The following is a 63326-nucleotide window of genomic DNA, read 5'->3' on the forward strand; positions in this document are numbered from 1 at the left end:
GGTAAAGGTTTTTGGAGAGAGATGTAAGGGAAATGAATGGAGCTTTTATGATATGAAAAAAGAAATTATATAGAAGGGCAGAAGAAAAGGTTTGAGATTCTACTCTGTTTTGTGTTTTGTTTTTTTTTTTTCAGGTTTAGGCAGCAGTCACCTACCCTGGTTTCTAAGGATCAAAGGAAAAAAGAGCACAGTGGTTATACACCATCAAGGGCATATATATCCCAGAGTAAAAGTGCCTAAATGGCAGATTTAGAGCTTAGGGAAACTGTACCTTGAAGAGCCTCTGATACACGTCAGTCACACTCTCACTGGCAAATTAGGCTCCAGCATTAAGTGATGTTGCCATTAAGAGTGAAGAAGGCTGTTGGTAAGGCAGACTACTGTCAGGCCCGGAGCAACTTCTAAGTACGATAAAATACTAGGCATAAAGTGAACAAAGACAATATACTGTGTGGGAGACAGAATAATTTAAATATTTCTACCAAAATCAAAGCCCTTCCAAATGACAGAGTAGAGATAAGGAAAGTTTAAGCAGTAGATTTTCTTTCTAGCCAACAAGAAAATGGTCTCCTTTCAGGTAACAGCTGATTCTGAAGCCACAGGTGATTTATATAGCTTAGTTAACTCAGGCAGTAGAGGCACGCTATTAAATGTAAAGGAGTACTATAATGTGAAACAGTAGAGAAAAAAAATGATGGAAATATTCTATTACTAATTGATAGCTGAAAATACATGGTGGTATGAGAGGGTCAAGAAGATATTAAGATATTATAATGTCAGGGGACAGAGACAGAGATTGTAAAAAGATGAAGGAATAACCCAACTAGAACTTGCCAAGAAAAGGAAGCCACTCTACCCAAGCTGAAACTCAGGGAGCTGGGATAGTTCTGGCAGATATGGGAGACTGCATACAGAAAATGAGACCTGTGGCAAAAATGTCAGAGTCCACAAAAACAAGACATAGTTTGTGAATAAGTGAAGCCAAGACATCATCTAGTATTTGGAAAAAGATACTGGAACTGCAGTGGCTCACATCATTTTGGCATTTGCAAACTCTTGAACAGAGGTACTGGAGAAAGAACAGTACGAAGTCAATGGCCACTGCATGACAAGGTCAGAAATAGTTGTAGGACACTCGATAAGGCTGCAGAGGATCAAATGACTGCTGAGAACATGGATTGTTTAGTTCAGGCTGAACACAAATGGGGAGGACAGTTGGATCCCAGAAACAGCAATATTAGTGCTACCGTGTCAATATTAGTGACAACTACTGAAAACAAACAACAAACAAGAAAAACTCTTATTAATATGGAAGTGTAAACTAAGCATTGATAGTAGATAAACTAACGAAATGTATTGTGTAGCAGTACCAAGAGAAAGTATCTGCTACGGTAAAAACGTGTTCCTGGGTCATCCTCAGAGTTGGCATTGACAGAAAGTTTATGGGACAGAAACAAATAAAGACGTTGATGTAAATTCTCAGGGGCAAGCAACATCTCCACGTACACAAAACTCAGGCAGCCTAAGCATGTGGTAGTGTACACTGGAAAAGTGTCCCTGGAAGCTACTTTGACATTAGAATAAGATTATTGTTTGAGAATAAGCAGAAGAGCCAAGAGTCAGTTCAATCACTAATTCGGACTAAGGGAAAGTTCAGAAAATTATGCTGAGGAGAAAGAAAACATTTGGTCCTACATTTACAAAATCCTCTTCAGATGGACCCAGTGTCTCCTGTGCTGCAGACTACTACAGAAAAGAGCTACCAACATGCTTGAAGAGCTAGGCTGAGTATCAGAAGCAATACAGCCATAAGAGCAAAGGTCCCACATGTAGTTCCCATACTTCTCTGCCAGCACATGTAAGTGTATCATAGGCTACCCTTCATGTCTCTAAGCTGGTGTATAAAACATGGCTTACCCAAAAGAAAACACAGGAGATTGAATGGTGTTTTAGGCTGAGCAAAAAGGCAGCTCAGCCATGCAGATATGAGGGGAATATCCTCATACCGTTGTTTTTTACATCACTCTCAGGGATGACAGTCCTCTGCCAAAACTTGCAAGGTTGTACCTCTATCAGGTTCCTGATGAATGAGGTAAGGCTCTGCTCACTCTGATGTAGTCTGAAATAAATGGGATGGACAAGTGATCAGATTAAAGAAGTGGGTCAGATCTGCCGCTGGCGCCGCTCCACTGACGTCAATAGAACTAAGCTGATTTACACCAGCTGAGTATCTGGCCTGGAGGTTTCAATATATTTAGACAAAATAAATGAAAATGCACAAAAAAAGCTCCCCTTGGAAAATTCCAAGCCCAAACCTTTCATTCATAAACAGTGTAAATAAATGACAAGAAACTAGTTACTGTAGACATCACTCGTCACAAGTCAGCAACGAAAAGAATAAAGGTCAGGCCACCCTAAATCTTTAATTGCCCCTTTCACTCCTGAGTGAGAAAGAAAATGATACTTCAGCACAAAATCACCTTAACTCTGACCTAAAATAAATATCTTAGCAGTAGCTGTTGGCAAAATGAGCAGTTACTGTCCTTTTCTTTATGAAACATTAACTTCAATCCACATCAGGCAATTAAGGCTACAAATAAAGTTTAGCTTCTGCCCAGAACCACGTCAAACCCTCACTGCTGAAGCAAAGCAATATTTGTGGTCTATATACGGAAACATGAATTCTTTCAGAAACAAACCTACATGCATAGATCAACTTTCAGGTATGCCTCAGACTTAAGTTCACACACCCACATCCTTATCCTAATTCTAATACAATTTCCTTTGGAAAATGTCTTCATAATTGCTATTCTTCTAAACAATACTTTGAAAATATTACAGTCAGTCAGTATGTATGCATTGTAATACCTGGTAACTGTGTGCCTAATGAGGAAATATTTAGCTGTTGATAGCATAAAGCAACCATAAGAAATGGAAAATGAGGCTTATCATAATAAGAGCATAAATCACACATATTTCTTTGCATCTAGGAAAAATATGCCATATCCTTAAATTGTTGGAAATCAGCATTGTCCTGCAGCAATTATAGAGCTTTGCCACTCACACCAAGTAAGAATTTGCCTTGGTGCATTTATCAAACCAAAAAAATATATATATATATATATTCTCAAATATTTAAGGGTAGCGAGGTAGAATTTCAGGCAAGTTTAGATAGGCTTATTTTAATGAATGACACCAGGCTGCATGTATTCCTTACAAAAGCACTCTAAACTATGTTTCCAATTTGCTTCATCCTCAGCAAACTCTTGGTTGCTTCTACTCACTCTGTGTTGTCTCAAAGTACCAATGTTTCTGCTGAGGCTTAAGAGTAAGCTGGAGACTTCTATCATGTCTTAAAAATCCATCAGAAATTTTCTTGAATTTCCATTCAAGAAAAAAACAAAATGTCTTGCCAGACATGCAGACTTAGCGTGGGATCTCCCAAATCTCTACTGCTTCTATTTGCCACAATAAACTCTGGTGTGAATGTTTTATACGTACACAAAAACTGCAAAGTAATTACGTTTGTTTATATTTACATTGTTGACTTTTTTTCCCACAGAAAAATAACTATTTTCCACCTCCCTATTTTTGCCACAGGTGTGAGGTCTTACAGATTCCAGCTTTCTGCTGCCTTTGAGACCCAGTGTACACCTGTTTTTCCTACAGAGAGCATGAGCAAGGCTGCAACCATGCAAAAGCTGACTTGCTAGTCTAAGCTTTCCTCTTCCGTGTGCAATTATTTGAGGCTTTTCTGGTGTGTGTTTGTGCACTAGAAACATGCCTCTCCAAGTATCTACCCTGGGTAGCTGTATACAAAGTCTTGTATTCAACTTTTGCTGCCAGCATTCCTAAAAATGCTACAGCTAAGCACAAAATTTGACCTATAGCACAGCAGAGGAAAAGTTCAAGCACAAAATGAGATATCCATCCCGCAATCTGAATTCCAATAAGCAATTTCCTTTTCCCCGTGTACCACAGATTCTCATCAGATAGGCAGTAACAGACAGAAACCTTGCCAGTTTTTATTTTATTTTTTTTATAACCCATAAAAGTTCTTCAAGCAGTTGTACAGATTTCAGGCTTTCCTTTGATCGGTCTTTGCAACAATGACTCCAGGCCTTTGCCTAGGTATGATTCCTCAATCCCAATACGTACAATGGAAATGCGCTCGCCCACAGAAAGCCTTCTCATTAAAGCTCTAATCTGTTCCACTACATTCTTGCAAGACAGAATTATCCAGCTTTAAAGCATGCCTCAATAGTGAGCCATAATAAGACTGATAGAAACAGCTTAAGTAATTGGATTGCTATATGGTATTGAATGTCTGACAACAAAAGATATCAATCTCTATTCTACTACTGAATCTTTGTTCCAGCAATGAATTCATTTAGTAATGCACTTGGAGGCTTGCAGTCCCTTCAAGAGAAATAGCAGACTGCGGACACAAAAGCAGGGCCATCTGATGAGCACAGAGAAAGCAACTGTGCCATTCCAAGAAGTTAATTACAGTGAACAAAGGCACAAGACTATGACTTGTTGACCATTACCACAATCACATTACTATAGTCTTCTTTTATTCCCAGCAGCAGAGGGTCTATTCTTTCTTTCCATTTGGCACTGTGCATCATATTTGTGTTTTGTCACCTGAAATGTATTGTAGAACAGACCTCCCTCTACAGATAGCTGGAAATGTCACACTTCTGCTTCCGTCCTGTTCCTCTTACAATTTATTCTCTCAGGGTTGATTTACAAGTACTCTAAGTGGACTTCTTTTTTTAACTTTGAACAAAGACAACCGTTCCCAACATTTTCTGCAAATAAATATTTGTAAGAATGGTTGCCTATGAAGCTTGTGCTTATGACATATGATATGTCTGTGATTTATGTACATTATTGTAACTCAGACGTGATAGAATGGCTCATGACACACTGTTTATACCCACAACCACTTTTGGCGCTAAACACGTCCCACACTTGCGTATATTTAACTGTTTTAAATCCTTATGGTTACTCCTGATTTATTCCACAGTAAGGTGGCTTCTGGCCCCTTCTAATAACATGCGACAAATATTTTGCTTCAGACAAAAGCAAGTTCTAAGATCTCTAAAATGGGTGAGTCACTGGAAATAGCACTGGAGCCCTGTGTTTTCATATCTATTAGACATGGTAATGTACCAGGGAGCAGGATACCAAGAATCAAGGGAGCTGGATGGCATCTGTGTCTGCGAAAACCCTTGGTTTTGATCCCATATGCCAGGAGACACATTTATAACTGGTGTACACCAGCCTAGTGCAAAGTCAATATATCTGGTTCCAATAACCCCACACATTTCATACAAAATATAACCAAAATAAAATGTAGCTAGATCTCTTCTTCAAAGCAACTTGGCACAGTGAATTAATTCCCAGCCACTTAGAATTATTCAAATGGTGCTGAGCCAAAAGCTGTATGAATTTATTTTTTTTAACACTACAATCAGTTTGAGTAGAGTAGCGAGTGCTTCCCAGTTTGGAGAGCACGGAGAAATTGGGTTGGTTGCAGTAGAGAAGGCAAGAGCAGTGTCTGTTCCTCCAGGAAAGCTCCAGAAACAAGAACTCTGCATGCTCTCCAAGAAAAGGGAGAAATGATCAAAAAACCTGGGAGAACATCAAGACCACGTGGTCTATCTGGGTGTTCAGCCAGGGGCCAGGAAGAATACAGGTAAGCAGCAGCGACCTGCCTGCAATCCATGCAGGATTCATATTTTTTTCTATAAATGGCCCAATATCTTTGCCATTTCATTTAACAAAAAGATCAGAAATTAGCTGGACAATGATCTGCCTCTTGACCAGCCAGGGTATCCAGAGAACTGCTATAGAAACAACCAAATTGCCCAGTGCTAATTCAACCATGAAGCCTCAAAAAGAAGCTCTAGTCTGTTCAGTCCTACCTTGCCCATGGCTGGTGACAGATCGCCTCAGTGACTATCACAGCCCACATCCTGCCTCTGTCATAGTGCAGGTCCCACATCAAGGCTGGGGAGTTTTGGAGAAGCGTGACTCTCCAGCCACAGCTGACCAGCATAATTTCTACTTTGCTAGAACCCATCTCACCCAAACTGATCCTTTTCACACCCCAAAAAATCCCTTGTCGACCAGCCAAGCCCTAAAAATCCCCTAGCAAAGCAGGGCTTGCTATTGAACAAGAAGATCACTGGAGTCAACCAACAGAGCCCTGGGGAGCCAACTGGATGACCACAGGGCAGCCCGATAAAAATCACCGGCCATTGCCTGGAATCGCTCTGTGTGGGACAGCCTGACACACCACAGCACATTTCCTGTCATACCCAACCCACCTTCCAGCAACAGCCCATCAACACCAAGAAGTAAAAATATCCATCTGACATGGAGCAGTTCTCCCCTCCAAAAGGGCAACACACATGGGAACACTGGTCACAGTATCCCGGTGTTCAGACGTGGAAACCAAGGCATCAAACGGGACTGCGGCGTGCTGGTCAGCTAAACCTGGCATGGACTGTGGGGTTGGGGCTCGCCAGGCCTCTCCTCTTTCAGCTGTGAATTCAGGAATCCCCCAAACCCCTTAATATGAATTGTGACAGCTTCTCAAACCAGGCTTGAATTTTTAATAGTATCGCTGCTGGATTGGAAACGCTAAGCAGTATAGGCACTTCCCTACGTAATGATTAAAATCAGCAGTGCTTTAGGCTCTCTTGATACTTGCTGAAGATTTATTCCTTAAACAAGAGACTGATTTATTTCAACAATTATCTTCAGGCGGACTAAATTATGTGCTTTCAGGGCTCTTATTCACCACAAAATTAAGAACGCTGGGTGCCAGCCATGGAAGCCCCATGATCCTTTGAGACTCGGCACTGACAGAGACTCATCCCGACCCAGGAGAAAAAACTGTCTCTTTCCCATGGCCACAAAATGCCATCCTTGACCTTCTGCTTGGCTCCACCATTTGCACAAATCCTTTGGCTTCCCCCTGCTTGACCTCCTGCAAGTTGCAGTGGACATATAAGGCGCATGGCTCCCCGGGACCTCACTGGGCATGCTCTGGGCCGATGTCAGGATGGAAGAGTTAGGCTCTGAAAGGACTGACTGATTGCAAGCCAGATGCCCCACAGCAATCACATTTCCTAGGAGGATCTGTATTAAGATGTTCTATAAGACCAAAGATTTTTCAAGGAAAAATCTCTCTTTCAGTGAGAGCAGGAAGACTCGATCAGGAACACTGAAAGCATTTTTTTTTAAGTATAAAATCTAAGAAAGTGTTTCCTGCATCTTAGAAGGGAAGACCCTAGCTTCAGCTGGCAATCTAGGAGCACATTTACTATCATGTAAGGCTACTTTTAGGCTTTGATGAATCAGGCTTAAAGTACAGAGGTTGGCAAGCTGTTGGTGAATTCTTGCTGATAAAAAATCTCTTCACCTCCAAGAGCCTCAAATCCAAACTAAAATAAAGAGGCTGTTGCATCAAGCAAAGTTCTGGAAGAGTGACTCATGCCTTTCCCCCATCACCGAAAACCAGATCTCTGTTTCATACAGAAGAACCCTCAAATGTTGATTCTCCTTTTCCCTTCCCACTCCATTATTTGTTTCCCTTGATTTCAGCTTTTGCTGCCTTTATGGTTTTACAGCTTTGACTCAGTAAACAAAAGCCGGTTGTTCTGTGTGTACTGGACTTGTTCCTGTTCTTTTCACCACAGACCAAGATCACTTGAAATAAGCCATTCACACTGCCTAATGCTCAGTGTCAGCAGCAAGATACTCTGAAATCTGGAGTGTGCAAGCCTTCCTAAAACACATACTCCAGAATTAAAGATACCCTGATGTACAGGAAACATTGAAATTGTAATGTGATCATCCTGTAGAAGACCACAGGCCTTGAAACCAACAGATTTTCGGTACCGCCGTGCTATGAGTCACTATCAATATACCTCCAGCAGCAATAGGAACGCATATGCTCAGGCTGAAAAGTCAAGTTCAGTGCTGCAGCTCTCCTGTAATTTAAATACCTTTATTTTCACTCAGCTCTAATTATTAAGTAGTAGTAGTATTGTATGCCTACTGGCTCTGCCAAGCCATGGCTTTCTTAGCAAGAGAATTCATTGTACTTCTATATCAATAGTATAAAACCTAAAAAATTAGAGCCTTGGGATGAGATAAGTGTTGTAAAATCCCATCTAGACATTTGTTTATAATATATGGGCATTTAGTATAATTTTTACTACTGTCCTATTACAATAGTGTCACTATATAAGTTGCATGTCTGAAATACTGAATCCACGGGAAGAGAAGAGAGCAGAAATAAGAGGGTCCAGGGATGGCTAAGTGAAATGCTTAGAAGCTTAAAGAAGTATCTGGAAAAAATAGGCTGAAAACACCAGGATTATCTATGGTAAATGTAAATGAGTTGAGAGATACATAACAGATCAAACATACAGAAAGTGAGTCATGTCCTTTTCAGCCTCTCTCATAACAAAAGACAAAAGTCTTGCCAATGAAGGAGACAGATAACTGTTGAAACTGATTTACAAAAAGCCTCAATATGAACAACCGATCTGTGGAACTCTCTGCCAGAAGAATAACATGGAAACAAAAAATGCTGCATTTAAAAATGAAGCAGTGTTTTTGATTGAGAATATTGTAAGTTATTTTTGACAAGATGTAACTAAATGGTCCTGTGACTTTGATCCAAACTACTAAACAAAGGCTCAGGATATCTTGTTTCCTTTAGGCAAATAATAATTGCTTTCTAATTTCTTTGCCCCTTGTAGTGACCAGTACTGACAAATGGTATCACACTGGTTATCTTATCAAGTCTGACAGTGTTCGTGCTTCTCTATTGCTTTCCTTCTTATGTAACTGACTTCTCTATAATACAGTGATATTAATAGCATTTTCCTTTTTTAAAAACAGTCCCTTTCCAGCTCAGAGTTGTTAGAAATCTCTTGCATGCAGGACCTTCATTGTGAAAGAGCTACTTATATGAAAATTATTCTGATTATAGCTTTTGGTTGACAAAAAGCCAATGACTATTTTGAATGAGAATACAATTCTTGTGCTAACATACGTAACAGCTACTGTGAAGAAACTACACTGTACTAGAACTAATAGATGGATTAATAGTTATGCAAAAGCAGCTGTTTCTAATGTTTAAGGACCTTCTTTACAGGCTTTTGATCTTCTGGGAGTTTGGGGGCAATTGTTTATTTATTTTAAAAAAATACAAACTGATCAGTTTTAAAAGTGGTCAAAGTTATCAAATATTTAATCATGTTTTAGAAAGCTGTGACTTAATGAAAAATGTGTAAAATAAAAATCCCACAGGTCCTTTTAGGTCCATTTTCAAACTATGTTTATCAACACTGGTTGAGTCATCGCTATGAAAGACTGGCCTTATAGTCAGTCCATGGGGGACACAGCAAGGTATTTCAGCAAAAGAACCACAAGCAATTGATGTCTTCAGTTTCATGTTGAAGTATATATTTCATTTCCTGACTGGGTTGGTTTTTTGAAAGATTTGAGCTAAGTGCTTCTTCCTAAGCAGGCTTTCTTATGCACTTTAATTCACTGTATGCCTCTATGCCCTTGTTCCATCCCAACTACTTAAACTCGGCTTTATGGACTAGGGATTGTCTCTTGGTTAATATAGTTAATCTCTGATACCAATTACCAACCACATAATCATCCAGTACAACCATCACACTGGAACTTGTCTGACAGGAGTCAGATTTTCACTCTTCATCTCTGTACAAGGTCTTCACCAAGCAATTTGTTGTCCTTAAAAAAAAATAAAATCCACCTCATGTGTGACTTGCCATATATCTCAGATTAGTGAAACACGGTGGGACAGTATAAAAACTCTGGACTCAATGAGGGATTTTCTAGTGGCTTTGAAATGCTCTGTATTAAATTGCTCAGAAGTTGTCCAGTTTGATTTAGGGCTGGTCTACTCCGTGTCTTCCACCAAGGTCTCTTCAGCCTGGAGTGGCTGAAGTAACCTATCCACGTGGCAAAGTTACAGAAGAGTCACCTCCCCTTCCAAAATGCAGGAGTCCAATTTAAGCAGAAAGAGATGCATTTTCCACACAATTTTTGAGACAGACACAGTCCTTCCTTCCCCAGGGTAAGCCGTGTGCAGCATATCACTTCACTAGAGTATTGCTTGCTGTCAGGCCCAGCTGTCACAAAAGCTCATGCAAGGTTTTCAGCTGAGCCAGGTAGTCAAAAATTGCCTTCTTTTTGTCTAGGACCTGCCTCCACTAAGTGACAATGTCTCTTATTTCTGTGCCCCCCCTAATATTGTTCCCATAAGCCCTGGCAGTATCTTTCTTGGCCCCAGCCAATTGCCCTTTCTGCACAGTCACCATATTATTATTTCACTCACTGCTCTGCAATGTGAAGGCTCAGGCATGCTTTGTCTCTAGGAAGCTTTCATTTCCTGCAGCCCTAATCCACTCTGCATCTTCCCACATCATCCTTCCACGATTCCCATCTCTCCGGATTGCTCTAATATGTAACATGAGTCCAAATACAGTGCTCTTGGAAGCTCTACCCCACACTAGGCTGCTCTTAACTCTCCCTTTCATTACAATGTAATAAAAATACACACTAATAATATTATACACTAATACGTATAGTGGGGTTTCTTTGCAAACTAGGGAAATCACTACTAGCATATAGCAATTTTGGGGGGGTATTTTTGAACACTTTCATGCTAACAGTCTCTTCCCATTCTGTTTCTTCCATCAATAAACTTCTTTCATCTTCCCTTCGGGTGACCAGGATCATGCTGGTGACACTGAGTTAGCCACTGGATGCAGAGTGATGACTGAAAATCTACTGGTGCCTTATAGAAATGAATATGAACGCGTATTTTGAGAAGGCTGGGCTATGCAGTCCCATTTTAACGAATTATTTTGTCCAGTGCTAAAGCAGATGTCATTTTAAAGCTCTGCTTTTGAAAAGATTCTTTCTCCTTAGAGCTGAAGATATTCTGCTGCTCACATATCTACCAAGAAGAAAGGAGATCACAAATGTAATTTTCTTCTGTACTCCCAGTACTTCTGTACTACCCAGTTCAGGTCCCACCGCTTTGCATTTTGTCAGCACAAGTCATCGCTCCACTTGTAGATAGGCTGAAACAACCTAAAACTAAGCCATACACAAACTTCCGTACAGCACCAAACCTTCCCAATCACTTGCCAGCAGTGACTGCAGTGCACTCACCCTGCCTACACAACCCCATAAGCACTCTTTCTAAAGAGGCAACATCATGCTTAGAATCACAGTATAGCGAACTGTCAAGTCTTATTTCCCTTCTTAATGGGTTAGCAAACGGGCTGACATTTTTTTACAAGCATCTAACTTGTTAATTGATAGTGTTTACTCTTGGCTATTATTTTTAAGAGAGTCTGCTCTGGCCACAGTACAAACATCCCTTTTGCTGCAGGCTGCCCCTTTGTCTAATGATCTGATACACAGAGCCTATTGACTGGTCCACTGCTCATAAAGAGATGAGCTTCCCCGGACACAGAGCTCAAACTTTCACTAGTCTCCATTCAGGCTAAAAATGGCCATGTTAAAAATGTTTAAAGAACTGACAAACAATTCCAGTGTCCCACAGAAATCAAACATTGCAGGAGGAAATCTTCTGGCACAAAAAAGCCTGTATTGGTACAGTGGGAAAACATTTCTGGCAGCCTACCCCTTAGCTTTCCCAGTGTGATTCTTCAGAAGAGTAGAATTGACTTAAATTAACTAAGAACATGGTTGCAAGTTTACCTCTTCCCTTTAAAACTTTAACAAAATTGTACAGCAATGCCATTCTGCTTTTTTTTCGGTGGGCTAGCTAGCTTCCTACTAACATTCTGGATGCAAAAAAGAGTTTTTCAAGATAAGGGAAATCTGAAAAGGTTTTGCTTGCTGCTCGGAGGTGCCAGCCAAAGAAGTACTGTTGGCCCTCAGTTTCTGCCTGCTGTTAACAGTGTATAGCTTCCTGCAGGAAAAGAAACGAAAGAGCAGTTTGTGGAACTGAGCACTTCAGTCCTCTGCAAATTAAACCAAATCCCCAAGTGGTATAAAGGGATAAGGCACCATTGAAATAAATGTGTTGAACAGGTCACACTTCCTTGATGACAGTGAACCATGCTGCTTTCTACTCACCCAAGGGTCAGGTAACATTACTGCTCAATTGTATGGCATTTCTACAATAAACCGCCCTTTGCTCAATGAGCAGGCATCTCTTTGTGCACAGCCAAGGGGAAGATGGGAAGGTGCTCAAGTGAGCCCAATGTATATCCTATGACCTGTACAGGATGGGTGCAGTGGAGCCTGCCCTTCCTGATGGGAGGCTGCTGTGGAAAGCAGAGAGAAAAGGGGCTGCTCTACAGTTAAAAAAAAAAAAAAAAAAAAAAAAAAAAACACAGAATCTTTCCAACTCCTTTCCAAGTACGCAGGATAGAGTCAATCTGGTTTGTGTCCTATCCTCACCTACACAGTGCCTCAGGGAACCTGCTGCTCTGCCCCAGCATTAAGCAATGTGAACCTGAGTGTTTTCAAAAGGTGCATGGCTGCAGAAGTGAGAGAAAAGGGTGAGAGGTAAGAGACGTTCAATTTTCTGTAAAGAAACGTAGCTCATAAAGAAGGGTTGCCTTCTCACTTTTTGGCCTAGATGAAATAAATCACCTTCTGCACAAGAGTAGTTTCTTACCAAATGTGAGGTGGGTGGCACACATGCAGCTTCTTCAGCTGAAGAGGCATGTGCAAGGAGCTGGCAGGACAAAAGAGATGGGGAGAGGTCTGCAAGACCCACAGAAGAGAACATGGCTGTCCCAGGAATCCCAACTTTGTCATGGCTGTTGGACAAATGACCCTTCCCCTTCTGCAAGGTACTTCCTTTTGTATCAAGAATTCTGTGAAACAAAACCCTGAGAAGTTCAGGATTTATATGTTCATCACTTCATGAAGCTGCATCCATGAAAAGAACAAGTCATTAAGCTAAAGAGCAACTTGACTGCAACAATTACCAAGTCTCTATCAGTTCTGTTTTTACAAGCATAGATTATTGCAGCAACATGTTTATTTAAACATAAGTGAAACCAGTTTAAAAGTATTTAGCAATGACTTTATGTTTTCTATTAAAAAATGTTCTGTGGTAGATTTTTACTCCCATATATAACACATTAAACAAATACATTCCAATTTAACCAGCTAACACCTATATAAATTAAGCATCATTTTTTAAAAATGAAAGTTAAACTACATAAATATTGAAAGTTTAGTTATGAAGATGACTTGATGATGTGTTTTAACAGCATCGAGGACAAGCAGTAACACAAACGGATGTTTTGCCACAGACTTATGGAGGTGCGAGCTCAGGGAAGGTAGCAGAAGAAAGAAAGTAAGAGATAAGATAGAGTGGCGAAAGGCAAACGTTGATATCAGTGAGATCTCCTAGCGCTGAGAATGCCCCTTATATATCACTTTGCAAATACAATGGGCATGCAAAAACAGGCTGAAAAAAATCCTCTGAGGAAAAAACCTATAGCCTTATATGCTCCTCTCAAGTATCTTCTTTAGCGATCTTGGATTTGGTTTCAGTGTAATATGAATAGACCTATCTACTTACAAAAGCTCCCCTCTTCCCACCAGCCTTGTTTGTTATTTTATGTGTTTCTGCATCATTTGCAGGGTTTGCTTTGATCTACATTCCTCCTGGATGTGCGGTTTCCTTTTCGGCTACCGAAAGGAAAACTGTTTGGTTTGAGAATTTGCTTATTTTGAAGCTCTGCTGGCCCAAAATACCTATTTTTAATCCAAACGAGCACAGCTCAGTGCTTTCGGCTCTTCAGCACTGGTTGCCTTCCTTTCAGGAAAAACCTCTTTGAAACAATAAGTGACCTCTTCATACGCTAATAAAAGTGCCAAACTGTAACCCCAGCTGGCATAAATGCGAGCATGCTGTTTTGCTACAGCTAAGTTTGAGTGTTTACACTCATGCATAACTTGATCCATGATTTGCTTTTATTTTAGCACTATCCTGAAAACAGTCACTATTTTGTTCCACACCTGACGCCCAACAGCATACACCATACTGCTCCAAAACAGCATCAGAACAGGTCACTATGAATTCTCTCAGTATTTCTCTATTGCAGAACTAATCTGTTTTTTACTGGTGGCACAACTCCTGCTGCCTCTACGGGTTGGCTGGGCTTTGGTGCATTTCTAGGGTGACTGAATCCTCCTGCACGTAATATGTGATGTTGAATGTAAAGCCTGAGCCATTTTAATCCTTCCTCCTTCCCTAATAAGCATCACAATGCCTACACACTAGGAGTAGTCCATAGACAAAACACAGTTCATAAATAACAGGTAAACAATCTTCAAATGAGAAGAGAAGACAGGACACAGCCTTGGAATAACTCGTTGACTGGGAAACAGGATATATTCTTCAAGGACCTTGCAGGAATACAGTCCCAGAGGACAATCAGAGATTAGATCTTCTCTTCTATGGGGTTAGGCCACAGGAGTCAACTTGGGAAACGATTCAGATAAACAAAGTGCTAGCAAGAGGAAGGACACTGGTAGATTTTGCTTCTGTACTTAGGCCTTCATGTTGAGCTCCACATTAAGGCTATGTTTCAAATTGTAACAGAGCATTAAGTGGCATCACCAGTATTGGAGAGTAGGAACAACCCCTGTGATTCTGGAGACTAATTAACTATTGTGAGAGTATTCTTAATGAAGTGTCCTGGAATTGGAGTGTCCTGATCTGTTAGGTGTCAATAATCACAAATGTGGTAGGGTCCCTTGGCAAGCACACGACTCCTCCTAGCAGACCAAGTGCAGAAGCTGGCAGATCTATGTTTTTGTCACCTGCAGCCCAGGGTATCATATGCAGGCAGAGGCAGAAATGCATTCCACAAATAATTTCTGTTTTAAGAAAAAAAGACGATAAAGGAAATTTGTATTCAAGGGCATGTAAGCACACAGGTACTGTCACATGTATTGCTGCCTAAGTAGTGGCAGAAACAGGGTTCCCACTTTGCAAGAAACTCTTTCCTCATAAAAACACAGCTACATCCACTTCACAAGAGTAAATACAAAGAGAAGAATTATCAAGGAGAAGCAATTTGAATGTCTAAGAATAGCTCCCTTTTTTCATATAGATATATCTAAGGGGGGGAAAAAAAGGAAATTCATGGAGCATCATATAAGCCCATTCTGGTAAGATTATATAAATTATGAAAAAGCTTTGCTGGAAAAGCAGACAAATATATAGAAGACATGAATTTCAAAGCTGCTCGGTACTCGATATCTAAAATTACAACAATGCTTCTTGCTAAGGGTATGTGGACAAGGCTACTGCAGATTTTAATGTAAAACTGCTTTTCTGTGCTCATTCTTTTGAAGCACATTTCTCTGTATCTTAAAACATAAGACTTTAATAATAAGGACACATTAGAACATAGTGATGGCAGTCTATCATCCTGTGAAGCCATGTTCATCGTCTCACAAAGTAAGAATCTTAAATCTTAAAATATCACAGAGGAGGATTGGTATGTGAGGCTCCCAAATAATGATGCCAGTGGATGATCAAAGGAAACACCTGGTTTCTTTTTGCTAGATTTAACTTTTCTAGAACCATACATAAATTGTAAATCTCTGATAAGTAAGCTAAAAGGAGGAAGTACCACACATCCCAGCTGGCAATGCATTACAAAAGCAGCACGATGGCCACCCCAAAGCAGACCCCCAAGAGCAGTATCTGCCCCGCTGCCTGTGCACAGAGCCTCAGCTGCTGCGTCTGCCATCTTCTGCATTGTCAGTCCCAAAGCTTGCATCATTAAGACCTGAAACTGATCCACTTCAGCGATTAGGCTGATCCAAGGACACGGACAGAAGAGCAGGGATTTAATGGGCAGGCGGGCAGGAAAAGTCTTTTAACACTTTAGAAAACGTTGACTTGGTGGAAGGAATTGGCTAGCTCAAGGGATTAGTAATGAGATACTGAGCCCCTTAGCTCTAGGTCACCACACTGAATCTGGTCCAGGTCAGTAGAAATCAAAAGCTGTTACTGTTCGGTGGCCTTCAGGAAGTCAGTTGGTGGTCCTACCCCAGCTACGACTGGCAAAATATCTGCTGTCATTACAGATGACAGTTGGCAGCACTTACAGGAAAGGTTTAGGACTGCCACAATACAGGAAAAGAGTGAGCAGAGAAAGATGTCCCAGCAAACACACTTGCTGGATTTGGGAAAACTGAGAAAACCAGCTCCCTGATCATCCACAGCCTCAAGGTTTGACTTGGGGCACAAAATTAAGGATCTTGTTCAAGAAAAGTTTGTTTCCTTGCTGCTATGCTTTTCACAAGGCATTTGTGGCCTAAATATCTCTGAAGGGCATTACAACTGCTGAATTTCAGATCCAATCTTTTAAATGGGAATAACTAGCTCACTGGGTTGCAGCACGACATCCACACAAAAAGGGTGATCAGACACAAGAGCTAACCAAGAAACCAAGATGGGCAAACAAACAGTTTTTAGCTAAAATCAGCTCCTCTAACTCAAGGGCAAGACACTTGCTGAGCACACATAAGGCTGCCATTCACAAAACTCTACATTTTATGTTCTTAAAATGTACAAATTCTCCTTAGAGAAAAAGGTATCCCTCCAAATAAAACCCACACATTTCCACTGTTGCCCAGCAGAGCAGCATCAAAGGAGCCAGCAGCCCCCAGCTTTTATCCCACCTAGGATGAAATTGTAATGTTTGTGTTGCGCAGGAGGTCAAATAGATTATCATAATAGTCCTTCTGGCCTTAAAAGCTATGAAATTGGAGTGAATCGCAAGATATCAGTCACTATTGAAGGCAGGAGAGAGGCGGCAGAGCTCAGTGGTGGGGTGTGATATGGCAGTGCAAATCCGATGTTCTTAGGCAGTGTGAAGCTGGGAAACTGACATTCTGCCTTCTTTGTTGCCCCTTTGGGACATGGAGAGAGATGCAGGTTATTATAATAATAAGCCCAGTCCCCTCACTCTCAATGCGGCCTGAGAATATTGCCCCTTCCAGGAGTGAGTGCATGAAGGATTGAGGAACACTAGTTATTTTCAAACTGGATTAAGTCTTTCAAAAGCTAATAGGTTTCCAATGAGCTGTGGTGCTGCTGCTGCAGCTGCTCTAATTTGAGAATAAAAGAATGCAGGCTTTGTGCCTAGGGACCTGTTATTGATCTGAGCAAGGAGGATGGGAAGGGAGGGGGCAGAGCAGGGTTATCCTCCTTTCAGCTAGGGTGGGGGCATTCTTTTCAAAGTCACATTATCTGCTAGTAACAACAAAGCCTAACCCCATGACATGCTGCTCTATACAGGATTGCACTTGTTGAGAACTAAAAGCATTAGAGAAAAAAACCCTCCTTTGGCTACCTTGCACAGCTAACTTCATTGAGGGCCCACGAGACTCAACAGATGGGTCTCGGGACACCCTCATTAGGAATCGCGCCCGTCCCTTTGCATCTGGTGCCCTGCTCTGCTCTCATTAGCATTGCAGGCTCACAGATTCCTTAGCACGTGCTTCCAATAAATATCGGAAAGAAAGGAGGTGAGGGAAGCCACTGCTTCGAGCAGCAAGGAGAGGGGTCACCCGCCAGGCTGGGAAATCCTTCTACATGCACACACGGGCACACTCGCACCCTCCCTGCAGCCCCCGGGAGGGGGGACAATAAAAGGCAGCCAACCACAACCGTGCACTTAAAGGGACAGGTGGGGAGTTGCTTCTATACAAATTGTGGCAGAGCCCCATTCGTTCCCCTCTGCCACAGTAAATAAAAATCATCATTATATATATTAAAAAAAAAAAAATAATCAGGCCAACACACAGGTTGTGGATCTGCAAGAGTCCAAAGCCCTTTTGAGACATGAAGTGGATGCACACCGTGTTATACCATTACCTTCAAAGAAATTAATTGGTTTTAAGGGTCCGATTCAACAGCCAGGCTCTTTTCCTTTCAGGCCTTCGCCAAGCCCATCTTCCCGTCACAGTGCTGCAAATTAGCGATGTCCTTCATCCTGCTTGGAGTGGTCCCTGACTTGGGGACAAGATGAAGGTGAAGGGAAATCATCTCCCACATGTGGTGTGTGTTACACAACTCCTGTGTAAAGGATGGAGACAAGGAAAGCTTGCCATTTGTAGCCTCTTTGCTTAGGGCCTCGTCTTTCTACCACCAAGCATGCTATCCACTCTCCGGGGCCCGTGCTTTGTGTAAAAATATTTAGCTGATAGAAAAAGGTTCCTTCTGCCAGGTGGCAGGCAGAGCCAAGGGACTAGATAAATGCATGCCGCAGTGCCACCATAGATATGTATACCCCTAACTCCCTGGAGGGATGTTTCCCCTATAGATTAGCAGGGTCACTCCCGCCCACCCGACTTTGAGATTTAACTCACTGACCATTCCAGCACACCCATAACTTAAGGTTTTCTGTTTCTTGACTGAGGCATGTTTATAATTTGGGCTGAATCCAGATTTTAGTAATCCTGACTCCCTTAAATGCTTCCTCATGCCAAATGAAGCAACTCCACTTACGTACCCCATGCGGGACTAAGTGAACCCGAGGCCCAGAATATCAGATCAGCCATGGAATAATGGAGGGCTAGGGCAAGAAATCCTATACTGTTCACCCGATTTAAATTTGCCCCTTCTTCTCAGTTGTTTCCTGAGCTGAAATGACACCCCTGCCTTCTTCAGTCTCGCACCCTTTAGGATCATTTGTGATTGAGAACATACTGAAGACATACTATGCATTTAACATAGAAAACAATGTATATGAAAAGGAAACTTCCAACATCTTGATGCTTTCATAACAAGAAAATGAAACTCGATCTGAGTGCTTACGCAATGCAATTGGCTAAAAGAGCACCCTCGCAGAAAGCTGTGAGGAAAACCCTACCAGAAACTTGGAGCTCTCTTCAAAGCATTGGCTGTTTCTTGGAGACGGGGCTCGGCCTCAGTTTCAGCACAGTCATTTCTACGACTGACAGGAATAGCTGAGGTTACAGCTTATCAAATGGAAGTGTCATCTTGTCTGTGACAGACATGCCAGCACTGCTCAGTGTCACAGTCTTTGCACCTACTGGAAGCTACTCTAGGTTGATAAGCTGTACCCCTACCCAGACCTAAAACTGTAGTTGCAGCTCTCCCCTGTTTTTAGAAAGTGGGGCTTCGAGATCAAATGACTGGTGTGGAGGAATCCCACTGCTGGGGAGGATAACAGAATGACAAAGAAATTGGGATCACAGGCTAACGTGGAGGCATCTGATCCTAAAGGGTTAACAGGAAAACAACGAGAAAGCAGGTTTTATATGCGTATAAATAAAGGAAACTGAAGGAGGAATGGTACTATTCTCTGGAACGGAGTAAGATCTCAATTTTAAGCTGTGACAGAAAGCAATAATGTTATGGATTCACTTAATGACAGCTGGATAAAACTTTAAAGCTCTACAAGAGACGTATTTTTGGCTCTGCAACTTTTAACTCTTTTAAGGACTTTACTGGTTCTCACTACAGTCATTTCTGAGCTCCTCGCAGTCTTTGTTTTTTCTTATTCTCTGAGTGTCCTCCAAATTGGATTCAGAGCCTCATTTTAATTTCAGGGAGCTAAGGTACTGAAGAACTAAGGTGGAAATTTCGAAGTCCCAAAAGACTCATGCACAGTGTACAAAACGGGGCTTTGAAAATGCAATTCTCTTAAGCAACATACCCGAGGGAAGCAAGAAGTAAGTGCCTGCAGCAGCAAGCTGGATTTAGGTCTCTGGTCACTAGAGCATCTTCTTCTCCAAGATCTTTGGTCTCATTTGAAAAGCTTGCCTAGAGATGCAGCTTCAAGAATTTGCCTGACTCTGAAGATGTGAAGCTTTTGCGGCAGTAGGCATGCGCTGCTCAGTGTTGGCAAACTGTAGCCGTTCTCCCAACCTCTGCCACTTGCTCAACTTTCCCAACACAGGTAGTTTTCTCTCCCAATCCATTTGTGAAATAGTCTTAACACGGGGTGTGGCCTCCCCACTAAATGCTTTCTAATTAGTTTCTAAATATTAAATGATTATGGAAGTGCAATTCCCATTCCACTCAGGTGATGAAAACCTTTACAGGAGTTCAGTCTCACTTTGTAATTAGAGAAATTAGCTTTCTAAGTTTAGATCACTCAACTGTGCAAATGGGTTCATCTGGTGGAATGTGTTGCTCTGAAATGTGTGTCAGCCAAGCAGCAGAGCACAGCCCCTATCTCTGCCTCTGCAACACTCGCCCAAGTGAGGAGGTCAGTTCTCGTACAGCAAGAGGAAAATAAAGTGTTATGGGTGTATTATAGGAAAGGTCTTATCTAAAAGCTCACTCATCCGTGATTAACTCTAGAGATATGGCTTTCTCCTTGCAAAAGGGATGCTTAACTCCTAGATACAGGATTACCCAAGTGGATGGCATTGTCCCTCTTGCAGTCAGTCTTCCCAGAACTATATCTCAAACTGCAAGGAACGATTTTTGACAGTGGTTAATATAGAGAAGCAAAAAGTAATTTAAGAAAATACTGTGTATAAAAAACTCTGAGGAGAAACAGAGGGCTCCTCTAGTCTCCTCATTTGCTGTGAAATGAGGTCGTCAAGCTTTATGAATTCTTTATGACTACAGATTCCACGTTTCAATGGATCCTTTTGTGGTAATCATTTCTCCTGGCTTATTGGTACAGGAGCAGACCCTCATGATTATGCAACCGTCTTGATCTGCATTACGGTAGTAAACAGTTTAGTCACTGACTTGAAAATGAGATGGATCAGGTCCCTGAACGAAGAATTTCCAGGGGCATCATTCCAAGCTTACCTTCGGGTATCACAAATCTAAGGAAATCCTGTGGGATTGTTCACAGCCATGATTCAATGACTCACAGAGCTTTAAAAGGAAATTACAACTTTCCTAACACAAAGCATTGACTTCGGGACACCTGACCCTTGTAGGCCAGGCGCTCCCTCTAAAGGCTGTGATCCTCGTCCCGTTGAAGTCCTGGGCATTCTCCCAGTGGCTTCAGTGAAGCAGGATCTAACCCCACATTAGGAAACTGATCCAGGCCTGAGGCAAAGCACTGTCTGTAACGCTGGACCTTGGCACACGGGATGTTTATAACAGCTTCTAATGTGGATGTAATGTAATTATGTCAGAATAGGAAGATTAGCAGGAAGTAACTTTACGCAATGCAAAAAGCTGAGCGCCAGACGTTGAAAAGTTCTTCACCGGCCTCAAAGGAAGGCATGTCGGCTCCACGCCCCGTGCGACATGGGCACGTGTAAGCACAGCGTTACACCAGGAGTTTTAAATGCATCACTCTTGGGCTACTCAAAGCACCCACAACTCAGGTCCCTCATGCGCTTGTAGCAATTTGTACATCACTGTGCATACACTGAAACGGGCATCTTAACAAACATCCTCATGCAGCATAGCGCTGCACGCTTGATTGGTTTTCAGTGCGGCTTTTCAGCAGCTGAAGATCTGGCCGGGAGAGCTCAGTGAAAAAAAAGCAGGAGATAGGACTTCAAGGGTGAAATTCTGCCCTTAATAAGTTAAGGGGATTTTGCTGCTGACTTCCACGAGGTCACAGTTGCTTCTGGGGCTGCAAGGGAGAGCGTTTGCAATACGCTTCTACCCATGACTCACTCTCTGCCTTGGTTTACCTATCAGTAATACTTTGCATCTCAAGACACTGGGAGGCTTAATTCATTAGTGCTTGCAAAGCATTTTAGGTTGTCGGACGAGTAATTCTGTTTAAAGACAGCTACAGTGCTGAGTCACAGGCACTGTGGGAACCAGCACTTTAGATTTCCTAAGCACGGGAGTCAAACAGGTGGAGTAACCTTTTGCAGAAAGGCCAGCTCCAGACCTGCCCTAGAGGTACGCAGCCTCCTGGCAGGCAGCAGGGTATTTAAAGGCCCAGAGGAGAACATGTGTGGCACTCGTGAATGAGCAACATTTAAATCGGCTGTGGAAGGTAACGAGCACCCATCGAAAACCGAAGAGAGACACTGGTTCTTCTCTCACCCAACTGCAGCCACTTTGTGGGTAAAATACAATGAAGGTTTACCAGCCTGAGAAAAGGTAATGACCCTGAGGAGGGAGCGACTGATACTCTTAGAGCTTCTGGGCTGAAAAAGGCTGGGGAGCATTCAGCCATGTATCTCCCAGGCGTGCCAGAACCACTGGTACCTAAGTTTTGAAGTCGCAGATGGGAAGTGACCTGCAGGAGTGTGACTGAAGCATGAGCGTGGTCCTGCTCTTAGGGGCACGGGGTGCCACCGGCCCGCAGCCTCGGATGGGACAGAGCTTGCCTCAGCCAAGAACAGGCATGCCCTGTGCTTTTGCCATAGGAAATGAAAACAAAGGAGACAAGATTAGGTCAGAAATCTTGTTTTCCTCTATGCCGCTGACTCTGGCGTGTAAAATAGACACTTACACATCCACTGCGTTAGACCGGGGTGGGATCAGAGACGGGGAGGTAAGAACAGCCGCTGGGGTCAGCCCAGACGTCCTGCGGCCAGGTTCCTGTCCCCAGCACCTCAGGAAGAAGGGGACAGCGGCGCGGGGACAGCTCCCGCCGCGCTCACCCGGCTCCCAGAGGGGCGGCCCGGGGCCGTCCCGACCCGCAGCCGGGCACGTTCACTGCCCGTCCCCTCGCTCGGCACCCCGGGGTGCGCGGCCGTGCCCTCGGCCTGCCCCGGGCCCTGCGGCGGGGAGCGCCGCGGCTCCGCGCCCCGCGCTGACAGACCCGGGCTGCCCTCAGGGGAGCCGCGGCGACCCCTGGGGGGCCACAACCCGCTCCTGAGGGGGGACCCCAGCGGCCCCTAACAGTCCCCTAACGGCCCCCAACGGTCGCGCCGCCTCAGGTAGCGCGGCGGGCTGGGGCAGGCACCGCTCCTCTGAGGGAATTTTTTTTTTATTATTTTTTATTTTTTTTTCCCGCTTGTTTTCGGGGCGGGCACCTGCGGAGCCGGACTGCGCCCCCCGTGCCGGCTCCCCCCCCGTCCGCTTCTCCGCCTCCCGGTGCCGGTACCTGCCTCCCCCTCTCCTCCTCCTCCTCCTCCTCATGCATATGGATGGGAGCATGCGCGGCCGGGCGGGCTCCCCGCCTGCCGCCGTGGGCTAGATGAAGGCGAGCGGCGGCGGGGCTGCCAGACGGGCGGCCGGCTCGGGCGGTGCGTGTGCTGCGTGTGAGGGTGGGTGGGTGTGAGCGAGCGAGTGAGCCAGTGTGCGAGGGGGGAGCGAGCGTGGCCGCGGGGCCCGGGGGGCGGGGGGCTCGCCGCCACCTGAACGCGAGGAGAGGGGCGACAATAAAAAGAGGGACAGGAGGGGGAAAAAAAAAAAAAAAAAAAAGAGGGAGAGGCGAGGGAATAAGGAGAATAAAAGGAGGCCGGGCTGCCCCGCATTGAAGAGCGGGGCGCTATTGAAAGCGCTTGAAAAGCGGCGTTGTTCGGCGCGGGTGCGCGCCGCGGCCGGCGCGGTATATTAGAGCGGGGCGGCGGCGGCGGCGGGCAGCAGCGGCGGCGCCTCCTCCTCCTCTACCACCACCACCACCTCCTCCTCCTCCTCCTCCTTCACCACTACCACCGCCACCTCCTTCACCACCACCTCCTCCTCCTCCTTCCTCCCGGAGCGAGAGCGGCGGCCTGCAGGCGGGCAGCGCGGCGGCGGCATGCGGGCGGCCCGGCGGGCGGCGGGCTGCCTCGGCTCCCTCGGCTCCCTGGGCGTGCTGCTAGCCCTGCTGGTGCTGCGGGCACAGGTAGGTGCTGCGGCCGGGCTGCACGGCCTCTCGGGGGTCGGGGGGCTCTCGGGGTTCGCCGCTTTGCCGCGGGAGACCCGCGGGGATGGCTCCCGGTGGAGTTTTCTGGGGGAAAGTATCCCAACCCCGAGCCTCCGGGAGCAGAAAGTGCCCCGGCGGGAGCGGAGGTGCTGCTGCGAACTTTGCCGCAGAGGTGACCAGCGCACAAGTCCTGGCTGCAAGGCTCAGCTCCCCGGGAAGGGAAACTACAGTTAGTGCATTGCTTGTTCTACTAATTCCTTTCCTTTTTCTGTATTTTTTCTTTTTTTTTTTTGCCTTTTCAAATCAGTGTTAATTGCAATGCTCTGGGTGACTAATGGGCAAGGGCTGAATTTCAGCTGGGCAGCCTTGGGGGTGGAAATTGGCTTTCTTTTTTTTTTTAACTTGTCCCAGCTGCACCCTGGAGAAAGCAGGGGGTTGCATTTGCAGGGTGCCTTCACTGCCTCGCGTTGTGCCCTACTGCATGCACTGGTTTGCTTTTAGTTTTATTTCCAAAGGATTTAAAGGCTTTCCATAGCGCACTTTTTTTTCTAGAGTTGTTACTTCATTTTTTTTCCCAGCATTAATAGTGTTATTTAGTTGGAGTGATTTATGAGCCTTTCCTATGGATGTCTGCTAGGGAAAAGCTTGAGGCAATTGCATTTTTTTTCCTTTTTTCTAATGTTATGCATGTGCTTCTCAAAAGTAAGCTGAATGAAATTTTAGAATGACTTTCTCCTGTCTGCAGAGTTGTTGTAGTTTGCATTTGGGGTAAAAGTGAGGTAACCGTGTTTTTGTTTCTCGTTTTTTCTTTTTGTTTGTTTTTTTTTGTTTTCTCCTCCGCTTCTTTCTTGGGATTAACAGGTGACTTTAGCATCGGGACAGTTTGAGTTGGAGATCTTATCCATGCAAAATGTGAACGGTGAACTGCAGAATGGAAACTGCTGCGATGGCACCCGAAATCCAGGAGACAGAAAATGCACCAGAGATGAGTGCGACACCTATTTTAAAGTTTGCCTGAAGGAGTATCAATCGCGGGTCACGGCTGGTGGCCCTTGCAGCTTCGGATCCAAATCCACTCCTGTCATCGGAGGAAATACCTTCAATTTAAAGTACAGCCGGAATAATGAGAAAAACCGGATTGTTATCCCTTTCAGCTTCGCCTGGCCGGTGAGTGCGTGGCCTGCTCTGGCTCTGTGTTGGATGGTGCTGTTTGAGATGGTCATAGCAAGCTGAGCTCTGACTTCTCGTACCGGGGAGAGGGACCAGGATCAGGGAGGGAGCAGGCATCTTGGCAAGGGAGTCGGGAATCCACAGCACAGAAATGAGTAAAATGTGGTGGTGTTTTTGTTTTTGTTCCCTGGGGCTCACAATGCACAGCCTGTTAAATTTGAAAGTCAGATGTGCAGCGAGGGGGATCTAAATGGGTCAGGGAAGCAAACCCAGTATCCCTGCACTTTACAGCATGAATAAGTCTCTTGAGAATTAGAAGGTCAGAAGTTCATTTTTTTTCAAACCAGTGAAGTCTTGGGCTTAAGCCAAAAGAGCAGTGGGTTAGGGGCTGTGGAGGGATCCCGTGTGAAAAGTGTGTGTCATAGCTGGCCTCCTTCCCTGGAGCGTGTTTGGGAAGGCTTCCTGCTTCCCCCAGGGGGAAATCTCACTGCACTGCTTGGTGTTGATGGGAGCTGCTGTTGCTGCTCTTGGTGAGCTGGCTGCCAGCTTCCCTGGGAAGCTTGCTGTGTTTTAAGGTACGTGCAGATGCTAGCAGCTAAAGGCAGAAAACCCTAGCCTTTGCTTCTGGTCCATTTCATCCTCTCCGACCCACAGCGCACCTTTTCTGGCCACTTGGCTCTGTGGTCTGTAGATTCTGGCTTCCCTCTAGCTGTTTGTAAGACTTGGTGGCTCGAGGAGGTGGGACTTCTTGCCAGGCACTTTCCCAGTGGTAGTTTCAGCAAGTGCTGGTCAGCCTTGTGGGGAGATAGAGGACAGGTGACCCCTTCATTAGCTGAAGCCTGCCTCGTTGTTGGTCACATGAGGAGCACTGGCTTGGACTTCAGTGCGTGTTGTTTCTTCTGGAGAGCTCAAAGGGGGTGTGTGAAACTTTGATGTGGTCAGCCCGGCAGAGGAGTCCTGTGCTTGCTGCACAGATCCCGAGGATTGTTTTTCCAAAACAGATGTTGTTTGCGATGGTGATCCACTCGTGCAGGCTTCAGGGCTGTAGGGTTTGGGGGCCTGTGAGGCTGCCCCGGCCTTGGATGCCAGGAGGTGTGTCGCCTTGTGCCCAGCAGCATGGCCTCCAGGCAAGCAAAAACGGAGGGTAACTGACATGGGGGGCTTTTATTCACCCGTGACAGTCTGTTGTTTGGGCTGGCTCTCTGGGATGCTGTGGTATAAAAACCTTCCAGATTTATGCTCTTGAAACTTTTATTTCAAGATCACCTAGGAAACAAAACTGTTTCCCACCACCTCCCCTTCTCCAGAGGTGCTGAGCGCACACTTTCCCAGTGACTGCCTTGGGATATGTTGATGCTCAGCAGTTTTGAAAATCCAGTCATCCTAACCTGGATGCCTAAGGTCATTTTTGTGAGGGGAGGAGGGCTCTTGCACGCATACAGGGGAGGGGTGAACCTCGTTTCCTATTCTCCATCGCTGGTGGTGAGGTAGACTTTCGGCACCCTCCAAAGCTTGGCCCTTCCTAGTCAGATAAGGACTGGTTGCTCTGAGGGCGTGGACTCTTTTTTTGGGGGGAAAAAGCCCGCCCCAAAAGCATTCCTCCTCCAGTTGCAGCGTAGACACCCACTTTGTTAGTCCTACAGCCAAGTGCTGTAGGCAGCCATGTGTTCTTGAGGCGTCCTGTGCTGCCTCCTACCTGCCTCCTCTGTCAGTGGTGACTTCTGGAGTAGTGACGGCTGGAGAGGAAGAAGGGTGAAATCAAGTCTGCGTTTTTAAGGAGATAATATTACGCAGTACAATAGCAGAATTAACAGAAGTATTCTCTGTTGGAAGTACAAGTCCTTTCTTTCTTCTTTTTTTTTTTTCTTCCCCTAACATGAATGAGATAAAACTTGTTATCAAATATGCCATCAAAAGGATAACAGATTTTGTAAAAATCTGAGGTATCTGAAGCTCTGCCAATGGCTGTAATGCTTGTGCTGCAGGTTTTGACTTTTTTTCAGAAAAGTCAGGTTCATCAAGGACTTTTTTTTTTTAAAGTAGCCCCCTCCCCTGCTCCCAGTCATTCAAATGCCTGGAAACTGAAGCTATGCATATATAAAAATTGTGAAAACTGAACACACCCCTAAAAACACTCCCTTTCAGGGGTAGGATCACTGGGAAGGGAAATCTCCTGAGTAGAAGGAGGGCCTGGGGGTGCAGGGACCTTGGTAGAAGTTTCTTAAGCTTGTCTGCATTTTAGTGAAAGAAATGTTTCTATTGTCCTGCTGAATCTAATTGAGCACTGGAATTCTAGAGCAGCAGCAGAACTCCAGTGCAGCCCCTGAAATGTGTAAAACTTGACAACTTCTGACACTCTGGTTCCTACAACTGGAGTTTTTTGGAATAAACTCTTGCATTCCCATGCAGAAAGGACTTCTTGAGATTGCGATAACTGTTCTCAATTATCAAGCCTGCCTCCCAGCTTTAACTTCGTAGGACACGGCTTTTCGGCTGGCCATTGTGACTTTCAAAAAGCAGTGGAACAAAAGAATATCTAATGTGGCAAAGCTCTTATTTGTACTAAAACTGTGTCCACAAATCATTTTAGGAGTTTTGAAAGCTCTAAAGATAACCTAGTAAACTTAATTAGTCAAATCTGATACTGAAATTTCAGCACTTAAAACAATTTCTTTAGATGGGTTAATGCTGTTGACTTTAGTAAAAGCTTGAGACCAGCTTTGCATTTACAAATGTGTCTAATCATGAGTTTCCTTTGAATACATCCAAATGAAAATTAATAATAATAGGAGCTAGACCAAAATGTTAATCATATTGCACTTGAAAATGTATGCTCATCTCTGAATATGCATAACTTGTGTTCCTCCATCCGAGGGAGGCTTTTCTTGGATGTTCCAGCTTGAGTCAGCAACATTAAGAAGCCTTGTTGCTTTAAAAATCAAACAGAAACAAAGCAATAAGAACAAAACCACCCCCCAAAACGCCACCTCTTCCCACGTCAAGCTGCCCCTTGTGCTTTTTGTCAGAAATAGTTATATTGCATTAGAGGTCTTTATTTGTCGCACAAGAAAGGAGTAAAAGAAAATGGTGTGCTTTAAATGGGTTGTTAGGTTTGGCTTGTAATGTTGACTTGAAGCAGCAGAGCCTTATTAATAACTCATGCAGTTTGCTGTTGTCAGTTTTGATATGTGCCCCTGTGAGTAATGGGTGTGGAGATGGTGGGCCGTAAATTCATTTAAGTGATTGGAGGCTTGACGAAGTTGCTAGGAAACAGGGCAGCAGACCAGCATAAAAGAACTAAAGTGCATCCAGAAAGCTACCCCTGCACTAGCTGGCAATTCTAGAGTAAATTGCAGTAATAATAATATTTTTTAAAAATACACCTAATACCTTCATATTTTCATTTTGAGGCTTTAGTGACTTTCTTGACAGGCAAGCTTGGCTTATGAAGCCATACAGAAAAGTATGGAACAAAAGAATTTCCATGTTCCACTTGTCAAAGTCAGTCTCAACAAGTTTTGTTTCATGGTAGACACATGCTACTCCCTGACATAAATCAAATCTCTTGGCTTTCTAAAAGAATCAAACGACATTCAAAATGTGATGTGCCCTGTACCTTGAGGGAGCACTGCATAAATTAACTAAGCAAAGCTTAGCAATAAACTTTCTTTTTATGTAAAGAGAGAACTTTTGCAGACTTGATGAGGCTGTGAGTAAGAAGCAGGTCAAAGTTGGCAATTCCTTTGGTATGCATGGCTCCAGTTTCAAACATCTTGTTTATCCTGAAATTATGATCCTTGTAATTATTTAATATTGGGGCCAATTGCAACAACCCACCAGCAAACTACTGAGGTGGAAAAAAACCCTCCAGCATCTAAATAGCTTCAGTGTAAAATATGATGAAAAAGTGTTTTGAACATCTTATTTCCATCTTACTTTAAAACAGTAAAATATTCAGTCTTTCTCTCTTTTAATGATAAATCTTGCTGCTGCTGGTTCCTGAAGGTGTAAAAGACGTCCTCTGGGTAGGCATTGCTTTTTCTGGCTGGAGTGAAAGAGTTTTAATGTTGTCTGTCTAAGATTTGTGAACTTTTTCCCCGTCTTGACACAAGAGACTTCCAAAATACTAATCCGTAGCTGATTAAAGCAGCAGCATTTTGAATGTGATAGAAAAATATCACTTAATTGAACTGTGTATTTTTTTAAACCAGTAGGTCACAATCATAAAACTAAAGCTTGATTATTACTTGTTTCTCCCCCCCTACAGTTAACTTCTGAGAATTTGTAGTAACACATGCTAGGTATTGTTCCAGCCCTTCTTAAAGAATGCCTGATAAAATCATCTTGGAGCATGGGCAGATGAGAACAAATTTTTATAATAAAATGCATATTAATCGAGTAATACCCACACCCTGTCATTTATTGTTGACTAATAATTTAAGAATAAATCTTCAGTGCTTAAAGTGCCATGTTTTGCCCAGGATTACTATCCAAAATGGAGCTGAGTATTAAATGACATCTGGAGCATAATTACCATCCATGAGGCTGTTTTTTCCCAGGACTGCAAAGAAGCGATGCATCCATTCAGAGGTTTTGGACTTCTTACATGTTCTTAAGAGTTATTTATGTTCCAGTCAGTTCAGAACTTCATCTTCCTGGTAAATCCATTTGACTATATTACCATAATATGTCTAAAAATAAATCCTCGTCCTGCCTGCTTCCAGAATTTTTGTTCTTGTTATAATAAAGGCCTGCTCCAATTTAGCTTCAGTGGCAGCTGGATTGGGCCTCGTGTTGAAGCTTATTCCTAAACTTTCTCAGCCTACATACATCCAGCACTGTCAGCTTGTTTATGCAGCTGGAAGTCTGCATGTCTAAAACGAATTGCATAAAATTGATGCTTTATGCTTAAAATTTTAGTTAGGGAAACTTACTGCTTCATTGTGGAATGAAGGCTGGAACAGAAGTAAACTAGTTCTGAAGCTGGTCAAGTTGGGCCTTAGCTAACTCCGTGAGATGATGTGCAGCTTGTGAGGCTTGTGCTCTCGTACATGACATTTATTCCAGCTTCAGGTCCTAAGTCTGATGCTTTGCAGTACATACAAAAGCACATGCTACAGTTCTTAAAAGCATTAAAACTAAAGACAGGAATGACTTTGAGAAATCAGGCTAAACTTAGCATTTCTGAAGATGGATAGAAATGTTATGTTAATGGACACAGTGCAACTAATAATTTTAACTGGTAAACCATGTCTGCCCTATATGGGGAAAGATGTGAAAATTAGAAGTTGCTGTATTTGTTTCTTGTTTCTCTGGAGCTCATGGTTCTGTGGTTGCTCTTCTACAGCATAAATTACACTCGTTATTGTTGTATTCAGAAGAAACTGTAAAATGTGAATAGAAGTGGTTAAAGTGGTTTGTAAATAGTCAAACATCCAGAGTCCCTTACCAGCTCAACCCAGTTCTTCTGCACTTAGGTAAATAAGTAGAAAGACTTCTTGTTCAGGCTTGCTCTATGTGAACCTGACTGTTTTGCTTGGCTGGCTACTAGGTATTCTCTCTATTAACCTTGCCACCCTTTTGTAACTGGTGCATTTAATTATCAGTGGGATGCTTTAAACAGGTAGGGGGACTGATAAGAGCAGGTAATCTGCTTGTTCGGGAAGGTTGAAAGCTACCATTGACATCTTGGCCTACCTGCTTGTCTTTTACAAGTGGGGCTCCGTGAGAAAATAACTCTAACTAGATAAGGTGCTGATAAAAGGCTGTTGTCCTGTGATGTGCCCCGGTAGCTGCGGTCACTTAAAATCATTAATTTAAAAAAGATTTTTATCTTTTTTTAAAGAAAGGGAGTGGGGGGACCCCAAGTCTCCCCCCTCTCTCCCAGTACATTGTTTCATTAATGCATGCTAGTTTTATGATCGGAATACATTGTAGCCTGGCCACCCAGACAGGGGCACTGACTGCTAATATTAACCAAGAACAATAGTGTGGCCATACTGACTGCAGTGAGGATTACAGAACATAATGGGCTCTATCCAAAAATAATGCTAATACAGGACAAGCAACAGGAAGCAGCAGTAGACTCAGCATTGCTCGGCTCCCAGACAGACCATGGACTTACTTCACACAATGGCAACTTCAGTACATTATGTATTCACAGGACACTCATTATTCCAGTAGGTTGGCCAGATCAGAGATCAGGCTGGTTTATTGGATGCTTAAGCGTATGCATAGTTCGGATAGCGGTACTTTTGCATCTGTCGTTTGGCAGGAGGGCGGCGGTTGTGTGTTGCAGAGAAGCTCTTCACTTACTGAATGCTGGGGGAAAGTCATTCCTGAAGGTGCTCCTGCGTTCCTTTCTGTGGCAGTTTACCAGCACTGACAGAGATGGAGGAGCTGCTCAAAGTGATGGCACAGCGTGCTGTGTTTTCACGTGGGCATGTCCCGATGGGACTCCTGGCTGGGCTGCCTGTTGGAGGTTTGGTCTAGCTCTTGGCCGGGGACTCAGGCATGAGACCGCTGCGACTCCAGCTTTGTTTATGTGTGCAGGTCTAGGAGAGTAACAGCTTTATGGGGTGTTGCCTTAGCCTTATGTAGTCTGGCCCACAGAAGAGCTTCCTGATTATGCTGTGTTCAAGAAAGGGTCAAGAAGGTTTGGTTGTTTCCCGTTTCCCAAACATGTCATCTCTCTGCGTGAGGAGTCACTTGTGCTCAGCTCCTCCAAAGGACCATTACGTTGTCAGGGTTTACTGGCTGACCACGGCAGAATGCCGTGGCACATCCGCACAGGGGTGTTAGGACTTGCTGTGTGGGAGGAGGGGTGCCCAAGTGCAAGCCAGGCTGACTTGTTGGAAGTGGCTTTGTGACGAGTCTTACATCTGTTCAGAGATGCCTTCCTCCCTGGCCCTTGGGCACCTTGAGATACTCCTTAGTTTCTCCCTTCCCTTCTTGTCCTCTTATAGCTGGAGGGCGCAGGGCTTGCAGCAGCTCCTGGTGGTTTGCTGTGCCCCCTGTGACAGCCTCCTGGCCTTCCCACAGGCGCAGGCAGTGCGCAAGGACCATTCTGAGCTGGGTCTGCACGGCTGCGTGTGGCTGGCAGAGCACGAGGAGAGCACTGCTGAGCTTAACCTGCTCTCCTTGTTTGGCGGAGGAGGAGCAGGCGCAGCATCCAGAATGCAGACTTCCCACTGTATTTGTCTAGTCATGGTTTCACATGCTCAGCAAAGCTCTGGCATGGTTTAACCACAAGGACAGAAGGGAAAGAAGTTTGACTAGTTGCAGCCTCTTTCAGAAAAGAGGCTCTCCTTTCGCTAATAAGCCTGATGTTTCATTCTTGCTCTGTCCCACTGAATCGCAGAGTGCCTTTAGAAGCCAAAGTACAAAAACATCTCTTTTGGTGGATGTCTGGATGAAGGGAGGGAAGAAGGTAATAAAGCAGAGAGCTTTAAACACCTGCGTACCTGGAGCTGCTAATATTCCATTTAAATAACCAGAAAAGAGGTTGCGTTGCCCTTTCAGACCCTAAAAAGGGAATTTCTCTGACGGATTTTAGTTTTCAAAGTTTTCTTTGAGTTGTATTATCAACGGACCAAGACTAAATCACAGTGGCTTGGCACTGAGGAAAACAACTCTAGCACATGGGTGCTTTCTTTAGTTTTTATTTTTATACTTTTAGATTGTGAATGCAGCCGTTTCCATCCTCTCATAGCTCAACTCCTAGGAGTTTTGCTTAAATTTGACCACGCTGTCTTCCAGTCCTCTGGACAGATCAGGCTGTGGATGTTCTGCGGACTGTGCCAGCTTGCCATTCCTTCCAAGCTGCCTTTCCTCTCAAGCCAGAATCTCCGCCTTCTGGTCAAGCTCAGGTTTACAGTGGCTAATTGGGTGTGACTCCGGAAAGTTCACTGCTGCCTTTTTGCCTAGGACGTTGCTTTGATGGAGTAAGGTGCATGATGTGGAATTCTTGTGTCTGGATATATATTTATTCAAAGATGGGCAGAGGTCATCTGTGGGCATGGGAAAACTTAAACCTCTTCGCTGTAAGTAGTCATTCCTGAGATATCTTAATTGTTGATCTATAGAGTGGGGATGATATGCACTTTTTAAAAATCTCGACGGTGCAGTCTTTGCACAGAAGTGCCTTTTATTTTGCAGGGGGGGCAGGGATTGGTTAGAGGTATGTGGTGGTTGCACTGCTTGCTGCTCTCATGGGGCCATGGGTTTCCGTGCCTTTTGTTTAGGAGTGTCCCACACTGAACACAAAGTCTTGTCCTTTCTCTGCCCCTTGCTGAGAGGGATAGAGCCAAGAGATTAAACTGCCATTCTTTGTATCTTCCCTTTTCAGCATGGGGATTCCTCATTTAAAATATTCAGATGAGGTGAGAGGGGGCACAGAAACGAGAGAATTGCTCGGGTGGGTCTCTTCCCCTGGCGTTTTCTTTCCATCCAGCTAAGCAGAAGCATCTTTTCCCTTTACACAAACTCCTGTTGGAAAGTGGTCACACAAGTATCTAGCAACAGTAGCACTTAAAGCCAGGATTCAGCCTTTCCTTTCCTTAAGGGCTAGGTGTGTTGGTAAACAGTCCTGAGAACCAACCGGGAACTGTTGCTATGAGTTTAGACAAAATATCTTCCAAAACAATTATGCAAGGCCGAAAGGAAAACATCCTTAACTTTATTGGAAGTAGTGCAAGTTGCCATAATTCATTCTCTATATCATAATATTTTTTTCAAGCTTGCAGTAACATGTTGCACTTCTCAGTGTTTGTAATTAAACCACTGAGGAAGCACCCAAGATAGGGTAATGTACATCTTAATATGGCTCAGGAGTTATAGTTGGGTTTTGTTTGTTTGCTTTTTGCCACTGACTTGTGTAAGGACTACTTAAATAGGCTTTAAACAGCATTAAATGATCACACTGCTTTTTCTGTTTTAGGAGTTTCTTCTGAGTTGAGAGACTTCTTATAGACGAGTCACAAGTAATGTCACTTTTATGAAATATTAACCAAAAATGGTGTGGCCATGGAGCCTTCCTGTAAAGGTTTGGGCGCATGTTGCAGCTTGCCCAGCTTTGCTTACGTTTTGAAGCATTTTCCCACAGTTATCAGTGAACGAAATGGAATCCTAGTCTGCTTTGAATATGAAACATATTTAGGCTATATTCCAAGCTGGTGTCCATCACAAACTAGGTTTTCATTCAGAGGCTGCATGCTGTGTCCAGTCGTGAGAAAGCAGTCTGCCTCAGCTCTTTTTTTTCTTCCCTCCCCTTTTTCCCCCCCCCCAAGGAATTTGAGCTCTGCTTTACACTTGCACCTTGTAGCAGCAGCTTACTCTCACAACTGTATTTTGGCTTCTGCTACAGAAAGGTGTTAAGCACTGCAGACTGCTACTGAGCACAGATACAATTAAGAAATACACCTTACCGTGCACAGCTTCTATGGTAAAGGATCAAAGTCCTTCATGGAGAGAGTTTATATCTGCTCTATTATTGTTCTCACCAGAAAGATGTTACTTTTATTACCTCATTTGTGGTTCTTATTATATTTATCAAGTCATAGGGGGTTTTCTTATTTTTCTCTCATATTTTTCCTCAGCTTTTTTTTTTTTGAGGGCTTTTTGGAGATTCTTTGTTTTGTGTCTTGAATCACTCTAAGTTTGGATATGGCTGGCTAAATAGCAATTTTTGGAAGATACAGCCTCGATACTATTATCTCAGGGCTGAGAGGGGGTGGGGGGTACGTTTAATGGCTCTTGTTCTCAAGTTGGGATTGAAGATAAAGGTGGCTTAGATGTAATAGCTGGCATCCTTCCAACCCGTGGAGTCACTCTAGTTAGTTTATGCTGATGATTATTATTACTGGAGTGCTGGAGAGCTCATTGGCAGGTTAGGCTGTCTGTAAATGTCACACGGGGTGGATAGCCCGGCTTCCCTTTCCCTGCTCTTCCAAATAGTCTGATTTTAGCCTTTGTTTTACAATGCTTCTCTCTTCCCCCACCCCCTTCCCACATCCTTCAGTTCTTCCCTCAGTTACCTGATACTTGTGGGAGCTGCGATGGCCCTCATGCAGACAAAGCTTTCAAAGGGGGTGCTGAAAAGCAAAGTCCCTAGAGATTGCGCTGTCAAGGCAGAGCACAGTAATCTTAGCAACACTTCTTGCTTTCAGGGTGGCTGGGGGCAGGGAAATCAAGACTACTTTTCTCTAACTAAAATTCTTTTGAAGCAGTTCTTGAGAGCGGGGTTTTTGTTTGGGGTTTTTGGATGCTGCTATGCCAGTTCAGTGTTTTCTCTCTTCCACGTGCAGTTCTTCAACACATGCTCAATTGTGGCTACAGGATGGTGCAAAGGCTGGGCTTCCTGGCTAAGTACATAAGACGCATTAATGATGACAAAGATGAGCTATCCAAGGTGAAAGGTCTTCTAAGTCAGACTGGATAAGGTAGCTTATGGGGTTTCAAGAAGATCACATTTGTCTCAAGTATAACCTATTACCTATTTATGTTTTCAAGTATTCCATTTTAGGGCACAGACCGGGATTTTTTGGAATTAAAGTTGTATTCTTTTTTCTTTAGGTTGTATGTGGCTTTGAAACTAACTCTTATTTTTCTTTTGCAGAGATCCTACACGTTGCTTGTTGAGGCTTGGGATTATAATGATAACTCAACTAGTAAGTACCTGTTCCTCTGCTTTACTTTGCTCAGAGTCCTTGGTTTCCTGTCTATTGAAAGGCCTTTAGTAGTCTACCCAGCCTACTGTGAATAGGGCAGAAGGGAAGTAAAAAGCTCTCCTGCAGTCTGAATTATTCAGAACAACTACTCAGGGTTCTGCAGTAGCCTGTCCCCTTCTCATTGCCTCTAGAGGGTGAGTAACTTGCTCACTTAGGCACCAACAGTTTGGTGCCTGAAAATAGATGCTGTTAGTTCTCCCCTCCTCCTGAGGGAGAATAAAAGCCCAGGAGTTTTTTGTGGGTTTTTGTTGTTTTCCTTTTTAAAGGAGTGATATTTAGAAGCCTAAATGTTGTTGACTAGGGACCTCTTTATAAACCATGTACTTGTCAAAACTGAACACGCTACATGTTAAAAAAAAAATCTCTGTAGGACTTGATACAGATACTGATCTAATGAGTGTAGAAGAGGAAGAGAAACAGAAATGATAATCACTTCCTTGGGGGTTGCATGTCTAGGGATTTATATTCAGGGACTGAAAAAATATTTACCAGATACCACCTGGTAGAGCTGGCTGGAAATCAAGGGTGGGAATCTTTTGCCTGGAATGTCTTCAGTTGGTTTCGGAAACTTTGTGCTGAGCTTTTACTGTTGGCTAAGGGAAGCTGTGTTGAGTCTCTTGGCATTATGAACTGTTCTGTATATTGCCTACTGCTGCTGAAGTAGGTGGGCAAAGTAGCTCTGTTCTCAATGTAAGGCTTTAATAGTGTGTGGTAAAAGCCACAGGAGAAAGTATGAATAAGAACTCGTAAACTTGTGACGTTACAAGCGTTTTTCCTTCAAGAAGGAAGCAACAGCACTGTGGCCCATCTAACCCAAACGGCTTGTAGACTGCTTTGGACTGAAACAGACTTCACAGAAGAAAGACCCTGTAGAAATGTGCACGGTGCTGTGGTTTTCTGTTTACATTTTAAGTGGCGAAGAGCAGACTGTTCAGGAATGGCTTCTTTTGTCCAGGAACCTTTCTGCAGATCTGCTTTGAAGATTTTATTAATGTATGTGTGTGCATATATAGATGGATGTCCTATTTAGTCGTTCAAGAAGAGAAGTCCTTTGCAGATGATTAATATGATCTGGCAGTGGCATCTGTGGTTTGCCTTACAACCTGCCATGTTCAATGCTTTTGCAGCACCTGTGATTTCAAGCCCAACCCCAGCGCAGTAATGGAGATGTCTGGGAAACTTCTTGGTCTTGATTAAGTGTGTTTTATGGAGGGGCAGAAAATAGATTGCTTCAGCAGCAGAATTGTATTAAAAATGGAAGATGCCTGAATTCAAAATGAAAGTTTTGTTTACAGTAGGATCTGAGGATTTTTTCAGACTGGGTCTCTGCCACTTTTACTATTATTAGAGCTCATCTTTTTTCATGAAACAACAGCATTTCCAAAGCTACACAATGAACCCTTTCTTTGCTTTCATGTTCTGGAAGTACAATTGTCTTCAGACAAAATTGCCTCATTTCTCAGCAGTGCATTTGACCAAGTGCAGACATGTTCTTATGTATGTTCCTGATTTGCATTCCTGCACTAGCTTTGTTGTCGCACATCCATCTGTAGGTCAGTCACTTCAGTCACTGGAATGCACAAAGCCTGTTCTTTGTAGTGCATCCCTCTTGCTATGGGAAAGCTGACTGTAAGTAAAGAATGTCTTGAACTAGTTAAGGAAATAGAACTACACAATTGTCATCATATAAAGTGATGAGTTTTTTTTGATGTCCAGGATTTTCTTTCAACCTAATTACTGTTGAATTGTAAGAATTCCATGTGGTAGCTCTTTAAAAAGTGAGTTTAGTAGGCTTTGTATATTTTGCAATAGTTCTAGCATCCTCCTGATCGTTAGGCGATCCTAGAGTGACTGCTTCCTTCCCCCCCTACATTCCACTCCTCCTACGTTCCCTTTACCACATACTCTCTTGTCTCACTTCCAAGAGTGGCTTGCAGTTAAATTCTGGCCCTGTTGAAGTTGATGAGAATCATGCTTTGTTGGAGCCAATATTCAACGTAAATCGTTTTCTTACTCTGGTTCTTGTCTAGATTCCATCTTGCTACTGTCGTTTCATACATAAAGCTAATGGGGCTGACATTGCATCTCAAATGCTGTCAAAGAGCTATTGTAAATTACTGGTATCAGTTGCATGTGAATTCCAGTCGGGCATAAGAGACTTCAGCACAATGTAAACCAAGCCATAGCTGGAAGTTGTCTGAAACAAAGACTTTCAAAAATAACTATAGTGTTCTTGGCCACCCAAACTGCTCAGAAAAGTCTGGATTTTTTTGTGGTGTTTTTTGTTCTGTTTTGGGTTGGCTTGTTTTGTTGTTGTTTGGTGTCTTGTTTTTTTTTTTGCTTCCTGATGCTGAGTAGTTATAATTTCCAGAAACTGGACTGCTGAAAAGGAAAGGTGGGCAGTTGAAATAGCTGTTCATTGTATAACAAGACAGATTAATAGCTTTGAAGTTTAGCCACAGTTAAGGCAAACAACCCTCTGACAGCAAAGTGCAGAGTGGAAGCTAAAGATGTACAGAAGGCCTCTCTCTTCCACTTCATCAATTTCTAATTGGTTAATGTTTCCGCTAACCTTTCTATCAAAGCCTGGGATTCTGAGTCGGATGATGTCAAGGGAATTATGAAGATCACTTTCTCTCAAGCCTGGCTGAGTTCTTGTTTTATTTACTTAACCAGCCTGCTGCTTTGGGATTGCTCATATAAAACTTAAAACGCTGTTGGTGCAGGTTAAGAATGGAAGAGTTGTTGCAATGCCTTCCCTGAAGTCTGGGTCAGCACACTTGTGTAAGTGTGCACTGACAGGTGGGAATAAGGAAGGGTGGAGAAATTCTTATGCAAGAAGGAACATGCCAATACTTCATTGTGAAAACTGTGGGTGATGGCTAATGGAAAGGGATCTGAAGTCTTTCAGACCTTAACTTGAAATGTACGGTAGTAGTTTTATAGCATGTATCGAATGCAAGACGTTTTAGTTGTGATTCAAAGTGAAACTACAGCTGGCTTCCTCTGGGCCCTTAGCAAAATGAAGTCCAGGGGACTAATAAGGATGTTTCCATTTGTGTTCAGCCAGTGATTAAGGGCTCAAAAGAACTGGTGGCTGGAGTGAGATGTAATAGACATACAACAAGGACATGCTTCCTAATGAGCTGACAGATAGGGGAAGAATGATAGAGCAGAGGCAAGATCTCTTTTCCAAGGTGATTGTTTTTCTGGTGCCAAGGATTGAAATAGTTGTCAATGTTATGTTCCCCGCAGAGAACAGGAAAAGACTGGAAAAACAAGTGTGTGTGTGGTGGTGGTGGTGGTGGGGGGGGGGTGTTGCGAAACTAAGTGGAGTGTCATTCCCCTTCTGCCACTCAGAGGAGAAAACGAGAGAGCTGATTTACTCACAAGAAACAGGATGTCTTTATGCACAGACTTGGTACTTGGGGAAATGCATTCACTTTCCAACTATGCTGTAGATCGGGGTGTAATCTTGGCAAGTGCAGCAAAGCCATCTCCAGCACGCATGAGTGGAACTCTAATCGCTTGACTAGCCCCATTCAAGGCAGATAGATATGCATCTGCTTAAGTACCTCTTAGAATTAGTTAGTAATCTTGTTGATGAGATCTAAGAGCCTTACACCTGCACAGTGCAGGGCATGATATTGCTCTGGATATACCAGTATGGAAAAGTCCTCAGGCATCTACATTACCTGTGAATGGGATTTAAATTAATAAAAGCCTGCATGCGTTTGAAAGTCTTAGGCATAGATGTGGGGTTGGGGGCTTAGTGCCAATGAATAATAAAAACTGATTTAAATGGAAAATATAATAAAACCAGAAATACCAGAAGGTGCATAAGAAGTTGGTGCCCTTAATTTCACACTGTAAACACTTGATGAATGCTGCAGATTTGAGCCAAGAATACTCATAAAAAAATCAGTAAATGCTTACTGTGTGTATATATGTATTGATGCTCTTCTGTGGTTGTGCAGCTAGTGCTTTGACTTAACTACCTTCGAAACTGTAGGCAAGCAGGCAGGATTGATTATAGGTATCTGAGGCTTGCAAAGCACGTTTGGATGTTCTCTTTGAAAGCAACAAATCAAAGGTCCTTAGCAATACATTTAAAAGTATTTTACATGAAACACTGCCCGTGTGTTGTGTTAAGCTTTATGTAGCAACTTCATTAGTCTTCAACTCTGCCTTCTATAAAATCTCCAAACTTTCTTTTGTAATCGTCAGAAGAACTAGCTGAACATCAGTATGCTTTAATTCTTCACACTTGAATATGCTTGTACTTCATGCGCTGCTTTGTAACACGTCGTTGGCAAACTGCCCTTCTACCTAAATTTTTTCTGTCGCTGGATTGTGCTCCTGTATACAGAACAGCGTAGCCTGGTACTTATTTTTGTTTTTGTACAATGTCTGCAAGGATATTTTGGCTGTTTTATGATAAACTTTCATTCGGCAGTCAAGTGCTTGCTAGCAGCAGGTTGTAAGGCAGTGTCAGATCATTTAAGTCACAAGACCTGGACTATGAAGTGAAATACCACAGATATATACAATGTTCCGAGCTAATGTGAAATATTATTATTTCAAGCCATAATTTAGACAGTTGTAGGGCTCTGAAAGCCAAAAACCTTTTGCTGGAACTAAATGTCAAGTACAAAGTCTAAACTTTGAAATGCCCTATAGAGAGAAGGGGAATGTATAGCAAATATATGCACTAATTTGAGTTCCCTCCCTGGAGCTCTGGTGATCTTGAATTTTTAGTGTCAGCTAACATCTGAAAGGAGAACTTTCATGGTATTTCTCAGCCAAAACCCAGCGAGATCGCTGATGTCAACAATGCCAAAGTTGCTAGTTTTCAAACTATTGTTTACATCGGAGTCCCAGAAGACTGCAAACTTTTTGTAGTGCTTGTGTTCAGCTTGTAGACATTGCTTTATTAGGCTATTGTAACACGATTTTCTTGTAAATATTCCAGTTAAGAACAAAAGCAGTACCAGTAATGGAAAAGCAGGGGAAAACAAGTTATGTACCATGCCATTGGAGCTAGGAGTAAAAGCAGCTGAATTTTCTCTAATCACTAACTGTAGGATTCTTATTGGGTGCCCTCACACTGAGAAAGGGTTAAGTGATTGGCAGGAACCTAACAGACCCTTTAGACTTCAAGCTTTGTTTGGTTTGATAGGTATGTGTGTTTCAGTTAATGGTCTGCAGCTTCAGGGCAGTCTTATCACACTTTCTAAAAGAGAAAATTAGTAAAATCAACTGGCTGCCTCAAAGAGTCTTGTCTGAAGCTAGAGACAGACCTGTGATGTGGGAGGCGATGATACCTAAACGTAGGTTTAACTCTGCTGTCTCTTCCAACATCTAGATCCTGATCGCATAATCGAGAAGGCATCTCACTCTGGCATGATCAATCCAAGCCGTCAGTGGCAGACACTGAAGCATAACGCAGGAGTTGCCCACTTTGAGTATCAAATCCGTGTGACTTGCACAGAACATTACTATGGCTTTGGCTGCAACAAGTTTTGTCGACCGAGAGATGACTTCTTCACTCACCATACCTGTGACCAGAATGGCAACAAAACCTGCTTGGAGGGCTGGATGGGACCAGAATGCAACAAAGGTTTGTGACGAGTGCCCGAACCCCAATTTATCAGCAGTCTTGGATAGGACTCGAATGCTTCGTATTCAGGCTGCGATTCGGTGATCAGTTTGCCCTGATAACAGGGCTGAGGATTGATGGGACAGTGAGTAACTTATTGCACAGAGAACTAGGGGCAGGAGAAGACTAGTTTCTGCCTTGTTTTAAAATATTGGAGAGATCTGACTAGTACTGGCTACTTAGCAGATGTGTTTCTCTGAGTATCCACATCTTTGCCCTTGGGAAGAAAACCCAGCCCATTAACTTCAATGGCAGTTCTGCTGCTGACTTCAATGGCAGGATTTCCCCTTTGGTGCAGAACTTCAAGACAAGCAGGAAGGAGAGACTTGTTTTAGAGCTGACCTGGCAAGTGCAAAGCTTTGGTGTTTGAAAAATCCCAGGCTGTTTGTTCTACCTGAGCTGATGTTTAACATGTTTATTAGGGAATGGCAACTTCCGAAGTAATTTCAGAATGAGAAAGCACGACTCTGAATAGGAACAGACTATCAGCATGTCTTGCTGACTGAGTTTACCTGCAATTTGAATAGATGCTCGTCTTAATATCCTGTCTGTTCAGAGAGAGGTAAAAGTAAACCCAGAGTTGTTAAAAGTTGCTTTGAATTAGATGGAAAGATGGGGAGAGTGGGCTAGTTGACCTGCAGAGAAAAGAAATTTATAAGCTCAAAGTGATTTGCAGCTCTCTAAGGTGAAATGCTTTCTTTTTACATAGCACTGTTCAGAGTTGTTTCTATGTATAGTTCCTCTGTGAAGCTAGCTGAGAGATTTTGTATCACAGGGAGCCACCTACCTTAGCTTTCTTTTCTAGTAGACTTGTTATGAGGGACTTGTTAAAACCTTGGATTTAGTAGGATTACAATGCTGGTTAGAGATTAAAACCTTCCCACGAGTGTGAAGATGCAAGAAGCAGGCAGCATGCTGATACTTTTTTCCTTTTTTTTAACAGCTATTTGTCGTCAGGGTTGTAGCCCCAAGCATGGTTCTTGCACAATTCCAGGAGAGTGCAGGTAAATGCTCCCCTCTCCCTCCTCGTCCCCTCAAGTAATTAAATGAGTGATGCTAAACACAATAGGATTGTGGAGGGGAGGGTATTTTTGGAGTCATGTTTTTTACCAAGGCAAATTGTTCATGCTGACTGGCCCAGAATAAGGGGGGGGGAGTAGGCTTTTAATGCACTGATAATTTTAAGAAGCTTTTGGTTTGTGAAATGGTGGCGTTTTGGGGGGGAGTGGGGAGGCATAAATCATGTGAATGCTGCCTAATGAGCACTAACTAATAGCTTCTGCATAAATAGCACAAATGTTTTGTGGGTTGTTTTTTTCTTTTTTTTCCCAATATCCCGACTAATAAGCTCTTTTCAACAACAAGCTTGAAGTACAGTGTGGCTTTTCTCTCTTCTTCTCCCTTTCACTCCTGTTTCCCCCTTCCTCCCTCCCACCCCTGGTTTCTTCCATCAGTAGGCAAAAGTCAAGTATTCTTTAGAATAGGATTAGTTAAATCTCTCGGTTCCTTTACCATTGTGAGCCAGGCTCCGAGTGCTGAGAGGTTAATAGCTGGGATGAAATCTTGTCAGTAGGCTCTGATGAATGCAGAATTTTGCTGCTGTGCTTTGAAGTCCATTCTGTCCTGGCAAGGAGACAATGAAAAGCAGAGTTTATCCATAACCCAAGAGCTAAATATTTGGAACACTTCAAAATACACAGTATACATTTATGGCACAGGGAGGTTTTCTCCCTTACTAATACAGGGTTAATGAATATTAAATATGGATATTCTTGATCAACAAATGGGTTGCAAGTTGTTTCGTGTAACCTATTATCATGCCTGTTTGTATGTGATAGGGAACTGAGCACTTTCTGAAGGATATCTATCCTGTGTAGGAAGGGTTAAAAGTGAAGCTTGGGTATTCATGATTAAAAAAAAAAGTCTGAAGGAACAAAAAGTCTCTTTTTCTTCCTCACAAACATACCGGTGCATTCTCCATTGCTGGAGACTTCTGCATGAAGTGAGCTGCTTTTCTTTCTAGATAAGCTGTAGTTCAAACATGAATTAAATCTGAGTTGTTTGACAGACTATGTTATATAAAAGGTCAGCCTCAATAATCACAGTGCTTCGTTCTTTGTCTCTGTAATCTGTTTTAAAACAAGACAAAATTTTGTCCAAGAACGTGCTTGAAAGTAAGGTAGGAAGTAACTTCTCGTCTTCCCCAAGTAATGTGACAAAATGAAAGTTAAGCCACAGGATGGGCTATCGTGGGTTAAGTGATTTAAATGTTTAGCAGTACTGATATATGATGGTTAACCCCCAAAACACTGTATCTATACCTTTTTAAATTTAAAAAAAAAAAAAAAAAAGCCTAGCAAGTAGTAAGAAGTATTGGGGGGCCAGATGGTAAGAGGAGTATATCAGTCAAGGCTACCAGTGATTTGTGCTTCTGTCATCAGAATAAACATGCCTTGTAGGGGTTGCTGTCTCCTAGTCAGAACAACAGGCTTTGTTTCCAAATTTTTTTCTTTCCTTTCTCTTTCTAAGTCTCTTACCTCCCACTCACTGCCCAGACATGCACTAGTGCTCTTATTTACTTAAGGTGCAACTTTCCCACACTTGATTTGCATAGTCTTGAAACAATGCTGTCCTTCTGGTGCTTTCAGATAACTTCTGCTTGCCAAGTTAGACCAATATCTTTAAAGTGAACACAGAAAAAAGATTTTCTTTTCTTTTAAGTTTTGATGAGTCATATAGCCTGCATGTTATAAATGCAACAGAGTTTAAAAATAACATCCCAGCAGAAACTGCTCTGGGTTCTGGTACAATAGACAACTAGCAAACATTCTTAAAATATCCTTTTCCCTTTTGGTGCAAGTCACTTTCTTTAATGCAGGCCTGCCAACAAAACCAAATTCGTTCATGAATCATTATACAAAGAAAGTTAAATTTAAATTTCTCATGAGAAACTACTGCATACGTATTATTAAACAAGAATTATTACCATGAATCTTGTTCTGGAATTGATACCTAGCTTCGTAATAAATGCCTGTAGACTTTATCCAATTTTTTGGTATACTTAGATGCTGATCTGGGAGAAGAAAGTTGTATTTCTGGCTCTGAAGCTTATGGTGTTTTTTTCCCTGTATCTGTTTTTTTGGAATTGTTTCTCTTTACAATTTCTTTAAAGAAAACAATCAAAAAAAACCACTTTTTAATTTGTCAGAAAGGAGTAAAAATCTAGATTTTGATGCTTGTTTTTGCAGGTGAGGTCAATTAGTTTTGCTTGTGTGCAAGCTCTTAGGCAAATTGCTTTCAATGCAATACAAATTAAAAGGGCATATTCTTAAATTTTTATCCTTGTACAGGAAATAAGGTAATAATGCACAGAAGGATTTTCCAGGAGCTACTTGAAAGAGGTTGTTTTGCCCGATCTTTTTTTCATGTTCTTTGCACACAAAGAAACATAAGCTAGGACTAGCTTTTTCTATACACAAACTAAAAAATGAGTTTCCCATTGACATTGAATAGGCTGCAATTGAAATAGCTATTTTTTTTAAAGATTAATTAGGATGTAGTTTGTCACCTGAGATTTTTAGGAGGGAAGTCAGACTTGCCACTAGCTGTCTGTGATCACCCATTGGATAGATTCCTCTTGCTTTTTCCCATGAGAAGAAATTGCCTGTAAAAGAATGGTGGGGGATATTATAAATAGAAAGTTTAGCTGACTTCTGTACAGTAGAGGTTTATTTTCATAATTTAATGACAGCTTATTGCATAATTGCTGCTGATCAATTACTCTCAGGCCCTGCTAATGCAATACAGTACCTCAGCAGACCTTTGCTTTTAATTTCCATTTTGTTTTCCTTGTTTCTATTATAGATCAACTTTAATTTGAAGACTCCTTTGTCTACTTTGCTAGTGAGAGCTAAGTAAAAGCCCAAATGAAGTTTCTTTTAGGGGGGCTTTACTATAAAAGAGCATATTAATTTTAAGTGTAGAATTCAGGTAGCACATTGATGGTAGCAATAAATACTTGATAGTAAATTCTTCTCCAGGTATGAAATTAAAGTTTCTTAGAATTCGGTATGTTTTAGTTATTACCTGAAAAGAGGTTAGTATAAATCAAGTTCTGAAATGCACTGGCATCTGATCTTCTTTGAACACATGCAGAGTGCTGGTGTGTGCATTTTCTTTAATCTCTCTCTGAGTGGTCCAGGCTGTGTTTTCTGGGTATGACTTCTGGTTCAAAGTAAGGTTAGGCTCTAATAGAGCAGGGAACTCCTAATGCTCTGCTGCTGCCTTGCCAAGGACTCAGAGATGGTGGTTATGGCTTAGCTGATCATCCTGCAAACCCAGCATGGCTGAAATGCCTGGAACCTTGCATTTATGAGGATCTCTGGAAAACTATTGTTTCCATGGACTGCCCCCCCCCCCCCCCCCGCACTCCCCCCAAATTTATAATGCACCCTGTCAAAGCCCAGAGATTGATTTGTAGTGCACACCCACCCTCTCTCTCGCATTTGTATGAGGCTCCAAAAGAGTATTATTGTGCTGAATGGCCTCATGCTGATTCTCTCAGAACAGTTATTCTTTTGTCAGGAGGCCAACTACAGAGACCTTGGCAAAACTACTAAAATGTTTGTTTACAAGAAACCATCAAACAAACCTTGAATAGCTTCTCCCCCACCTCCCCAGCCTTTCTCCAGGCTTTGGAGTTCTACAGTCCTATCTATGCAGACCAATTCTAAGGGGTTTGTTGTATGATTTTTTTCCAGTTGTTTTCCTCTTCTGATTTTTATTATTTTTTTCTCTGTTAAACGAAGGTGTCAGTATGGATGGCAAGGCCAGTACTGTGATAAGTGCATTCCACACCCAGGATGTGTCCATGGCACTTGCATTGAACCATGGCAATGCCTCTGTGAAACCAACTGGGGTGGTCAGCTCTGTGACAAAGGTATGCTTATCTTATGGATAGCCAAGTGTAGCACTTCAGTTTTAACACTGGCAAACTTCATGTGGAGAGAGCACACACAGGAGCAAGGGAAGAAGCCTCCTGAAACGTGGTGGGAGGTTTTTGTCCTTTGGCTACTTAGCTGTGTGTCCTCTGGTGTTCTGGTGGTGTTAGCATATGTGCTTTGCTCTGTCACGTCCTACTTGTGTGTGCAGACATGTTCTGTAAGGCTGCAGAGCAATAGAGCAAAGCACACAATTGCTAACGTTTCTGTTGTTTTTCAGCCATGGCTTTTTAATGCTCCTCACCTTTTTGCAGATCTGAACTACTGTGGAACCCACCCACCCTGTTTGAATGGTGGTACCTGCAGCAACACTGGCCCCGATAAATACCAATGTTCCTGCCCTGAGGGTTACTCGGGACAGAACTGTGAAATCGGTAAGTGTTTGATGCAGCCCTTGAATTGCCACTGATAGTTTGTTCTTCCCAGCTTTTAGTGGCTGTGCTTGGATGCATTTTAGGAGTTCAGGGGAAAAGTCTACTTCTAATGTTAACTATGATGTCTGGGCTCACTAAAAAGATCCAGACTTGCTTGTTCATGCTTCATCATGAACAGTCTGTATCTCTGCGCATCAGCCTTCTGCTGATGCAGGGAGATCATTACAAGTTCCCTAGTTTGCCTCTGATTCAGACAGGTGCAAGTCAGGGGGTTGGTGAGTTAGCACAGAGGATGACTTCCTGCTAGTTAGTAGCTTTTTGATTCACTGCTCGCTCAGGAGGGCAGTACATCAAGGGTGGTGATGGTATATCCAGAGCAGAGGCATGTAGTGGGAGCAAGGGTGGCTTCAGGTGCTATAGTCTCTACCATAACATGCTTTATCCTCACACAGCGGAGCATGCCTGTCTCTCTGATCCTTGCCACAACGGAGGAAGCTGCTTGGAAACATCTACAGGATTTGAGTGTGTGTGCGCGCCTGGCTGGGCTGGACCAACTTGCACTGATAGTAAGGCCTTTGGAAATTGTATTAAAAATGTGCTACCTTGCTTGTTTAGATCTGTCTCTCTAATCCCTGGTAAACATACAGGGCAGCCTACTGAACCATTCCTAGCTTTAGCATCAGTTCTTAGCAGCCATTTCATATCATGGTAGACCCTCTTCTCTTCTGGGTGTACTGAGGTTTTTGTTAAATGTGATGGGAAAGAATGGTCAATGGCTTTAGGAGAGAAGCAGAACATAAAATTTGGGTAGTGTTCTGGCAAGTTGTTAAAATACTGTTTTGAGAGACTGCTTTGTATCAAAATCTAACTTCCACCCCCAAAAGGCCGGGGTGTTAAGTTTCTTCCATTGTACTTTGAACTCACCTGTCATACTATTACTTTTCTTTCTTTTTTTGTTTTTAAGGAGTTTTTTGCCAAAAATTGGAGTAGACCTAGAAATTCTATGCAGAAATTCTGTTGTCTGTCTTGTCCTCAGGACAAAATCCTAGTAGCAGCAATCATTTATCATTTACTGACATTTGCCTGTTTGGTAACAGAGCTAAGCTTCTCCTTGTTCTGCATTACAGATATTGATGATTGTTCTCCAAATCCCTGTGGTCATGGAGGAACTTGTCAAGATCTAGTTGATGGATTTAAGTGTATTTGCCCACCTCAGTGGACTGGCAAAACATGCCAACTAGGTAAGAACTCCTTTTTTCTTCATCCTGTGTTGCTCCAGGTGCTGGGGGGGAGTGGTGGGGAAATGCAGGAAGGTTCATTGTCCAGCAGGCAAGGGCAGTCATGCTCTTTATTTCAGGCATGTTTATAGTTCCAAAGCCTAAGAAATGTAGAAAACTAAACTTCAGTGTTTGCAGGACGGGGGCCTAGGGCAGTCTCAAGGCATAGAGTGGCTTCTTCCTGTTAAAGTTCTTCTGATGCATGCTGAAGGAAATAGTTAACTAAGCCAAACAGAAATACTTGAAATCATAAATGTATTGAAGTGGGGAGGGTGTATGCGTGTGCCTTCCAGTCCCACCCCCACATGTATTTCTTTCTTCAGCCTGTGAGAAAGTTGCTGTATCTCTTCAGCCATGTCAACTCCTCCAGGCCAAGGAGTTCACAGCTGGGTTCCAAAATGTGGATGATCTCACGAAGAATGAGCTGTCCGCATTCTTTACACAACACGCTAATCCCAATGACCAGGCTGCAGCACTCCTCCTCCAAAATGCTGGACTGAGATGTGTGTGTGGGGGGAAGTTGCTCTTAATGAGTGGCTGGGTAATTATCAAATAATTAGCGTAGCCTGTATGTTCTAATTGCAGAGAAATTGAAAGAGACTTCAGAAGCTGATGTATGATTGACTTTTGTTTGGTCAAGTCACGCTAATCCGAGCTGTATATTGCAAGTTCTTTTTAGATCTGAATGAACTGCTGATTATTGCTGTGAAAACACTGTCGACTTTTTTCTTCTCTTCCTACGCTACAAGCCCTGCATTTGGCCATTCACATTGTTTTTCAGATGCGAATGAATGCGAGGGCAAACCCTGTGTCAATGCCAACTCCTGCAGGAACCTGATTGGCAGCTACTATTGTGACTGCATTACTGGCTGGTCTGGCCACAACTGTGATATAAGTAAGTGTCTATATCCTCTGGTTTCTTACAGGTTAATTGTGTGTGTATATGTGTATACTCCACTGAGTTCTAAGCTCACATTTAAACATCAGGCAGAGTCCCAGCAGTTGATGTTTTTAGAAAGGGAGTAGTTGGTGTGGAATGAAAATACACAATTTTATCAAACTCATTAGTCCATAACATAGCTATATTCTGATAAAGCGAGTAAAACAATGATGTGAAGTTTCACTATTTCTAGTAAAAGAATTGGGAAAGGTTCCCACCCATTATAATAACCTTATCTCAAGGAAGGCATGCAGGAAACTTGACAAAAGGTTTATCTAGCTGCAGTTTTAAAGAAACTTGAACTCTATCTACTGTAAATTTTTTGCTTTCTAACTACACTAATTTTATTGCAGATATTAATGATTGTCGTGGACAATGTCAGAATGGAGGATCCTGTCGGGTAAGCCATTCTTGTTTTATTTTGGCTTGCCAGAGACTTGCACCAGTAACTAAAACATTTGAGTCTCAACAGAAGTAGTGTGGAAAATAGCAATTAACTGGTATAAATTGTAATTTCTTTGCTTTAAGGGGAGAGGTTATGGCACGTTGGGGCATGTAGGGCTATGCGTAGAATAGCAAAGGCAGAAAATATAACTGCAATAAAGAACTCATTTTCACTGCCAGTGTCACCAGTGAATGGGCACCTTGTATAAACTATCTATTGTAAATATAGATATTTTGCTTTAAAAAGTAGATTAATGTGTCCTACTCAAAATTCTGAAAGTAAGCCATTACTGGCTGTTGTATGTGTATAGATGTATATTTTTTTTCTGCAACTCACTCCCCCCTAAATATTCTTGCTTTGTTTTAATTTGAGCTAGTTTCTTATACTCCTACAATGTCTAATGCCAACATATGTTTTTGGACTCTTTTTTTCCTCTTCTCTAATGAAAATATGTAAGGAAAGAGGAAAAATCCTTAACTTTAAACTTTCTTGTTCCTTCCCAGGACTTGGTTAATGGTTATCGGTGCATCTGTTCACCTGGCTATGCAGGAGATCACTGTGAGAAAGACATCAATGAATGTGCGAGTAACCCTTGCATGAATGGGGGTCACTGCCAGGATGAAATCAATGGATTCCAATGTCTGTGTCCCGCTGGTTTCTCAGGAAACCTCTGTCAGGTAAGAAGCATGGGTGAAAAGCAGGCCCTCAGCCAGTGGTGTTTCTACCGGCACTTTGGATCTGTTCACTGAATACCTTGCATCCAGTGAACCATAATATAAGTTGTGCTTGATATCATTGTCAGCCTGCCAAGAAAGTGACTGATTAGTATATATTGGGGGGGTGGGGGAGAAACCAACAAAAAACTCTCATGGGCTGCTGAAGATTCTTTTTTTGTTGAACAGACTGCAAGTGTTTGCATGTCGGGTTTTGTTGCATGCTAACTATTAACTTTCAGGGGCTGTTTAATATCAAGACTGCTGTCTGTTGAAATAGTTGCAAGTCTAACTAAACTCTGTGTGTTATGAACAAGTCATTGAGGCAGTAGATAAAAAGGTCAGATTCCACAATGTCTGCTTGTCACAGTGAGGGAAAGCTATGATAAAACTTCTGTCTCACTCAGCCTTTCCCCTTTCTTACCCCCCCTCTTTTTTTTCCATTTTTATTTCCCTTTCCTTTTTCTGCACTGCTTACAGCTGGACATAGATTATTGTGAGCCAAATCCTTGCCAGAACGGCGCCCAGTGCTTCAATCTTGCTATGGACTATTTCTGTAACTGCCCTGAAGACTATGAAGGCAAAAACTGCTCCCACCTGAAAGATCACTGCCGCACAACTCCTTGTGAAGGTTTGTGTTGCCTTGCAGGTGAATGGGAATGACAGACAACAGTTTCTGCCTGTCCCCTGTCCAAAGCTGTAGCGCAGCTGCAGTAGGGGAATGAGTGGAGTAGACTTTGTATAAAGAGCCTGAATTTTGCCCTCTTTTATGCGTCTATTTGTGTGAAAAGATGAGCGCTATTTGTAAATAGCAGCTCTTTAAAAGATATGTAAAGCATATGCTTGAAATAGGCCACTTTACTGTATATATTCTTGACTGTGGAAGTGGTCCAGCTAACTTTGGATAAGACACTGATTATTTTATGCACAAATACTTGGTATTGTGTTTTTACTGTAAAGCTGTAGGCATATGCCTGTCTTTTAAACTTCCATCGCTGGAAATAAAGACGTTGCTATTAATTTAAGAAATCGGATAGAATGGGCAATCCTCGCTCAGGTCTCTGCTTTTTCTACAGTAATTGACAGCTGTACAGTGGCAGTAGCTTCTAACAGCACACCAGAAGGGGTTCGTTATATTTCTTCAAATGTCTGTGGTCCTCATGGAAAATGCAAGAGCCAAGCAGGTGGAAAATTTACATGTGAATGCAACAAAGGATTCACTGGCACCTACTGTCATGAGAGTAAGAGCTAAAAAGACATGTTTTACTGTCCCGTACTGTTCTTGGAAAACTATTCCATCCTTTCCTTCCAGATTACTTAAAGGTTTTCTTCTTCTAACACACTGAACCTTGGAACTGTTGTTAAGTTTTCATATCCTGGTTGGGCGAGGCAGATTGGAATTTGCTAGGCCTTGGGGAAAGTTCACACTAATGAACCTTCTGGCCTTGAATTGTATATTTTTAAAAACCTTATGTATACAAGGTCTGAGGTATCTAATAGTGGGGTTTAACAAGGATCTTAAGGACTCCTGATTTCTTATTTTTACTTTTTAGTAGTAAATTGCTGAGTGATGGGCTCACTGCTTCACCCCTGCATTGTTTTTGAGCTTTTTATCTTATTAACTTTTATCTTGCTTACCCCTCCTCTCAAAAGGAGAAGTGGGAGTAGCAGCAAATAGTCTTCAATGAGAAGATAAATTCCAGTAGCTATACTTCCAGTTTGATGTGTTGTTTTTTCCCTCTTCTTTCCTCCTCTCCTCCAAACTGTTGCAGATATTAATGACTGTGAGAGCAACCCCTGTAAAAATGGTGGCACTTGTATCGATGGCATCAACTCCTACAAATGTATTTGTAGTGATGGATGGGAAGGAACGTATTGTGAAACAAGTAAGTTAACCATTCTTTGCAATAAGAACTCTTGGAGATGTATCAGGAAAGAATGGCCCATACTGTCTTTCAGACAATAGCAAACAATGCCAACTTAACATAAACTTTGCTACAAAGGCTGCAGAGGACAGTGTCATCTTTTTTCCACTGAGTCACATGTCTTTGAATGAGAACTAAACCCAAATTACCACACCACCCTCAGAGTAGAACCTGGCTCTCCTACTGTTCAATTTTTTTGCTGTACCCTTAACTTCCTGTAAGAAACCCTTAGTGTAGAATATACTGTTTTAGGAAGGGTATATCTATATGTCATGTTTGTGTTTCCTCAGTCTTGAGGATAGGAGTAAGCACTCAACTCCTATCTTCTGACTGATAGGATAGTTTACATAATAGATCTTTTCACTTCTTGTTTACTGAAACAAAATGAAAACAAACTGGAGGAACAAGGTGAAATATTCCTCATGTCTATGACAGCGCTTAAAGCTTTAATATACTGACCTAAGCATTTAATCCATGATAGAAACTCAAGCCAAAGTTAGGGATAGAACAGGCACCTTTCAGGCATTAAGTGTTTGTCAATTCTGTAAACACTGCTTAGCTTGTTTTTTCTCTCCTTAATATATCTAGATATTAATGACTGCAGTAAAAACCCTTGCCACAATGGAGGAACTTGCCGAGACTTGGTCAATGATTTCTTCTGTGAATGTAAAAATGGGTGGAAAGGAAAAACATGCCACTCCCGTAAGTTCAGCACTTCCAAAACATAACAGGCGTACTCAGTTACAATGCTTAAACTTGCTGCATTGTATTAAGAAAGCACAGGTATTAAGGATAGTTTGGGTTTTTCATAGGTGACAGCCAGTGCGATGAAGCAACGTGCAATAATGGAGGAACATGTTATGATGAGGGGGACACTTTCAAGTGCATGTGTCCTGCAGGATGGGAAGGAGCCACTTGTAATATAGGTAAATACCCTGCATAATCACCAGGAAGCAGATGCAGCACTGAATCTGTGACCTCAGTTTTTCCTCTTGGCTCAGATTTGAGGGCTTTCTAATAACTTAGTGGCAAATCTCACTTCTGTTACAGCGAGGAACAGCAGCTGCCTGCCAAACCCCTGCCATAATGGAGGTACCTGTGTAGTCAGTGGGGATTCTTTCACTTGCGTCTGCAAGGAGGGCTGGGAAGGACCCACGTGTACTCAGAGTAAGTCATCTCTGCTTGAACTTCTCCAGAGTGTTGCATGATGAGAACATTAGCTCATCCTGTCGCTCTTGGAGTTGAGATTGAAACCAGAAGGGCAAGCTTGTTTGATGTAGGCTTTAGCATCACCTGAATCTTTGTTTTTAATGACTTTATGTGATAGAGCCTTGACCTGGGCATGAGAAAGTTGCAAATGAGTTAAGTGGAGACAGATGTTGTCTTGTTTTCTCCCTGCATTCTTTTTCTACCAGCAGCTCAGTCTGCTTCCACTTTTTCCCTGTTAGATTCTTTTACAATGATCTCTTCCTGTGTACATGTGTTCCACAATGTAGTTAACAAATTTTGTGGTGGAAGCCTGGAATCAATTTAGTGGAGAATTTCAGCATATTTTTGTTAAAGTTGAGCTACGTGTAACTTGGGCATTAGGGGAAGTTCAGTCATTCTTTACTGACAGTAGAGTTGTATTAGCCAAAGTCTGCATGTTTAATGTTGTTTATCTTCACTTTGCAGACACAAATGACTGCAGTCCTCATCCTTGGTAAGTTTAATATGTTTGTCTTTCATCTTTTGCTTTTTTGCTGTCTTAAAATTCTAGATTCTATTTATTTGTAGTGCTTTTTTAATACACATAATTACTTTTCTTTATAGTTACAATAGTGGCACTTGTGTGGATGGAGACAACTGGTACCGCTGTGAGTGCGCCCCAGGCTTCGCAGGTCCTGACTGCAGGATCAGTAAGTGTTTCAATAGCTCTTTGATTTTTCTGTTGCTTAAATCTTGTTGCAAGACAATCAACTTAATTGAGTTAAGTGGTAGATCAGATTTATGATAGATGTCCTATGTCTTCCGTACTTATATCCAGATCTGTAGAGGATGTAGGGAAGGGCAGGAATTACACTGAAAATGAAAGAAATGTTGAATTCCATTCAGCTAAAGCTGAAGCCTCTTGGTGGGCAAAATGCCCTTCAAGATGGTCTTCCCAGTTAGAATATGTTTGTGTGGCACAGGTTTGTGTTTGACATGAAAGCATGCTAGCCAAAAACCTTGTCAATTAATAATCTACCTACAAGCCCTGAGGTGATATATGTACTTCCCTGTAATTTAATAATTACAGGTTGGAGGACACTAATACTTTTTTTTAAGTAACAGCCATGGAAATAGAAGTTTGGTAGTAGCAATACAACTGGAAAGGGGTTTAACACTGCTGTCAGTTGAAGAATTGAGTAGGTAGACAAAACTAGACTCTGTCAAAGGAGAGGATGCATGTTTGTGTGAGAAGGAATGTGTCCTTGCCCTTGAAAAGCTTAAGTAGCCGTAGGGGTCAGGTTTTGATCTTTGTTAGTACCATGCAGCAGAAACTTCAAAGAATTTGCTCAGAGATGTTGCTGGTGCTGCTAAGAGTCTGTCCCTGGGTAGACACTAGAAAGTAAACATAAAGCTCCAGTAGGTGAATCCCTCTTAAGTTTTCTTTCTGTTGAAATAAAAGTATATTACAGAGTAACTCTTTTTTCTCTTTCCTTCTCATCATAGACATCAATGAATGCCAGTCTTCACCCTGTGCCTTTGGGGCTACTTGCATAGATGAAATTAATGGTTACCGTTGCATTTGTCCACCAGGTCGCAGTGGTCCAGGATGCCAAGAAGGTATTTCAGATGTCATAGCTGGTTATATTGCTTGTAGCAAGACCTGTATAATTGCATGTTAACAGTTTTGTGGTTGTATGGGGGGTGGGAGGAGTGCTAGGTTATTGTTGGTTTAAAGCAAGCTAGTTATTGTTGGTTTAAAGCAAATATCATGTTCATTGAAGAAGCAAGCTTATCACTGGGTTTAAAGGAACTTAAAATAGAGGTTTTTTTTCCACTTTTTTTCTCAAGCTTTTAAACTCTATTAAATCTGTCTTCAGTTACAGGAAGGCCTTGCATTACCACTGTCCGAGTAATGCCAGATGGGGCTAAGTGGGATGATGACTGTAATACCTGTCAGTGCTTGAATGGAAAAGTCACCTGTTCTAAGGTACAATTATGCTGTGTTTTGGGTTATATTGTCTTCAATCTGTAACCAACGGTTACTTATATCAGTATTTATTCTCTTCTAGGTTTGGTGTGGTCCTCGACCTTGTGTAATACATGCCAAAGGTCATAACGAATGCCCATCTGGACATGCTTGTGTTCCTGTTAAAGAAGACCACTGTTTCACTCACCCTTGTGCTGCAGTTGGTGAATGCTGGCCTTCTAATCAACAACCTGTGAAGACCAAATGCAATCCTGATTCTTACTACCAGGACAACTGTGCCAACATCACCTTTACCTTTAATAAGGAAATGATGGCACCAGTAAGTAGCCAAACATAACTCAGTATGCTGTGGCCCACAAGTGCTTGTTTCCCTAGTGTGAAACAACCTACTTGACTGCCAAAAGTACAGTAAAAGCTGATGCTCCTTCATTATCAAAGAAAACAGAAGGTATAGAAGGCTTAATACAAATTTCTACTCTAAATGTTTTTGTGTCCAGAGGAGAACAAAAGCTGGTTTGGAGGGAATTTTACACCCTCACCCCCTTCCCTTGAACTGTTACTTCAGGGCAAACTCTCTTCTGCCTTGATGTAAGCCAGTATACTTTATTTTTTATATGCGTAATAAAATGCATATATCACTGCATATATTTATGTATAGATATAAATAATTTTGTGTGTATTCATGTGCATGTATATTTAAAAAAAAAAAAAAAATAACACTTTGTCTCCTCCAGGGCCTTACCACAGAACACATTTGCAGTGAATTGAGGAATCTGAATATTCTGAAGAATGTTTCTGTTGAATATTCTATCTATATTACCTGCGAGCCTTCACACTTGGCAAACAACGAAATACATGTTGCTATTGTAAGTATTCCTGGAATATGTTTAAATGTCTTAGTAGTTAATTGCTTGGATATAAGTATAACGTGGATTTCATAAAAGTTGTAATTCCTGGCTTTGTCCGTACTTCTCATGGTTCAGTTTCCATCTCAGTTCTCTTTTAAGAACAGGGAAGAAATCCTGATTACATGTGCATACCTGAAAGCTACCCTCTGTTAGCAACTGTAATAGGGGACTAAAACACTTTCCAATATGCTCTCTTGAGCACTGCTTTTTGTTTTGTTTGTTTTAAGGATGAGGACAGAAATTTTGCAATATGAGTTTCTGCCTGTGGCTGAGATTTTTGTTTTGTTTCTGTTTTTGGTCGTTGTTTTAAGTGTGAAAAGTACTGAGAGGCTTAACTGATTGTGAAAGTTTATAAATAGTAGATTACCCACACATCTGATTTGGCATTTGGTGTTAATTGTATGACTTCTTATTTAGTCTGCTGAAGATATAGGTGAAGATGAAAACCCAATCAAAGAAATCACAGATAAGATTATCGACCTTGTCAGTAAGCGTGATGGAAACAACACGCTAATTGCTGCAGTCGCAGAAGTCAGAGTACAACGGCGACCAGTTAAAAACAAAACAGGTAAGCTTTCCCCCGTCTCCAAGAACTCATACGCTCTTCATGACTAGAATAGCCTTTCAAAGCAGGTGAAGCTTTTCTTACTTTTGAGATCTGTAGCAACTCTGAGTTTCTCTGCCTGTTGGCCCTGTTAAGTGGAAACAAGGAGGTTTTGCTCCAGGATCTTACTACTTTAAATAACATTAAAAAAAAAAAAAAGTTCTGCAAATGCTCTAGAACAGTGGCTTAACCCCTTAAAAGGTCTACAGCCCTCTCCATGGAGAAACAAGGAGGAAGAAAGGAACTGAAGTCTAGCTGGCTCTGAAAGTTCCCATGTATTGACCGGGTGATGACACTGTCCTGATGTGATGAATTAAATGTCAAAAGCATGCAACTAGTTCCCCTATAGCACCAGGCAAGCAAAGGCATCTTAACGGCCAGCCACAAATGGAGAAATGACTTCAGTGGGAGCATAGCCAATTGACCCCCAGGCCAGGAGAGCCATGGCAGGGCAGTGCAGCAGTGCCTGCAATGACTGGCTCTGGGGGTGAGAGGAGAACTTTTTCCATGAGGGCTGTCAATGAGCACTCAGAATACTAAACTCACTTTAAACACCCTGTATTCTAAAAGAGCTGAGGTTATCCTTACATTACTGTCTGGACTCCAGTGTATAAATAAGGCTTAAGAACTGAGATTTCTCCTCTTTGTGAAAAGCCTTCACTGGAACACTTCGTTTGCAGCAGGGTTAACTGGTCTCGTATCTCTTCCAGATTTCTTGGTGCCATTACTGAGCTCAGTCTTAACAGTAGCCTGGATCTGTTGCCTGGTAACTGTTTTTTATTGGTGCATTCGAAAACGCAGAAAGCAGAGCAGCCATACTCACACAGCATCTGATGACAACACTACCAACAATGTAAGGGAGCAGCTGAACCAGATAAAAAACCCCATCGAGAAACACGGAGCAAATACAGTCCCAATTAAAGACTATGAAAACAAAAACTCTAAAATCGCCAAAATAAGGACGCACAATTCAGAAGTGGAGGAAGATGACATGGACAAACACCAGCAGAAGGCCCGATTTGCCAAGCAGCCAGCGTACACTTTGGTAGACAGAGATGAAAAGCCACCCAACAGCACACCTACAAAACACCCAAACTGGACAAATAAACAAGACAACAGAGACTTGGAAAGTGCACAAAGTTTAAATAGAATGGAGTACATTGTATAGCAGACAGTTGGGTGCTGCCATGCAGGGCCTTTAAATATCATTATAAAGGCACTCAAGAGCTTGTAGTTCTTAAACTGTTGTGTAATATTTGAGTCTAAGGCTATTATTTACTTAGAATCCCTGTGTTAATTTAAGTTTTGACAAGCTGGCTTACACTGGCAATGATAGTTGCTGTGGTTGGCTGGAATACCAAGTGCTGCATTTCACATCTATGCAAAACTAGTCAAAAGTGCCCTAATGTAAATTCAGCTGTAGCTGATACATCATGGAAATGTTTCATAAGGTATTACATAGCCTTATTATTCTTCCTTAGTGTTAACTTTTTTTTCTGCCAGATGTCCCAATTTATACAGTTTCTTTAGAATAATACATTTTATTTATATTTATTGAATCTGAGTTTTTTGTATATTGGTTTTATGGTGATGTACAACTAGTTCTGTATTTGAAAGTGCCTTTGCAGCTCAGAACCACAGCAACTATCAAAAATAAGTTTATTATTTATTTTTTTATTGTATTTTTGTTGGGGGTGGGGTGGGGGGAACTTGTCAGCAGTTGCTGGTAAATGAAGAATTTAAAGAGGAAAATGTGTCAAAAATAGAAGTTTGTATAGATATGTAAATAATTCTTTTTTATTAATCACTGTGTATATTTGATTTATTAACTTAATAATCAAGAGCCTTAAAATATCATTCCTTTTTTATTTATATGTATGTTTAGAGTTGAAGGTTTTTGATAGCATTGTTAAGCTTGTGGCTTCTTTATTTTGAATTTATTTTCTTGTTACATGTTGCCTATATGCCAAAACTAAGGTGTTCTAAAATAGTTTATTTTTAATAGGATGGGCTTTCATGCCTTGATGCTGGTTTTTGTACAATGTCAAACGTTTGAAACACCTTCCATAGTATCACTTTAAGACTATTTGTAATTACTGACTGAGGCAGTTTAGATAATTAGACTAGAAAAATTTTTTTGCTGCTTTAGACTTGAAAACGAGTGACAGGCAGATAATCTGCTAAGAAGCAGTTTAAGGGAACAAAACTGAGCTATTACTTTATGTAGATGAAATGTGAGTGGTTGCATGTAATTAAAATATCAAATTAGCGCGTGAAGTTGGAAACACAGCAATCTTATTTTGTAAATTCTGATTATTTTTTTCACCATGAATATGTATTACTGAACCACTTGTAGATTTGACTTTTTTGTAATCTACTGCATTTAGGGAGTATTCTAATAAGCTAGTTGTTGAATACTTGAACAGTAGAATGTCCAGTAAGATCACTGTGTAGGTTTGCCATAGATTACACTGCCCGCCTTAACAAGTGAGGAAATCAAAGTGCTATTACAATGTTTAAGATCAAAAGGCTTATAAACATAGTAATCTCAGTGGTTAACCACTGAGATCATGAAGATACCTTGTATTGTGATATTAGTGTTATATGAAAATGCATCTTTGATGTGTTGTTCCTGGCAATAAATCTTGAAAAGTAATATTTATTAAATTTTTTGTATGAAAACATAAATCAGCGTGGAGATTATTGAGCTTTGGAGGCACTCCTGACTAGTCAGTTGTGCAAAAACAGTGCCAAGTGTTGGTCTGTGTTTCTAAGACCTGCCACTGCTTTTGGTGAAGTCAGGTTTCTTGCTAGATGATTACGTGTTTCTGGCTGGCTTTAAACCAAATTGAAGGGGTTTGAAAGCAACCTGTCCCTTGTTCTCAGTGTCTGTTCTCAGTTTCTTTTGCCTAATGTACCTCCATGTACTTTTGAGAGAATGATGATGTGACTGGAATTGTGCAACTATTTACTTGGCATGGGCCAATGAGCTACCACCAGATAGTAACCAAATCTAAGTAGCTAGGCAAGGTACAAACTGCTGACCTGGATGGGAAAGATGGGAAAGGATCCATAGATTATGATGATTCCTAGTGGGCAAAAAGTGCTTTGAGAAGCATAAACTAAACTCTTAAAATATTCTAAAATGGCTTAATGTTTAACTAATGCAGTCCCTCCCACTTTAGAGGGACTGGGTGTGGAAGTATGGGCCAGTTGTATGATAGCCTGCTCTTTATTTCAGCATGCTTTCCTGATGAAGCTGCAACTTTGCTTTGTTAAAGCTGAAGGAGAAAATTAACAGTATGTAACAAGCTTACCTGGAAAATAATATAAAATAGAGTTGGGTTTCTCCTTGTATTTAAACCACTCCACTGCAAGACACAGGCCTTTTCTTCCATATTTGTTCGTAGTAAATAGATACTATAAGATTGCTGTAATATGAACACTTGAAAATAATCTGAGTGCAAGACATATTGTTCTGTACTGTTCTTACAGCCATCTTAAAAAAAATTGTTAAAAATCTCTTTAGTGTTACTTTTTATTTCAAGCCCACTTTAAAATGAGATTTCTAACTTGTTGCTACACTACCTTGAAAGGGGTACTGCTCTTACTCTTCACAATTGCATGCCACATAACTTTACTGGAGAATCATCAGTTTACTGCTTGCTGAACAGGAAGTCAACAAGATTAGCTTCATCTGACCACTTCAATAATACTTAATCAAACAAATCCCACAACTATTTTTTCCCTTTGTTCCCAGACTTCTACAATCTGCAATAAAGCAAACGAGTCATGTCTAAAAAAGCCACTTACAGATAATGGAGTCTTCCAGCCAGCTTTGAAGCACAAAGTGAGGCTATTAACTGAACAGATTTTTGTACTAGAATGCTGTATTAGCCATCTTCCTCTACAAGCCCACTGTTCACAGAGATGGTGCTTTCAATGATGCAGAAGCCAACTACTGCTTCTGAGTGACTGAAGCATTTACACCTGAAGTTGTAGGAATAAACCCTTCTATTACGCAAAAGAAGAAAACAACAACTAGGAATTCTTCTAGTCTCCGGGAATGTTTGTGACAGGTTACTTCAAAACATGCAGAGTCAAATTCTAATTAGACTTAATCAGCTAATACAGTGACAAAGCTGTTCAGAGCTCCAAAGACTTTGTATAGAGCAAAAGCTGGGTTCTTCAAATTCTAAAATGTTTTTAAAATTTTGAGCACAGTATTAATTAATTAATTTATTTATTTCCAGCCCTTCCAGGGCAACAAGCCACCGTACTGACTACACAAAGGTTTTGTTATTGCACTGTTTCTCCATACACAACCTATTTTTCCTATATAACTAATTTCATCGCTATATCAGTGCTATAAAACTAGAGCAGTACAAGTTGTACAGGGAGAGAGAAGAGTGAGGGAATTCTGTTAAACTTCTATAAAGATATTTTAAAATTATATCCTCATATCTCAGTGGTAGCTTCAAAATTTACGCTGGTGAATTTACAAAAAAACAGTCTTCCAAAATCCAGAACCACCACCAAATTGGGGGTTGGTATATGGAGTGTTTTCCATTGTGATGAAAATAAATAGAAACATGGAAGTTTAAGGCTTTCCCATTAGAATATCAAGGCACATGTATTTTTGTGGAAACTGTACTTTGCCAGTTCACAGTTTACTATTCTGGGAAGATACATTCTGTTTAGTCAGGAGAAGTTTCCTGCTGTTCGTTTGTGTTTATTCTTTGGATCCTTAGCCATCTAAGAACGAAAAATGTGCGCTTCCTGAGCTGCCATTTAAATATAAGAACCTTAAAAACAAATTACTCCTCTTTGCACCCTCAGCTTTGCTATAGCTAGAGCTAATTGACCCTTTCAAATCTGGGTTTGGTTCAACATGAGCTGAATGCAGCCACATCAAAGTCACTGCACCTCCGCATGGAAAGGGCCCATCTTACTTAGAGGTGACTAGTGAAAAGGTGCTGACCATGCATGCTACGTCAGCCTCAACTCCAACATATTCATGTCACTGGGGGAAAGATAGCCTTGGGAACAGCTATTTCTGCATTGTTAATACAAGCAAATGACAGCGAGACAGCTCTTGTACATTTAAAGCCTAGCAAGTGAAGCCTGGCTCAGGGCCTAAATATGAGACTAGCAATCCTCAAACTGTTTCACGAGGAAACTATTTCTCTCTCCACAGTAACACCACTTGTTCTTGCAGCAACTGAGACACCTGCACAGCAAGAGTTAATATTGTTACTCAGCTCTCTGCCTAGCTAGAAAATGTACAAGGTTGTGCTCTCTGTTGCTCCTTGAAGACTGCATGATTCAGCGTCTCATCGCTATCCCCGGTGTGGCTGCTCCAGCCATCCTGCTTAAAGCAGCCTCACCTCCTCCTCTGTTCAGAGGCTGTGGAACGCTACCCCTGCCGTTTGCAGAGTCCCCCGGAACAAGTCACAAGGCACAGACAATTCTTCTATTAGTGTTTGCAAAGAAGATGAGAAGTTGTAACAAGGGAAGTACCAAATCCAGCCTTTTCCTCCTCAGAAGATGGAAGTGATTGCATAAGCTCCCCCTCCCCTTCTAAAAGAAGCAAGATACTAACAGTTGCTTGATATTTAAGAATTTTTCAACTTCCTCTTTAACAGTATTGGCACTAGTGGTCATCACAATTACTGTTTACCAGTGCTGACAGAGTTTGTTTTTAAAGATCAGCTATTGTTCCCAAAACAGGGGAGGAAAAATAAACAAAAAACAGAGCAATAGCTGTGCAAGGATTAACTCCAACTTTTGGGGGTGGAGGAGGAAAGAGGTTCTGAGAGGTCTGTTGGCCACCGAGGTTCAGCAGATGGCTTACCTAGCAGTGGGGCAGCAGTGGAGTGCTGTGGTATTAGACAGGGCGTCAGACCGGAGTTCCAGCCCAGATCTCCCAGTGAGCGCCTTCTCTGTGATGTGCAAATTGTCTCAACCAGTTTCTCTACAGGGTGGAGAAATAAACTTCTATTCTTTTCATTCTAGCACTATGAGATCATATTAATATTAAAAAGGGGCATGCCCATCTCTAGAATTATAGCTCTAGATGCTTTTCTTTAAAGATCTGATGCATAATCAAAAAGACAATTATTCTGGCAGCAAATAAAGCAGTTATGGAGCTAGATTACCAATTCCTACTACTGACGTAGCAACTAAAGTGGCTGTCTCAGCTATACTACAGGATCTAACTGACAAAATGGAAAAAAATCAGTGAAAATTCTCATTCACAAACAGTGCACTGTCAGCTCCCACAGGAGCCAATTCCCAACTCTAGAATAATTGCAATGTATAGTAAAGGAGGCAGGATGGTGGAGGTTAATTGCCTGGACAATTTCTGGGTTACAGCTAGAATGCCCTGGGACACTACATCGTTTTAACAACTATTTTACAACTTCTTAGCATAAGCCACTATCAAACAAGCAAACAGAAAGTCCCAATCTAAAAATGTCACCTTATTGCCACTGTGGAAGGGATAAGGTCACGTGCTACCAGGATCCAAAGTATCTGGAATAAAAGAGTGAACAAGGAGG

At 42.1% G+C, this 63326-nt stretch overlaps 1 protein-coding gene across 1 annotated transcript; it reads left to right on the forward strand.

Annotated features, from left to right (window-relative positions):
- The first annotated feature begins 23190 nt into the window (after window positions 1-23190).
- On the forward strand, window positions 23191-60284 carry JAG1 (jagged canonical Notch ligand 1). The gene is made up of 26 exons (XM_035552842.2): window positions 23191-23825; window positions 24708-25013; window positions 35632-35683; window positions 41109-41363; window positions 42346-42406; window positions 46211-46341; window positions 46657-46776; window positions 47229-47342; window positions 47904-48017; window positions 48835-48948; window positions 49347-49393; window positions 49942-50115; window positions 50632-50782; window positions 51228-51392; window positions 51924-52037; window positions 52665-52778; window positions 52889-53002; window positions 53127-53243; window positions 53751-53778; window positions 53889-53974; window positions 54771-54884; window positions 55145-55254; window positions 55337-55573; window positions 55989-56120; window positions 56580-56730; window positions 57477-60284. The coding sequence occupies exons 1-26, from the start codon at window positions 23739-23741 to the stop codon at window positions 57932-57934; spliced, it is 3666 nt and encodes a 1221-aa protein (XP_035408735.1). The 5' UTR covers window positions 23191-23738; the 3' UTR covers window positions 57935-60284.
- The last annotated feature ends 3042 nt before the right edge of the window (window positions 60285-63326 follow it).

The sequence above is a fragment of the Cygnus atratus genome, chromosome 3, assembly GCF_013377495.2.
Source record: "Cygnus atratus isolate AKBS03 ecotype Queensland, Australia chromosome 3, CAtr_DNAZoo_HiC_assembly, whole genome shotgun sequence".
In the NCBI taxonomy this organism is placed as follows: domain Eukaryota; kingdom Metazoa; phylum Chordata; class Aves; order Anseriformes; family Anatidae; genus Cygnus; species Cygnus atratus.

Excerpts from the sequence above, each read along its gene's own strand:
- JAG1 (XM_035552842.2), top strand. The coding sequence starts at position 23,739 with ATGCGGGCGGCCCGGCGGGCGGCGGGCTGCCTCGGCTCCCTCGGCTCC. Across the intron at positions 48,018-48,834 it reads TGGCAAAACATGCCAACTAG|ATGCGAATGAATGCGAGGGC; the intron begins GTAAGAACTCCT and ends ATTGTTTTTCAG. Across the intron at positions 56,121-56,579 it reads ACGAAATACATGTTGCTATT|TCTGCTGAAGATATAGGTGA; the intron begins GTAAGTATTCCT and ends CTTCTTATTTAG.